This window comes from Protopterus annectens, chromosome 7.part1, assembly GCF_019279795.1.
Source record: "Protopterus annectens isolate FY-2018-M chromosome 7.part1, PAN1.0, whole genome shotgun sequence".
Lineage (NCBI taxonomy): Eukaryota > Metazoa > Chordata > Ceratodontiformes > Protopteridae > Protopterus > Protopterus annectens.
Genome location: NC_056740.1, coordinates 105,113,172 through 105,185,260, shown reverse-complemented (window position 1 = coordinate 105,185,260; position 72,089 = coordinate 105,113,172).

Here is a 72,089-nt window from a genome sequence, read left to right as displayed (position 1 = left end):
AGAATTAATCTTTATCTGCCACTGGTAAAATGTATTTTCTTTGAATGTGGGTTTGAATGCTGTTTCAATGAATGTGAGTTTCAAGGGCAGAGAAGTTTTAATGCTAAGTTTGTTTAGCAGATGTCTTAGTGTTTGTGCAGTAAAATGCAAAATAAAACTTTCAAATGAAGTCCAAATCATCATAGAAGTAAATCAGTATGCACATTAGTGTTTATGGTAAATGGAGTGAAATAGCCAAGTAATGGATCATTGGAATGGCTGCAGGGGAAGGCTCCATTTGACCATGATTTTGTGAGGGGGAAGGGCGGCAAACTTCAAGACAGCCCCAGCTGAACTATACCTCCCAACTGTCCAGATTTTCAAAGAATGAATAGATTTTTGCTTCTTATTTTTGGTTTGTTCCTCATAAAATTTGTGGTTTTCTGGCAAATCATTTTGGAATTAAGTCACTAAATAATGACACACTGAGTTTCAGACTTCATAACCTTCAGAAAAATGCATGCTAAAGTAAGACCTGTTCTATCAACTGTCTCAGTTTATATAAGAGCAATTTTTAGTACTGTTTATATGTTCCCCCAGTATATTTGGCCTTGTCCAGATTTATTGCATTAGCAGGTTGAGAGGTACATGCAAATTAATTGCTTTATAGAATTAGGCATAGCCAAACCTCTCAACTGTCCCTGATTTTGGCTCAAAATGTTGCTCTTCCCCCTAATAATCCCTCTGCAAAATAGCAATTTTGGAAGAAAACATGGAGGGTTTACAATTAAGAAATAACTGTAATAATCAGAGTTATCGATTACTTTTATTTCAGAAATGCATGTAGATTCTTTTATTTTGTCAGCTGATCAAGTTAGCAGCACTAATATTAAAGTGTCCCTTCTTTGACAGGTTCCCAGCTGTATTGTGTGGCTATTTTATATTTTTACATCACATTTTTGGTCCATTTTTCATAAAATTGTGTTTTCTTTTGGCAAATTTGTGACAAATCATTAAAGACTGAAGTTAGAAAATAATGAGACATTTGAGTTTCAGATTTCATACCATTCAGAAAATTCATACTAATGCAAGACCTATTCTATTACCTTTCTAAGTTTATAAGAGCAATATTTTAAAAATTGTCCTTAGTTTTGGGCCTTTGTCCCACTTCTTTGTATGGCTTTGTCCAGATTTCTTACTCTGAGGTTGAGAGGCATGACAAATGTGTCAGGGCCATCACAGTCAGCCAGAGATATTTCAAATTGTGACATACTTGTTGCACCCCACTCCCCCATGTAGTGACTCTGGATGTGTCGAAGCAAGGCAAGGAGTAGTTATGCAGTGTAAATGTGCAGAGTACCCCGCCCCCCATCCAAGGTAGACACAAGTACTAGAGTGGCTTTTCATCTGTCCTTGATTTTTGCAGAATGATCTGGTTTCTGTCATATTTTTTGTACTGTTGATTTATGCTTATTACTCAAAGTGCCTGTTGTTCTGTGTTTAAGTAGCAATACTTTAATGACCATCAGGTAAGCTTGGCTGAGATTGTAATATGCAAGTAATCTTTAATAAGCATACTGTTAAAGAATTGCCAACATTGAAAGCCTTTATGTTGTTGCCATGTAGAGAATACTTAACTAGATAATGTATAATCCTTGGGTATTGAAATGCATATGACAGTATTTGTAATAAAGGACAGGATTACATTATTTTAAGAATCCCGTAAACTAAACAGAATGCCAATCGTGTGGTCCATAACCTGTGCAGTAATCCTTTTAAGCAATGTATCTTGAGTTTATTTCTTGTTTGCTTTTCATATTTTACTTTTATCATGTTTTCCCCATGAAACAAGTAGAAAGTTGTCAGGCAGCAGGTCTTTTTTTGGATAAGAAACATTTTTACAAGTGGAGGCATCAGAGATTTCTACTTTCAGCATGTTACTTGGTACTTTAATAAAGCTGAATATAAATTATAATTAGAACTGCAGTGCAAGAAGTGGTTTGAGTTGAGTGCTGCTTGTTTTTCTTATACTTGATTTTGACTGGCATTCCATTAATGTATTTAAAAAGTAATTTATTTTTTCATGCCTCACAACCTTTTTGTTTCCATCTAGATATTAAGTAAGCTGTCATGCAGCCAATGCATTGAAATATTTTTATTCTTCTACACTTCATTTTGTCTTGATCGGACTCTCATAATGATGGATTGGCACACATGGCAGTGTATTTAGTTAGTTTTTTTTGTGGTTTTGAGCATAGCTCCTCCCCTTTCTAGTTGGCTGCACCCCTTCTCATTGGCCCCACCCATTCAGCTGTCTCCTGTAGCCCCCCCTTTGATTTGAAGTCACCAGCCGCCACTGAAAGTACATCACAAAGAGGATCCTAGGTCCTAAACACTTGTCCTATATGGACTCCAACTACTGTCTGTCTCATATCGCCTATTTAGAAGCAATCTCTGCTTGACTTACAAAGCCACATCTGACCCAGCTCTGTTAGAAATGCTACATCTAAAGAAATCCCAATCCCTCTGTGCCACATGCTCCAGAGATCTCCACCTCATTACTACAATCAACAGAGCATGTTGGAGGGACAGGTTCATAACCCAGAGACTGCCCATGCTATGGAATAAATTTCCCATACATATCAAGCAGAGCACCTCACTGGCCTTCTTCAAGAGAAATCTTGATGAGTGGATGGGAAATAGAAAATTTACCCCGGGGATCACTCCAGTGGCTCTACTTGACAGAGGCACTGGAAACAAAGGTCAGGTGGCACAATGCCAGGGTAATCCTATGGGCTAGGCTTGTAAAGGCTCCAGAGCCATTAGTCTAGTACACACCTATGAACCTATATTTAAAAAAGTAACTGTAGATATATGAGCAAATAAACATTAGTAGAACCAAAAAACTGACCAGAGTATAAGTAAGGAAGACAGTAAGTGTTTTCTGGGAGGGACTTGGATACCTTCCAATGAAGTATGCCATCTGTGAATGTAGAACTAAGATCAGACTATGTTCTCTTTTTGTTTCCTTGAAAATCTAGAGTCTAAGAGCCAAACCTGCTTCAACCGTTGGGAAACTTCAGAGTAAATCAACAGATACAAATGCTGGAAAAAAACATCAAAATGGTAAAGTTCTCCATAGTATGTAATATCAAAATGAATTTAAATGGAAGTTAATTTATAAAAACTGACTGCATTTTGGAAATTATTGCTTACTAAAAGTATACTTCAACGAACTGCAGAAGAGTGAACTGGAGAAATGAAATCCAATCCATGTAGCAGAGCTCATGTTAGAGAGAAAATAAACCCAAAAAATAGAGTGGGATTTTTATTCTTTTTCAAGACAGGTAACAGATAATTAATGCTACTTCCCATAATATCTGCAGCATGTTACATAGGTAATACAGTAGAATCTAATAGAGAGTACAACTGACTTAAAAGATAATAAATGTTGTTCACATAAGGTGATGTAAGGATGAGCTTCATGTTCTGTGCACACCTCTGTTTTATACGATGTCAGGAAATTGCTGGGCAGCCAGTGGTTGGCAAAGGCATATGGTCCATAAGGCCAATAAGAACACAGACTCGGGGTTTATAGAATAAACCATCTAACCCATCTATGTATCCAGTAATCTTTAAACATAGATGCTGTATCACATCGCCTTATATATAAATGGAATTTATTATAGAGACATACAATGGAGTGGAAAATTATTTGTTCTTAAGGTAATATTACATTTCTCAATTCTAAATGTAAAGCCACCACCCAATAAGGGTAATCTAGTTTGAAGTAGTTCAAAATTCATAAGAACATGAAGCTCTTCTTCATGGAAAGCCTTAAAGGTCAAACACAGCTTAGGTCACAGTTGTCTGTAACTAACTGAAGAAAGCCCTAGTAAATTTAATCTACCATTATAAAAATCAGTTCCTTTAAGATAAAATTATTTTAGTATATTTCCTCTGAATACATTCCAAGGATAGCATGTTGAGTGTCTAGTGAGTAGGCAGGTTAATTCTACTACTGGACTTACATATCAGACAAATAATCTTACTAAAGCTACAACATCACTTGTGATAGAGCTTTTGAATGTTTATTTATTTATTTTATTTATTTGTTTGTTTGTCTTTGTTGAATGGGAAATCCCTACTGGGCAAAACCCATTTTCAGCACTGGGGGAGAAAAGCTCCACATTTAAATTACACATGATGTGCATTTATGATTGCAAGGTAAAACATTTATGCACAATCTTATTTATATGATTTTTAAATAATTTTAAATAATTCTTACATGAACATAACATTTTAATACAAAAAAACAAGAGGGATAGTAACATAAATTGGCTAATTATTGAGCAGAGAAATAACAACAATCAGTAAGAATTAATTTATTTATAGCATGATGGCTAGAGGGAGAAGACTGAACTGGGGTGCTTTTCAGTTTAGTAATAATTTACAGACAAGTTGAATATAGCATAAAATGATAAGAGAGATGTGAAACGAGACGTTATGGAAATGAGCAGGAAGATAAATGGAGAGAGAAGGAATTGTAGTTAGTGGTGGGGTGTGAGAGGAGGAGGAAAAGTAAGAGTCTGGGAAATACATGCAGTATGGGGAGCAATAAGGTACAAAAAGAATAGAAAGCAAAGTGTCTGTAAGAGTTGGAGAAAAGTAATCTAAATAAAGCTAGCCAGGATCTACGTAAAGCTAGCCAGGTGAACAGAGGCATCTTCATCATAGGTACTTTTTAAGCAACTGTTGTAACTGAGTGAGGATTTCATTCCAGAGTTTTGACACATAACGAGAGCTGAAAGAGTGTCTATAAAGTTGAATGTCTTACTGATCTATAGTAAACCTTTATTACTAGAGTGAAGTCCTCTAGTTGATGAATAGTACAGTAGAGTGCTTTGTAATGCTGGGCATTTGTCTGGAGAGTACAACAGGTTGCAGGCAATGATTAGTTGTGAGTATGTCATCTGATTTGGGAATTAAGCCAGTTTAAGGCATTGGTGCATTTTGTAAGCTTGATTGGCTGCAAATTTAGCTATTTTGTAGTAGCAGAAGGTTGATTTAGTTTTATATGTAGTGTTGATATTTGTATGAATAGGGGAAACATATAATTAAGAAATAAGGAGGTATGTTTTTGCTAAGGTAAACCTAGCTTGATCTGTCAGGCAGTGCTTAGTCCTAAAGAGGGAGTCAAGTTTTTGGTGAGTTTTCTTGATGGAATGAAGTGTGATCAAATCTAAGGTTGTCATCTATTATGACTCTGCGTAATTTTGTCTGGATTATGGTTTCTATTTTTGTGATATTATTTGGGGTAACATGAAATGCATGTTTCTGGTTAATGTGTTGTGCAGTAAATCGCATACGTTTATTTTATTTATTTATTTATTATAATTATTTTTTTTGCAGCAGCAGCAGATTAGAATTTTTTAGCCATATTCCAATGTCAGTGAATGATATTTGAGAGATTTCCTGTAATTTTGTTATGGATGGGGCAAAGCAGATATGGGTTGAATTGCCAGCATACAATAAAAGAGTGGCAAGTATTGTAGCGAAATGTACTTTATTTATGAAAATATTAAATAGATGGGAGGAAAGTACTGACCCTTGGAGATCCCCAACAGAAATCAGGTGAAATACTGAAAGGTTTTGTTACCATTTAGTTGCCTGCTGATGACTGCATAAATAACTGTGAGACCAGGAGAGGGAGGGGTAAGTGAGACCCAGTGTTGCAAGTTCAGAGAGGAGCTTTTGATAGGACACTGTCAAATGTTTTGGAAAGGTCATGAAAAAGTGAATTAATCCCAAAATTCTCAAAGTGTTTCCTTTGATTGCTTGAGCATGGATCTTAAATTTAAAATTGCTACATATTGTGATGTCAAACTCCTCACCCCGTTTTAATTCTTTTAAATCATAATTACCCATACTTACTCTGATCATCAGTTAAGTTTTACCAAAGAATAACACTCCACATTTATCTTAATTAATGCAGAAGCAATGTTTTTCAGCCAAGTGTGTGCTTTGTTAAGAAAGTCATTAAATTGTTCAATATAGCTAGTTTTAGTTATACATACTCTGTTTTAATATGAAATGCATATAATCCAGAAGGCATTGGACTGTGGAATAAAGAAAATACCATATTGAACATGAAAGGACCCGGTACAGATCCTTGATGAACATCAGCTTTGACCTTTTCCCAGTCTGAGAAGTATTTTTTGATTATCACTCTGTTATCTGTCTTGCAGCCAATTATATATTCACTCAATTATATATTGATTAATTGAAAGCTGTATCAATTAATCAGTAATGACACAGCATTTGATACTGTCAAAAGCCTTCGACAAGTCCAGTTATGCAAACAGAACTTCAATTCCTAAATCTAAGGCCTTACTGATAGAATTATAAAATTGTATTAAGTTGGTAATAGTGGGACTTTTTAGTGAATCTGTGTTAGCAGAAATCATTTGAGAGGTTTAAAAATCATTCATTAATGAGGAACCTCTCGGAAACATTGGCTCTATATTATATGCTCAAACACCATTTTCTTGGAACACTTAAACACTGACATGTAAACAGCGAAAGCTGTAAACCGCGAATGGTCACTTCCGCAGATTTTTTCCTAGGGAAAAAATTTGCTTGGCCGTTATTGGGCATTACCTTTTTCTCCAATGTAGAGTGATCTCAGAGTTGATATATTCAGTTAGGGGTGTTTGTGTGTGTGTGGGGAGGGGGTTAAAGTTTGTTGTTATGTTTTATGGCCAAGCAATTTTTTTCCCTATAACATACCTCTTCCAGTATCTCATCCTTCTTAAGACTGTACTTGTCAATTCTGCATTTTTGTGTACACGAAGGTTTTGATCTTAGTTTAAATGAGATTAATGCATACAACTTACTTTTTCTGTTTTATTGTCATATTCTTATCACATTTGTAGCCCATTTTGTATTCTGTACCAATCCCCAAATGGCAGCACCTTGACATTTAAATCAAGTAAAGTTTCTATAAGTGTACAAAGGATGTCAGATTTAGCTGAATCACTGAGCTGAAGAGAAAGATATATATATATATATATATATATATATATATATATATATATAGAGAGAGAGAGTGAGAGAGAAAGAGGGGGAGATGATCACATAATCCCAGAAGGAGGATGACACTGCCTCCATAAATTATATATTCTCATTGGCTGACGTTTTATGGCTGTTGTCTGAGTCACTTGCACTCTCTGTAGTCATAGCTCTTATTCCTTTCTTCATCAGATGTTTTCACCACAGACTGTTTCATTATATTTCTGACCCTGTGCTATTGTAAGGGGTGACACTCATTTTTGCCACCTTTGTAATATTACTTTGCAGTAGGTCCTCCATCCTTTCTTGTTTTAATACTTGTTTTGGCATCATCAAGTAGGGAACCATCCTATTCCATCTAGATAGCTGTTTGGCATAGTATTAAATATTTGCTGACTTACTTGTGGTATGTTTAATTTTAAATATCTTATCACCTCCCAGAGTAGATTTTGATACCTACTTTAAGATAAAGTTTGCCAGTGTTGCAAATTTGCTATTACTATCCATTTTTCCATAAAACTGCTTATGAGACTATGAATCAAATTCTTTAGTGAAAACAACATGAAAACCTGCACTGCATTGACATAATGACATTTCCTGTTAATTGACTATATTTTGATGATTTGTTTCATGTTTTTATCAAATGAGTAAGGTCATATGTTCATCTGTTTAAGTGCAACCAACAAATACTTTGCAAGATGAGACATAGGGAGTCAAACCCAGGAATGCAGGATAACGCTCATTAGCAACTTGCAGACACACAGCTGTGTTAACTAATACAATATAATCTAATTTGCATGAATTAAGGAACAATGACACATTTTTATCATAAAATAAGTTAGCTGAAGTATTGTAATAGCTTATTTTTGCAATATTTCCCCTTAACACATATCCTCAGAGAAAACTCAACTAACCAGATATATTTACCTTTATCAGGCCATACTTCCAAAATAGCATATCATACACATCAGCTGGTCCTGGGACGTACATCAATTAGAAGATGATATGAATCTAAAAGGAGGGCACAATCATTATGCTAAAGACTACATACCATTCAGTTTATTTTTATCATTCATAGTTAAGAAACTCTAATTGATCAGCTATTTCTAGGGAAGAATTTTATATCATTCCAATAATAATTATCATACCATTATGTACCAAGGCAGCTATTCAACAAGCATTCTAATAGCTAACCAGAAAACAGAGCTAATAAGCCAAATATTAATGAAGGCCAATGTATGAGTTGCATTGCTCCATGAGTATTCTTCAGAACTGTGAAATAATTTACTTGGTTATTCATTTATCAAAATGTTGTTATTACTGACACCACATAATTACTGTTCTTCCTGTGGACATGTCACAGGACCTCAGCAGGCAAAGTTAATTGTGCATTTTGTTTATGTTGTAGCATAATGCATTGCCTGATGAAAGATTTCAGTTTCTCTGTTACCAGAGGAAGAAGTCTCTTATGGTTTGTTATATTACTTCTGTCAAATCACTCTTTGTTCTAAAAAGATGTATTAATCTAGCTGCAATAAATGTAATTATAAAAGATGGTATGACATGAACATCAAGATTTGACATGGCTCTAATTCATAGAAATGTGCTGTTTAAATATCCATATTTTTCTAATGAATAAATTAAAAAGACAGTGTTCGAAAGAAATAATACAAAAACTATGAATAATTCAAAATTATTAGAATATGCATTTTAATGCAGTTCTAAGACTAGTCGAGTTTAAGCTTCTATCTACAAAACTGACAACATCAGACATGTTAAACTGCTTTAATAACAACTTACACATCAATTGCTTTATAATTTGAACTGTAGAATGTTAGTGTTTTTTTTTTCTTTTTATCCTTGGATATTAAAAACACTGCATTTAAAATTGCTATCAGCAAAGAAGTATGGATAGAAAGTAAACTTATTTTAAATGCTGCATAACTGACATTGATAAAACAGAATTACTGGAAGCTTTTTATTAAAGCAGAATTCTTTAGTCACAATTGTACACAATACAATGAAAACATCATTATCAAAGAACACAATCATTAAAATTATTGCCAAGAACATGGTTCAGTTACAGACTTTATCAACAGTAGACCAACACCCTATTATTCTAAATTTCAACTACTGCTTTCTCCAAATAAACCCTCCCTACCTCCTAACTTAACTATATATTAATTATATTTCCTTCAAAACTCTCGATTTTTGCATTTCAGAAACATGTTTCACCTGATATTCCTCATACTAGTACCTCTACTCCTACCTACACACTTAACATCCTACCAGCATCCATTACACTTACAATTCTAACAAAACTCTTATGTTGTGTTCATGCAAAGTACCTCTGAACCTTATCTCCAAATCACACTCTATCTAAATCAGTATTCATATTTCCTACTATTCAAGTACAATTATCCAAAGCAGCAGACATTTACTCAAAAATTTTGTATTAAATATAAAATAAAGCAAAAATGCCTCTGCCTTTACCATCACACCTCCATACCATGCAACTTACTGGTGACATTCACCCAGACCGAGGCCCAGCTTAGCATATTCAAGACCAGACAGCATATCCCCATCAGCACTTTATTACTACCATCTCACCCACAGTCCCACCCTGGCCTTCATATAAATACCATACCAACTTTCAAAGTATTTAGAACATGGATAGCAGTGCGCATTCCAAACATCTTAGTTGTGTTAGAAACCTGGCTCCAACAGGATAGAAAACACAAAGAAATTTCCCTAATAGGCTATAACATTCTCAGATTCGATAATGTCAATAAAGCCAGCATTTCACTACGTTCATTGAAAAACAGACTAGATATCTCCCTTTCCCTCACACTATGCCAACTTTCTGTAACTCTAAAATCTTTCTAACCATGCTACAACTAAACATTCACTAGAAGACTGCAATCATGGGTATATGTCTATGCCTATCACTTTATGTATGGATATGTATATTGCATATATAGATAGATAAATAGACAGTTCCATATAACAATACAAAAACACTGGAAGATCTCCTCTGCTGAGCCTCCTTAAAAATCACTCATGAAACCCTAATACTGGGTGATGTTAATATGAACCAGGAAACCATACAATCTGAAAATCTAACCAATAATATACATCTGTATAAGTGCACCCAACTTATATCCACACCATCTAGATATAGCAAAGGTACATTCAGACAATTAAACCTTGACTGGATCACGGCATCCTTTCCAGATAAAATTTTCATCCCATGGAAATCTGCCAGACAGACTAAGTGGTCACTTTCCAATCAACACCATAAGGCACGGATACAACAGCTCCAAAATACGTACTTTCAGCCTGCTAAAAAAACTTACTACTTTTCACACATGATACTGTTTCTGAGTTAAGTAAAATCCTCCAAGGTGTTCTAAACAACTTTACCACTCAGAACACTGCTAACTCTGTCCCATGGCTATCTTTAGTAACTAAACAACCCAAGAAACAAACAGACAAAGCCTGCAAGATCTGGACAAAAAATAGAACAACTCCAACTTTACTAACATATAGACAAATAAGAAACCCAACAAAATAACTTGGCACCAAAGATAAGAATGCTAATTACAAAATCATTCAAAACAAACACTAGTAGCACAAAACAGTTCTGGCCTCAGTCAATAAACTACTAAATCCAGGACAAGCTGTTCTATTTCTTAGAGTTATAGCAAACACCAAACACAAAGAAACAAAATGAAACCATAGCCAACCAATTCAATATCTGCTTTATATATACAGTACTGGCATTAACTAAGCAGGCAAATAATCAGGCTCTTGATGTTTTCAAACAGTCTCCTTCAGTATTTCTTCTTCCAGCTATTTCCAACAGATACCATCAAAAATAATTCAAAAAATTAAAACCTACTACAACTGCCTGTGACAGTGTACATGACAATTATCTGTTGGACATCTGCAATAAATAAACGCTATAATAAAGGGAAAAAGTACTGTCTAGGAACAAGAAGGAGTAGATGCCTAATTGGAAGCAACCTCTCCTTAGCCTGAACAAGCAAATAAGAGCACTAGTGAAATCCTACAAAGCAAACTCTGAGTCCAAACTGGCCACATCTGCTAAAGACAATCACAAGGCTTTCTTTGCATATGTCTGCAGTCTCAAGGGAAGTACCCAGATCTGCTCAGAAATGGTGGTCAAGGGCACCACATACACAAATGCTGTATATATAGCCAACCTGCTGGCAGACATGTTCAGTGAAAACTTCACCCCTCTGTTTCCCCCATCAATAAATCAGGACAACCTGAGCATCTGCCCCCTCCTCTTATCTCTAGGAAGGAAGTCATAGCTGCCCTCCAAAAGGCAAAAAATACAACCTCCATGGGACCTGATAACATCAAAGACTGCATCCTACATGAACTCAGGAAGGAACTTGCAGCACCATTAGGCACCCTATTCAACCAAAGCCTGAGTACCTGCTTCATCCCAGCTAAGCGGAGGATAGCCACTGTCAACCCTTTGCACAAAGGTGGAGCGTTCACTGATCCAGGAAATTAGAGACCAATCACTCTAACTAGCCTGATCTGCAAGGCCATGGAGTGGATTATCATGGACCTCATTAACAAGGACATTGGCAACCTCCAAATCTTCAATCCCATACAGTTTGGTTTTCTCAAGGGAAGGTCAAGCCTGTTAAATTTGGTCAAATTCTTTTAGACAGTCACCAAAGCGGTGGACGAGGGGAAGATGGTGCAGACTGCCTACCTTGACCTGGCCAAAGCCTTCTATACTATTTCCCACTCGGGCATACTAGATAAGCTCTCTCAACTAGGCATCAATCTGTATGTTGCAAGATGGGTAGCAAACTGGCTCACTGATAGATCCCACCTAGTCAAAATAGGGGAAGCTACCTCAATCAGTTGACCCATAATGAGTGGTGTACCCCAGGGATCAGTATTGGGGCCTTTGTTGTTTAGGATATACTTTTCTGAGGTGCAGGCCAAAACCAGTGAGCTATGGTTGACCATTTTTGCAGATGACTGCAAGCTGAATGCTGTCATCTAATTCCCCTAGTGATGTGGACATCCTCCAGGAGGGTCTCACCCAAACAAATGACTGGTGCCAGAAACTTGGCCTCAGACTTAATGCCAAAAAATTCATCATCATCCTCTTTGTGGAGAGTAATGTCCCCACAAATTATCACATTAATAACAAGGTCCTAAGCATGCAATCAGTCATGAGGGACCTAGGCAACTAGGATGATAGCAAACTGACTTTTAACCACCATATTGGCTCAGTTGCACAGAAAGCTTTCTACATGGCCCTCCTCATCTCATCCAGGGACAAGGTGGTCATAACATCCCTATATACCTCAGAAAGCACATGCAGCAGCTGGAGAGACCAAAGAGGTTCCTCACCAGGAGAATCCTGGGCCTCAAACATCTACCCTACACAGATAGGCTAAAGGCCCTGATCTTCTACTCGGTTTCATACAGACTCCTCAGAGGTGACCTCTGTCTGGCATACTAAGAAATCGCAGACCCTGCCTTGATGGGACTGCTACATATCCACAAGTTAAGCTCCACTCAAGTAATCTGCACATGCAACCTCAACCTGGACTGTGGCATCAATAGAACTTCTTGGCTGGACAGATTTGTGTCCCAGAGACTCCCCCTTCTGTGGAATAGACTCCCACTCCATGTCAAGCAGAGTACCTCATTAACTCTTTTTAAGCGCAACCTGGATAACTGAATGGGGAACAGAAAATACACCCCTGGGGTTCCACCTGAGTCCCTGCTGGACAGGGGCATTGGGTGCTGACTTGTCAGAACATAGGCTAAATTCTTGGATAGACTTGTGAGGGCCTCAGTGCTAATAGCCTAGTCACTTCCTATGATCCTATGATCTTAAAATAGCAGCTGAGGCTATTGCATAGCCAGTAACTTTTCTGATAAATCAATCCATATCTGAAAGTAAAGTCCTATTGCTACTGAAAAAAAAAGAATTTGTTATTCCATTGCTCAAGTGCAAAATCAATACAGATTGTCCAAACAATATGCCAATTGCAATTTTATCTCCTCTGTCAAAAAATATTTGAAAAAATGTATTAAAATGCAACTTCTCAACTATTTAATACATAACTAGCTTCTATCTTCAACTCAGTATACTTCCTTTCTCATCACAGCACAACTACTCACTATCACATCTGGAAACAACATGAAAGAACAAGTAAACCACACAAAATATTGGGTATCACCATCACAGACAACCAGTTGAAATTTGACCGCTGTGTATGATATGTGGTTAAAAAATTACAAAACACTAGGTACTTTATACCGAGTAAAAAACAATGTCACTGACATGACCAGAAGATGCATAGCATCTACCTTCTTACTGTCATTTCTCCTCTATGCTCTCCCAATCTTAACTAAACTATAAGTCTCACAACTATCCAAACCTAAGCAATGCTATAATAAAAGAACCAAATTTGTTGCAGACTGTAACACTAGAAGAAGCCACTGCTTAGCCCTCAAAGAATTAAAGTGGTTATAACTGCCACATCACCTAGCTCATTCTCAGTAAGCTACAATGCACAAACTTCTGTATAAGCCAGAAACTTGCTCAGCCCCTCACAACTTTGTACAACACTACTCCCCAAATAGGGTTTCATGTTCTAGAGAAAAATCACTAATCACTATAACCAACTCATCTAATATCACTTGTGATTCTCTGAATTCAAATAGTGCACCTAAACCATGGAACAACATACACCGAAACCGATTCAGAATGTAACTCATTTAAAAGACTATGAAAACTTCACCTATAAGATCAATGGAGCTACTTCTGCATATCTCCAAGACAAACACCACAGTATTTTTCAGATTGCCATATTATCCAGCCATTTACTTTACTCATCATCCTACGCACCATGGCCAGTCTTAACCAACACTTGAATAGTTTTATTAACATTTTCCAGCCATAGATTTGTGATAGTGCTCACCAGCCCCTCGTGTATACTTCTTATGATAGCAATGTATAATGTGACACTGCTCACCACCCCTCGTGTATACTTCTTATGATAGCTATGTATAATGTGACACTGCTCATCACCTCTCGTGTATACTTCTTATGATAACGATGTATAATGTGACACTGCTCACCACCTCTCGTATATACTTCTTATGATAGCTATGTATAATGTGACACTGCTCACCACCCCTCGTGTATAACTTCTTATGATAGCTATGTACAATGTGAGACTGCTCACCACCCCTTGTGTATACTTCTTATGATAGCTATGTATAATGTGACACTGCTCACCACCCCTTGTGTATATGTCTTATGATAGCTATGTACAATGTAACACTGCTCACCACCCCTCGTGTATACTTCTTATGATAGCTATGCACAATGTGACACTGCTCACCACCCCACATGTATACTTCTTATGATAGCTATGTACAATGTGACACTGCTCACCACCTCTCTTGTATACATCTTATGATAGCTATGTATAAAGTGACACTGCTCACCAGCCCTCATGTATACTTCTTATGACAGCTATGTATAATGTGACACTGCTCACCACCCCTCGTGTATACTTCTTATGATAGCTCTGTATAATGTTACACTGCTCACCACCCCTCGTGTATACTTCTTATGATAGCTATGTACAATGTGACACTGCTCACCACCTCTCTTGTATACATCTTATGATAGCTATGTATAATGTGACACTGCTCACCAGCCCTCACGTATACTTCTTATGACAGCTATGTATAATGTGACATTGCTCACCACCCCTCGTGTATACTTCTTATGATAGCTCTGTATAATGTTACACTGCTCACCACCCCTCGTGTATACTTCTTATGATAGCTATGTACAATGTGACACTGCTCACCACCTCTCTTGTATATGTCTTATGATAGCTATGTACAATGTGACACTGCTCACCACCCCTTGTGTATACTTCTTATGATAGCTATGTACAATGTGACACTGCTCACCACCCCTCGTGTATACTTCTTATGATAGCTATGTACAATGTAACACTGCTCACCACCCCTCGTGTATACTTCTTATGATAGCTATGCATAATGTGACACTGCTCACCACCCCACATGTATACTTCTTATGATAGCTATGTCCAATGTGACACTGCTCACCACCTCTCTTGTATACATCTTATGATAGCTATGTATAATGTGACACTGCTCACCAGCCCTCACGTATACTTCTTATGACAGCTATGTATAATGTGACACTGCTCACCACCCCTCGTGTATACTTCTTATGATAGCTCTGTATAATGTTACACTGCTCACCACCCCTCATGTATACTTCTTATGATAGCTATGTACAATGTGACACTGCTCACCACCTCTCTTGTATATGTCTTATGATAGCTATGTACAATGTGACACTGCTCACCACCCCTTGTGTATACTTCTTATGATAGCTATGTACAATGTGACACTGCTCACCACCCTTCCTGTATACTTCTTATGATAGCTATGTATAATGCAAAACTGCTCACTACCCCTCGTGTATACGTCTTATGATAGCTATGTATAATGTGACAATGCTCATCACCCCTCGTGTATACTTCTTATGATAGCTATGTATAATGTGATACTGCTCACCACCCCTCGTGTATATTTCTTATGATAGCTATGTATAATGTTACACTGCTCACCACCCTTCATATATACTTCTTATGAAAGCTATGTATAATGTGACACTGCTCACCACCCCTCGTATATACTTCTTATGATAGCTATGTAAAATGTGACACTGCTCACCACCCCTCGTGTATACTTCTTATGATAGCTATGTACAATGTGACACTGCTCACCACCCCTCGTGTATACTTCTTATGATAGCTATGTACAATGTGACACTGCTCATCACCCCTCGTGTATACGTCTTATGATAGCTATGTACAATGTGACACTGTTCACCACCCCTCGTGTATACTTCTTATGATAGTTATGTATACTGTGAAACTGCTCACTACCCATTGTGTATACTTCTTATGATAGCTATGTATAATGTGACACTGCTCATTACCCCTCATGTATACTTCTTATGATAGCTATGTATAATGTGACACTGCTCACCACCCCTCTTGTATACTTCTTATGATAGCTATGCACAATGTGACACTGCTCACCACCCCACGTGTATACTTCTTATGATAGCTATGTACAATGTGACACTGCTCACCACCTCTCTTGTATGCGTCCTATGATAGCTATGTATAATGTGACACTGCTCACCACCCCTCATGTATACTTCTTATGACAGCTATGTATAATGTGACACTGCTCACCACCCCTCGTGTATACTTCTTATGATAGCGATGTACAATGTGACACTGCTCACCACCTCTCTTGTATACGTCTTATGATAGCTATTTATAATGTGACACTGCTCACCACCCCTTATACTTCTTATGATAGCTATGCATAATGTAACACTGCTCACCACCCCTCGTGTATACATCTTATGATAGCTCTGTATAATGTTACACTGCTCACCACCCCTTGTGTATACTTCTTATGTCAGTTATGTATAATATAACACTGCTCACCACCCCTCGTGTATACGTCTTATGATAGCTATGTATAATGTTACACTGTTCACCACCCCTTGTGTATACTTCTTATGACAGCTATGTATAATGTGACACTGCTCAGCACCCCTCGTGTACTCGTGTATACTTATGATAGCTATGTATAATTGTTTCTGATCCTACTTAGTACTCCATTCTTAAACTAAATTTTAACATTTTCTGCCCTACAGAATTCCTTCCATCACTTCCATTTCTTTAAATTTCTAATCATTAATCACAAGAAGTGCTATCAGTTTGATTAAACCAGTTATACACCTCTTCAAATACTCAATGTTCAACATGAGCTAAAAGCATAAGTATCTTTTATACTGTAATAGTTTCCTTTATTTCATATGAATTTAGTCTAATTAGCAAATATATACATAATTGTTAATCTTTATTATCTATTGGCTGTTCATGTATATTACTGAGAATTTGTTTAAAGCTTTTTTTCCTGGGTCTCTGCTGAAAAGGGTATTCTTTACAAAACCTTGTTGGACAAATGTAAACAAAAGTAAAATAAATAAAATATCAAGTAATTTCAAGCATATAAAGGGAAAACCAAGTAACTAGCAAAGAACAGGTAATGCATATGAAAAACAAAAAATATATAAAAAATGTATATACCCAGGATTCAGTAAAATCTGTGTAGGCTCCATGTAGAGCCTACATAGAATGTACCCGTGTACACGGCCATGGTTCCCCATCAGCAGCTCGCCATGCATATTAATCATGGCACATTGTTGAGGGAGATCACAGTAACACAGATATTGAATCTGTGTAGGCAGCAGTGTAATGTCCCATGGATGTGGATTGTCCATAGAATTCCTGAACAGATGTTATGTACAGGATAATGTACATACCTGTAATGTACACTGGTAGTCCAGAAATATGTGTGAATTGTAATTTTTTTTTTTTAAGCTGGTTTGCATGGCATAGCGTGGAGCCCAGCCATGCTGAGCTGCACGTATACATACACACCTGACACCTGCCAGACATCTGAAAATAGAAACCAGATGTAATTAATTGTTTAGTTTGCTTTTTTGAATGCTCATTTGTGCAAAGCAGAGTGTAGAAATGCTGATCTGCGCTTGCACATGCACAGATGACAACTGCCACACATCTATAAATAGAAGCTGGATGTAATTAATTATTTGTTTTTTTTTTTACATTTTTTTATTTTATTTTTTGAATGGCCATTTGTGCTGTGCGGCACAGTGCTTAGCAACACTAACAGGTAACTTAATAATATATGTGAAAGCATACTGGTTTTCTTACTATCCAAGTAGCTAAATAGATAAGAGTCACTGCCTACAGTGTTGTAGGTCCCAGGTTCAAGTCCGCAACAGTCATATGTTTTCACATTTATTGCTGTGGAAATGTGTGAGGTGACTGAAATGACAGGTTAATATAAAAACAAATTTGTTACATTTGAAAAAGATGAGCAGTGCTAAGCACTACTTAAACATGCTTAATGGCTACTACTGTTTGCGCATTGCTAAGCTTCACTAAAACACAGTTGTGCAAGTTTGTGCAATGCTAAGTGGGTTTGCATGATGCTAAGCAATGCGGCACTTTTTTGAATGTTGCAGTATGATGTGTAAGAGCGGGAAAACAAACTATATTAAAGGCAATATGCAGGAATTCTGCAGCATTCGTTGGAGTCTTATTAACCTGTCAATATGCCTAGTGGTGTTGGAGAGGAAGCATGCTTTTGTGCACAGAGGTGGGATCTACAGCGGTCCAGAGTGTGTGATGGACTTCTGGTCCAAAACTACAAACCCCAGCTGTTGCAGGGTGATTACCAGTGCTCAAAATGTAAAGCTGAAGTCTGGGATGAGTTGGACAGGGATCTTACCAGTGCTACTGATATCCCTGCTCTAGTGAACAGTGCTATCACCACTATGATGACCAGAAGTAAAGGAAGAGGGGAACCTTGGACACCTGGGTCCAAAAACAAGGGATGGCATACCCCACTGATATGCAAGTATGTCACTACTTTACTAAAATACAAGCTGAATCTGTGCAAAACCTGCATGCATAATGGTGTGCTTCTCATCCAACAACTACAGCTGAACGGGCTCACAATGTCCATTCCTATGCCGGGTGATGGGCTAGGATGAGCCATGAGTGTAGTAAGTACAGATATTTTTAGATAATTGTAGTGCAATAATCAATAAACAATACCAATAACAATAAACAATAAGGTGTAAAGCAGGACTGTGGTTTGATAATGAATGTTTTATAATAAGTGCAGTAGGGCTGTATTCACTCCATGTCTATTCTAATGTTGCTGCAGTCAACTGTAAAACTTAAATAAATAAAGGATGCAAAAGTAATTGCCTGATAAATGTATTGCACAGCCCACAGTATGTTTCAGGGCTGTCTGCAGCTCACTTTCCCTCACATAATGCTCTCTATTCCTCCCATTCCAGGAACATGGTATATGGATAATGTACACCACATTCTGGGCAGATATCATGTGTGTTTTTCACAGATTCAAAGGAGCAGTAACAATAAAGTGTAAAGCATGACTGTGGCTTCATAAGAATATGTTGAAATAAGTGCAGTAGGGCTGCATTCATTGCATGTCTGTTCTAATGTTGCTGCAGTCAAATGTAAAACTGAAATAAATAAAGAATGCAAAAGTGATTGCCTGCTAAATGTATTGCACAACCCACAGTACAGTTCAGGGATATCTGCAGCTCACTTCCACTCACATAATGCTGTCTATTCTTACCACTCCAGGAACATGGTATCTGGATAATGTAGCCCACATTCTGGGAAGATATTATGTGTGTTCTTCACAGATTCAAAGGAGCAATAACAACAAGGTGTAAAGCGTGATTGTGGCTTCATAAGAATATGTTGAAATAAGTGCAGTAGGGCTATATGCATTCCATGTCTGTTCTAATGTCACTGCAGTCAATTGTTACATAATGTCCTCATGTCCCCTGCAGTCATAGATTTTGGGTTCTACTCCCATGTCTGCCAATGAAGACATGATGGCAGTCTACTCTACTTAATGTACACAAACATACCTCTCAAGTGTCATGATTTTTCGTAATGTGATGACAATTGCCCAATCTGTCTGGTCCATAATTAACAGACAAATGATTACCTGGAATGCAATGTATTTACAAATCCATTTACAGAACACCCTGGTATATGTACGTGCACATTATGTGAAACATTTTTGTGTAGTTATGTACCTGCATTTGTTAGTACTTAACCCATACTACCTCATGTGAACAGCTTGAGAGGTATGTACATGCCACATCATTAATAGAAGAATTTGAGTCACTGTACTCATAACTGACACTGGACACCTGTAGAAATATGTATTAGCAGCCTGCAGTCTAATATCATCTGCCACTTCACTAATGGTATGTTTTTCTCTCTCTCACTACCCCTTATCTTCTTTAATTTATTAATGTTATTTATTGCTATGATTTAATATTACTATATTCTGTTAAACTGTTTTGTTGGTGTTATGAGGTATTGCATTCTGGTTTGCTGTTAAAATACTTGCTGTTATGTTATTTAATGTTGTGTTCCACATAATAAACTTTCGTAAGATCATAGGAAGTTGCTAGATATTGGCCCTGAGGCCCTTATAAGCCCAGCCAAGAGTTAAGCTAATGTTTAGACAAGTCAGCACCCAAAACCCCTATCCAGCAGGGACACAGATGGAATCCTAGGGGTGTATTTTCTGTTTCCCATCCATTTATCCAGGTTGCACATAAAAAGGGATAATAAGGAACTCAGCTTGATGTGGATATGGTATCTATTCCACAGATGGGGGAGTCTCTGGGACACAAATCTTTCCTGCAAACAAGTCCTATTGATATCACAGATCAAGTTGAGGTCGTGTGTATGGGTTGCGCGAGTGGAGCTTGACTTGTGGATATGCAGCAGTCCCATCAAGGTGGGGTCTGACATTGCTTTGTATGCTAGACAAAGGTCATGTCTGAGGAGTCTGTATGAAACTGAGTAGAGGGGTAGGGCCTTTAGCCTATTTGTGTTGGGTAGATGTTTGAGGGCCTAGATTCTCCTGGTGAGGAACCTCTGTGGTCTCCCCAGCTTGTGCATGTGTTTGCAAGTTATATGTCAAAGGGGGCTTTGTACTCAATAATTGGCCTTCTAAGGGAAGAATACAGGGATGTTATGACCTCTTTGTCCCTGGATGAGATACCCTTACTTATGAGGTGGGCCATGTAGAAAGATTTCTGTACAATTGAAGCAGCATGGTGGTCAAAAGTCAGGTTACTATCAACCTGGGTGCCCAAATCCCTCACTACTTGGTGTGTACGTAGGATGTTGTTTTTAATGTGATAATATGTGGGGAAGTCACTCTCCTCAAAGGGGATGATGATGCATTTTTTGGCATTCAGCTTGAGGCCATGTTTTTGGCACCAGTCATTTGGTTGGGTGAGACCCTCTTGGAGAATGTCCACATCCCTTTTGGAATTGATGACTGCACCCAGCATGCAGTTATCTGCAAACTCGGTTAGCCATAGCTCACTGGTTTTGGTCTGCACCTCAGAGACGTATATCCTGAATAACCTAATATGTAGTTGGATCAATCAATATTATGTCCCATTATGTTAATGCTAACATTTGTTTGATTATTACTAACCTTAACTTATCTTTATATCTAATTTACTACAGTGTGACAAGGTAGGATGGCTCCATGTGATCCACCTACCTTGATTCCTTTGGCCGTGGCACCTGGCCCCAGCATATCAGGGACCCAGCCTGGTGGTGGCCCCTCTGTTGCCCCTACACTGCCTGTGGTGTCAGGTAGTTCCAACTCTCAGGACGGGGCTCGCCCCCCCTTGGAGCTGTGCTGGAGGGATTGTTGTCACCCATAATAAACTGCCAGGTTTGGTGTACAGGATTGTGTTCCATGGTTTTGGATGCCACCTGCTCCAGATGAAGAGCATGCTGGCTATCCTAGTAGGGCTGGCCACCCCGAAGTCCAGCTTCCATGACTATTACCCCAGGAGTGGTGAAGGAGCATTGCTGACATTCCCATGAGTGGGGACTTGAGTCATACTGCTACTTTGTGGAGGTACTTTAGACTGGGATTCCACAGCACCCTCCCCATCAAAGGTGTTCACCCCCCTCTTGTCTCAGACACAACCCCTGTTTGCTATCTTGTCTGTCTGTGAAAGCTTCCTCACCTTCCCAACTTACCTCCACCACACATACTTATGTCCCCTCCCCAACATTCCATTCTCACCTTAAAAAGAAAAGTGGGCACCTGCCCCCCCCCAAAATATTGTCACATACATAGCTCTCCATTTCACACACGTCCACTGGACACATGCAGTTTGGTCCAATTGGCTTGACTCTGGGGGTGACAGTCCAAATTCATCTACACATTCTGTTAATGTCCGCATAGATAGCTATGGTTCTTCCCTACACTCTTACTGCACACAACTACCTTCCTTTCACTATGTTTTCCCCCTACTTTCACCCCATTTCATCACTGTACTATCTCCCCATTTTTCTTTTCTTTAAATATTTTTTTTGTGCGATGCTGCACAATGTGGCGTGTCGTGCAGTGTCGCTAAGGTCAGCTAAATGGAGCTAGAATTATATATGTGTTTTAAATGATAATAAACATGTACAAAATAAACACCTGCCCCCTATTTCAGCCCCGAGACCATCACACCTGCAGACTGGTGCATTAACCTGCCTCACCACACAGCTGTTAATTAAAACAGGTGGTTTAAGCAAAACATAATAACTGCAACTTACCATAGTTAAGCATGTTTAAGCAGAGCTGCGCATTGTGCCATGTTGCGTAAACTTGCTGAAAAAGTAATGGAAAAAAAAGGAGTGTAATTCCCAGTCTGGGACAAGACTACACCACTAGAAAGCCAGACAAACACTAATGGATGTAACTGAGGTCTCTAATACTAGGTAAATGGGCACTTTTAATAGCAACATCTACAAGTACACCCGCTAAAACATTAATGGTATAATACATATTCAACTGGGATTCTGGTGGAGAAATGCATCCATATAAATTCAGGCACATAAGAATAGATGGAGGTATGTCACAGACTGTATGTGTGCACTTATGCCTTCACAAGCACACCTCCTGCAACAGTGACTCAGTAGCTCAGTCTGTTAAATGCTTTGCAAATAGTAAATTTTGCCACACATAGTCCTTGGTTCAAATCCAGTGGTGTGTAGCATTTAAATTACATTATTGTGAAGCCAGCAATGAATGACAAGAGTCATGCACTCTAGCCACACAACACATTTCAAAGGAAATGCTGCTTTTCAGTGATGGAAGTCATAGGCCTGCAGATAGAGAAACACTTGACATATCCCTATAGCAACACTATAAGTGCATAAAGGGTCAGGTCATGCATTAATATGCATTCACAGAGGATTTTAACTTAGGTAATGCAAATCAAGCCCACTAATATTAGAGTGCAGCACACAATCATTTCATAATGATATTACATATTAGCACAGCCACACAACTAACATACACCTATGGAGGTCCTGCTAGTAACAAGGTCTGCAAGCACTACCATAATGTAACACATGGCCTGACAGTTGCCAAAATGGTTGACATAATGGCATAATTACCCCCAATGCTGTTCAAGGACACAACAAACATGTTGCCTAGTACTCTGTTAGTGATACCATTGCCTAACATATATACTGTAAACACATGCCTTGATTTGCAGTAGAATGGGTACCCTCACTCTATCCCTGCCTCTACAACAAGGTTGCCACAGCTCCCACAGTTACTCTTAGAGCTTGTTGCCCTCCAAAAATGTTCACACTCTCTGCCTATGACTATTGCTTGTATCATCAGCTGCAGCCTGCAGCACACACATCTGTATGCAAAAGTAGTTGCTACAGACATATCCTTTGTGATGATGTAATATCCTGACCCTAGAAATGTTCAGCAGAACATATCAGAAAGGGCTTCTAATCTACATGAAGGCCTTATATCTTGTTCAATGGTTGCATATCATTGGCTGATTATACTGCAAATCATCTGTGTTGGCTGCAATTAGGATTTCAGACCACAGATTTTTAAGAGCCAATCACCTTGTAATGAGAACCATGTTAAAAAGGCAAAGAGCTGGCTAGGGGAACCAGTCTGTAAAAGACTTTCTTCAGAAAGCAAACACATTGCCAAAGCTTTATAGATCTGCAAATATCAACAGAGTATTGTATTGTATCAGGTATGTCACTTTTTTGTTTACAAAATGATGCATATGTATGAATATACATAGAGGAATGAGTATTACAGCATTAAGCCTTTCTTAGAACTGTAATGATGACATGTACTTCATCTCCAGATTTGTTATAACTATAGAGGACATACAGTACATCAAGGGTGGAATGTTTTCTGTGAATGTGGCACACTGGTCTCATGGGAATGTACCTGTATAGTGGATGAAATATCACAGTGCTATTTGTTTGGCACTGTTGTTCACATATTATCTGGGGGGTTGCCCCTAGGGGTGCACTACAATGGACTCCTGTGTTGGGTGTGTGATCATACAGCAGTATCTGTCATGGCACACATGGGAATAGCTGACTATTGCTAGTATTTGAGTTTGTAGCCACACGATTAGCATGTTTGCACACTGTAGAATATGACATGTGTGATCAAGCAGTGGATATTGCCAGCTATTCTGTTCTTGCTGTATCTCTGCATAGTGTACTTCCACGTATGTGATCCTGACATGTGTTCCCATTTTGTTGTCTTTCTGGAAACAGGTATGGCAGATGACATGCCCTCTTTATGGATGTTGGGAATGATATAATCCTGGAAGGCCTCTGTCAACACCATAAAATCCTACTGTCCAGGGTGAGGCACAACAGGGAACAGTGGGCAGCACTGTGGGCTAACCTTGTCTGTGATGTGAATGCCATAGGTCACCAGAGTAGTACATATGAGCAGGTTTGACACCATACCACAGATATGATTAATGCTGCCCACAGAAGAACAGCAGATATGGCCAGGGATTGTGGTGTCACCAGTGGAAGACCTACAGCAGAACAACCACTCTCAGCCATTGAGGAATTCCTGGCAAACCTAGGAACACACAACAGCTCCCAGGAATCCATCACACTATATATCATGGATGGGGGGTGCCACAGTTTCCACAACTGAAGAGTGTCCAGTTAGGCTTAGTTTGATCAGCAATGGAGTACTGTAGCACTCAGTTTATCAGGTGTGTAGATAATTTTATATGGGTGTCAGGTGTTTGTTCTTTGGTGGGGAGTATAACTGCAGTTTGAATCTTATGCTCAGATTGTGACCAACATATCAATTAACAAAGTAACTACTGTAAATGTGAGATATATGGAAGTATTACCCTCTTATAGTGCAACACGCAGTGGCATTTATATTACCTCTCCTTCAACTTTTCACAGGTCTCTCAGGAATCGAACAAGGCTGTGGTCCTGCTCCTGGTAAGCACAACACTGTTTTGATACAGATGTAGATTTACTGAAATGTATTCCATAAAATGTCATCCTAGGCTTACTGGTTGGATTGCTGTACTGCCATCAAGATTGCCAACTGGACAGATATTTTCTGACTGTACACACTTTAGAATCATACCTATGCCTTGTAGGTGTGACAACACTGATAGATGTGACATTATTATCAGGACCTTACAGATTGCCATATGTGTCAACTGTCTACAGTCTTCACAAATGTCAACAGTGAACCTCACTGTTGCTAATGAGATTGCAGTGTAAAGAGCTTTTATTTTTATTTTTTATTTTCAAGTAACTACAGATGTTTGTGGGAAAAGTAATGTCCTGATATCCTAAACAGGTCTGTAATAGTGACAACAGTGTGTACAGCTTTACATATATTGCAACATAGTACTGCAGAGCATAGCAGTGCAGGTATTAATGTACTGCTTTTCCATTTCTTAACACAGGTGACCAGGGAAGTTGGTCTCAGTCCCCTACTCAACCTGATGCCAGTGTCTCTTCTGACTCTGATGATGATGGTGGCCAAAGTGAGTCACAGCTGGGGGTTTCAGGGGGCAGAATATATCCCAGAGGTTTACATTCATCTTCTGCCCTCATTATCATTGCACACAGTCAATATGCCAACACATACCCAATCCCTGGAAGCCACAGATATTGGATAGTCAGAGGGTTGGACAATGAACAGGAAAGTGTGGCAACTATGGCTTCAGTGAGTGTAGACACTGGCCAAAGCCAGAGAGCTGGCATGGTTACAGACAGGCAGATTTATAGGGGTGCTCGTAGAGGGCCTGCTGTCCTTCTACCACCTGTTGCAGGTGTCTCATCACAGGTCATTTGGAGTATGTTTCAGGCCATCATGGAGGCAAAGGACTCCAGATGAATACGCATGGTTATGGGTACAGCACAGTCTGACAACCATGACTGCCTCCACTACATTGGTGATATCCTGGATTTGTTCACTGATGCAGTAGAAAGAAGACAGATCACAGAATATCTGTCTTAGAACACACATTGTCTGTGATGGAAAATCTAGTTGGAGTCAAGTGTTGGACCCATGGACGTAGGTCAGCAACTACATCTGCTGAGAGTCCATGTGGCCGTGCTCAATCACGCTTCCGTAGTGGCAGTACATTCAGGACTCCAGAGGGGAGTGTGCTGTCCACACCAAGATGTGGCAGGGCATGGGCTAATGGTCCTGAGCATTCCCATGGAGGACATGGACCCAACAGACAGCAGTCATGGTCAAGTATTAGCACCACTTCTGACACTGTCCATGGAGATGCCACTGCAACTCCTGGCAGAGCCAGTTCCCATGTTTGGGGGTGGAAACGGTAAACTGTCAGCTCTACCAAGCATGTTTCACAGCTGTCCAGCATACACACATGTAGGGCTAGCACTGAGCTTGACTGTATTCATGCACACACTCACACACCACTGTCAAAATCAGGTCACCTAGAGACACACATGGAATATTTCCATGGTCCATCTTTCCTGCTTCCTTTCTTGACTCACACACATGCTTTCAACCTATTGTGTAAGCCTAGGCCTCCTGCACCCCCACACAACACCCTGTGCAAGTAAAGATACCTGTTCCACAGCCCTGTCATCCTCATCATCAATGCAGGGAAATTAAGTTATGTGTCCGATGCGTAGGGTGATGATATAAATTAATATGTAATTGTGTAATGCAGTGTTGCTTTGCCATGCCACTTGTACTGGTCACTGACAAATACTGTATGCTGACATTTGTAATGAGTAAGCCACATCATTTTGTGTACCTTATGTTGCATGATGTTGTAATGGCTGTATACTTACACAATGAAAGGTGTGTCAAGGACCTGTTTATGATTCAGTTTCAGGAGTCTGTAGGGGACACCTATGGATACAAAGCAGCAATAAACCCATAGACATCACAACACAGGATGGAATGTCAGCCTAGAAGATATATGCCTCCAGCAAGGTACAGTGGTATAGGTGCATGGCTCCATAGGGTTATATGTATATAAGAGGCTAACAAGAGCATTGGCATCATGCAGCCTACTTATGCATTCCTCATCTATCTCATGGTCTGATACCCTTGATAACTGTCACCAGGGTTTCTGGATCTCAGACATCTACAAGCTGTGGTGATGAAGATGACCCAGCTACAAATTTCCTGTGTCCATTACAGACATTTGTCTTACACCAGTTATGATTGTCTTGTTCTGCATCCCATTGTGTAACTTGCACTTGATGTGTGTTATAGCATATACATATAGGGTTTAGTGTCTGTGTTACATACATGTCTCTCCAGCATGTACTATTTGTACCACAGTGACAGTGTAGGTGTGTAGAACAGGTAATACATATGTTAGTTCTGTCTTAGACAAGCCGAAGGTACACAGCAGGATCTGACACCTCCCTGTATGGCAGCCATATACATCCCCTCCAAAGCATGTAGGAGGCAGACTACACATGTACGCTCATATATGCTCTTGACATAGACAGCATCAAGCATGTTATCTGCAATGTGTATTGGTTTTCCATGGAACCTGTGTGGCTGCTACAGTTGTAAGATATGCCTGTGTAGTGACATAGCAAAGATGCCACTGGACTCAATGATAGGTGTGGTGAGTGCCAAATACGGAATGACAATGACAGTATGGGATTTACATGCCATACCTTTCTTTATAGCTTGTACAAAATTGCATGGATCCCCACAACTTGCCAACCAGTGAAGCCAAAGGATATATTACTCTCTGTGTCCATAAGTCAATGGGTATTGGCTGAACTGTTTGTGCAGACACAACTGTACTTTCCAAGGGTGGATGACTTCCTAATGGATGGTATTGTGCAGTCCTTGGCATTTACTATTTGTCAGTGGCTCTGACAACAACTGAATGTGTGTCTCAGGCCATCCTGGATAATTGTTGGTTCTGTGTGGAATTCAGTGACAGCTTCTAATAAGCAATCACCTGATAATGTAGTCAGTCAGAGGTTACTGACAGTGGCTCTGACTGCAGAGAAGGGAATAGCTACAAGGGGTAATCTACTAATGCTGTCTCTACTGGTAACTGTCATCTTTGTAGCATAGGTCTACACAATTCTATCTTCCCATTTTATGACTATCAGACACTTGGCTATCTAGTAGTTGACATACTACTCTGTAAATAACCTACACAGTTTTCAGCAAGGCCTGATGGCCTAATATTGTCAAACACCTTGTCAGGCTACTGTAGGTGGAGTGAGTCATATTCCCATCATCCATTGCATACTGTAAAAGTCAATGAGGTCCACTGGTTAGGGTAAGTAGACATGATCTGCCCTTGAGCAAAACAAACTGTGTTTGGTCCAGTATCACTAAGTGTATGACATTGTTACTGATCATATCCATGCTAACTCCTTTCATGGCTTTACATATTAGGTGACTGATAGATCTGGAGACATTGCTTGGCACTGAATGCTAGTTGTCCTCTGTGCAACTAAATATTGCAGTTACTTCCATCATGTTCCAAGAAAATAGTCATCCAACATGTCTGTACAGAGCACAGACAAATAATGGAGGGAAGCATAATATGTAAACCCTGTGAAGGTAAGGTGGGAGGTTTTGCACAGGTATTCTGTAGTAGGACAAACAAGTGGTGTGTACTGCAAGGACACAATTACCTTGTGAAGAATGCAGAAAGCAGGGGAGTCCCCAGAATTGCTGGTACATGGCTACTACTACTGCTAGTCTCACCACAACCACTCTGTCATGGCATACCATGCTCCAATAATTTTTCTGTCATCACACACAAAATGTAATTATGAATCTCATGATGAGTAGCACAACAAAGTCTGTTTGTTCACCCTCATGGTTGTCCCACATCATGAATGGCTCTTTAGGGCTTACATACCCTCCTCCCGGTATATGCCTTGATTAGTGACCTGAGCAATCAGTTGGCTTTTGCATGTAGTATGCCTTCTGTTCCAAGTTTGGTGGTGTGTCACTAGGGAACTGACCAGATGGTGATTAGGAGCAAGGTGGCAGCAACACAATATAATGTGCAATGTCCAGTGACATAGATATCCAGGCTTTCTGAAACAAGCAGCATAGTGGTGGTGATTCATCTTAGGTGACAATTTCACAGCACTTCATGCATCCTGCCTTTCAACAGACTAATGGTAGATATCTGCATGACATGGCTGTGAGGCCTACTGCAGAGGACTGGCCACCTTTGGCCAAAGTGTGTCCACCAACCACATGTCCTAGTTAAGTCATCTTGTTGTAGACTTATGTACCGGGAACATGTCTGTGTTCCCACATCATGTCACACAACAACCAGCTTGCTTTGTGGTTGCTTGACAAGCATTGAGTGCTTGCAAGGCCAACATAATATCAGCAAAGTTGAACAAGTCCTCTGTGGATGCACAGGCATCCACATCTTCACTGCAAGGTGCACCTACAAACACTATGTTTCAGACTGTCAAACACAAGGGTGTGGCAGCATGACCCTAATTTTACAGGACTTGCACAGTGTCACATTTGTAGATATGGTATTGGGACTATGCCTAATGACAGGATTATGGTCAATCCAAGGTCCACCTTTGGCCGAAGTGTGTCCACCAACCACATGGTTGAAAACATTGAACGCCATATGGTCGACACCATATGGTCGATGTCTTCAAACATCGAACTTATAAAAACAACAAAAAAAATGAAAAAAATACCCTAACGGGTATAAGCAGGGGGGAAAGCCCTCCTGCACTCCCATGTCCCCTTTCAAAGATTACCGTTTACACGTTCGATGTTGTGTGCTTTCGCTATTCTCATGTCGACAATATCAGCTTCGATATTGTTGGCTTTCGAGAATATAATATAGACCCGATACATATCGCCATCTGGCATGACACTACTTAATGATGGCATGTTGTGACATACACACAAGCATGACTGTATTGCAAATTGCACTATCAATGACTGCAGATGACATGCAGAAAGTGTACCCACCCCTCTACTCCTATGCTACACAAACTCAATGTATGACAGATGTGACTGTACTTCAAACCTTGATTCCATGGTGTCTCACACAACAGTCAGTACATATGGCAATGAGCATTTTGCCAACATGCGCAGCTCACCTCATGCATCACCCACACCCACATTACACACACCTGCATGTGTACAGATCCTAACCAGACACATTCCCAAACAACAGACACCTCAGAAAATCCTACTACTGTAGAGCACAGCACACATAATACTGCATGCACCACTGTCTCACCAGTCACACACCAGAGGCACAGCACAAAAGCAACCTATTATTCATAGGTGAGTACATCTTGAGACACACTGATGTCCATGTCACCAGGCTACATATGGGAAATGCTACAGTTAGCTGTCTGTGAGTTGACATGATATGCCATTCAATACATTGCCACATATCAAGGAATATCAGATGACATAATGGTGACATCATATTTCCTGCAGGTGTGTATGACTTGGGGCATGCAGACACATGACTGAGCTTACACACTCTGTGTCTCTCACAGGTATGCCCATAGCTTTCAGCTGTATTTGACTCTCACCTAGGATGATAGCTCAATACACACAGAACATGAGTGAATTCAATAATAGCATTAGTGTGCGTTGTCATTGTAAGGGGATTTACTATGTCTACCTGGGATGATTTGATCAACAGACATCAATGCTTTGCCAAAGATGGTCTTCATCTCTCACTCCTGAGATTTTGAATACTGGCCAAGGCTGTTGACACCATCACAGTTCATTTTATAGGCACTATCTGGAGGGAAAATGCTTCAATGAGAATGCCATCTTCATACAACATCACAACTATGCTGCTACACACTGGGAATGGCAACACTAAACACCACTCTATGGAAGGTGTCCCCACACTGAAATATGCAGACATTTGTGCAGTCAAAGACATCTGGTTCATAGCTGTGGACAGCACCACAGCCATACCAGACTACATGTCCTTCCACATGTTCAGACCTCAAACTGACAGTGTGCAAGGTAATACAGGTGGTGTATACATATTCATTAAGGACAGATACACATCCAGATTTAGTGAAAGAGTATGCTTTCCCGGAGATACTTCAGGTGCACTTCACTACTGGAAGGGCATCTAATCAACCCATTGCCAGCTACAGGAGCAGCTCTATAAATCCAGACACCCATTGTGCTTATTTGATTGTTCGTGTGTCTATAAAGATATATCAGTACACCATGGCTGGGGTGACATTAAGTAAACATCAACTGTGTTGGTTAGTCGTGCTGAAGCTCATTTGCCCAAAGGTTAGTCCACATCCTTAACTACAATGCCCTGGATCAGTGGCATGACAACCCCACAAGGGTAGGAGATGTAGTGCTTCATGTATTTCAAAATATGGGTGACCACTGCAGCCCACCACTGTAAGGTCCTCCCTGGTGAGATCTGAACACAGATCAGTCTGATTAAAACTATCAGACGTAACATCCCCTTGCAGAAAATACAGAAATATTCTTAAATAAAGCAATGTATTACCCCCTATGGGATGGTTTACATAGCATGACTGCACCACCCCCTTCAGATGGGATGGCCAAGTATGCAGAGCTCTACACCCATGCATTATGTAAGCAGCAGTACAACTGCATAGACTTGGCTGTACCTGACAGGAGGAGCACGAGCTCCTCATGGCACAGCAAACCTGCATGGTGGACAACTGTTAATAGCAGGTTGTACAATAAGAGGTGGCCATTGCTGTGTGACAGTTGGGGTGAGGGCCCCTCCTAAAATGGAAGCATGAACTCCTCAGTTAAAACAAGCAGATAGTGTTTGTGTGATGTCATGTAGAGACAGTATGTGACAAAATCATCCTCCCCCACAAAGTAGAGCCACAATACACAGTGTAGTTATATGTGTAACATCAGAGGACAGGCCCAGATTGTCAATGAACTCATACATACTGTTACTACATATACTGGGTCTGTACAAATAGCTAACCTGTTGTCTAATAGTTCCTGCATCAACTTCACTTCCCTGTCCCCACCACATTTGCCACATGACATTCCTACAACCTGTCCCATACTTTCCCTATCTACAGAGCAAGTCATAACTGTCCCCTCGATGGGAGATACACAGCATCTATTGGACATGCTAACATCCCAGGCTACGTCCTACATGGGGTCCACCAAGGATTGCTAACACTATTGGGAACTCCTTGGAATCATACTTTAACCACTGGCTGTATCTGAGCTGACTGGACAATGGCAACTGTTATCCCCTTGTACAGAGGTGGTGCATCCACTGACCACCAGAACTATAGACCTTTTTACCTGAGTAGCCATATCTGTATGCCCATGGGGCAAATCATCAAGGAGCTGATCAGAAACATATATGTAATCTACAAACAGTTGACTGTGCACAGTTTGGATGCCTGACAGGGAGATCATGGCTGGTAAACATGGTGGATATGTCTGAGGCAGGGTGCAAGGACCTGGGTGAGGGGACATCAGGGCATACAATCCTTTGGATGTAGCCAAGTTATGTGGCTCTATCCCTCACTTAGGCATCCATTGTAATGTCCTTACAGGGATCACTAAGTGGCTCATTGATGGCACTGATACTCAAAATAGGGAAATCCACCTGATCTGTAAGCAGCAGTGTTCAACAGGGCTCAGTCCTGGGTCCTGTACTGCTTGGGACCCATTTAACCATGAGTCAAAGGAATAGTGACTGTCTGTGGCTGACAGTGTTGGCTGATACCTGCAAACTGTGAGCAATCATAGACTCTGTGTCAATATCCTACAAGAAAGTATTAATGAACAAATGGTTTTTGACTTACTACTGGCCTTAAACTCCATGAAAATTATGTAGTATAATTTCCATTGATAACACCTATATTCCTGGTAAGTAGCACATCATTCGTAACATGTGATGTACATACTCAGGGATGATAAACCTGGGCATGCAGGCCTGGCCACACAGGTTTACACCTAATGTACCTGAGACCACCATGTCTCCCCAGTGGTAAGATGGGAATCAGTTGCCGTAACTGAGGGCACGGTCACCCAAAATTGACATACTCATAACCTCCATGTACTGTTCCCTCAGCATGCCAGTATTTGAGTGCAATGGCTATTTGGTACTGTACCTTTCCAAGGGTCTATATCACATTGTCGAACTTTTAAAAGTTCAAACATCATATGGTCGACACCATATGATCAAACTTTTAAAAGTTTGAATGTTTCAACGGAGATCTCCGTACAGTGCGGAATGGGAAGATTTCCCTTTTCTGCACTGTAGTGCAATCTCGGAGTTGGTATATTTAAAGAGTGGAGGGTGTGGGGGCTGTGGAGTGCAGGGGGCTTGCCCCCTTGCTTAAACCGTTCAGGTAGGTTTTTTCTTTGGTTTATTTTTTTTATTACATTTTCAGACTTTTAAACGTTCGATCATATGGTGTCGACCATATGATGTTCGAACTTTTAAAAGTTCAATTATGTAATATAGATGCCCTTTCCAAGCACTACTGGCAATTGCTTAAACCGTTCAGGTAGGTTTTTCTTTGGTTTATTTTTTTTTATTACATTTTCAAACTTTTAAAAGTTCGATCATATGGTGTCAACCATATGACGTTCGAACTTTTAAAAGTTTGATTATGTAATATAGATGCCCTTTCCAAGCACTACTGGTAATTGCACACAACACAATGATCCCTCACAAGGGAACTTCGCACAAGTCTTTAGTATCTGTTCAATGGGCTTGGTCAGAAAACAGTGGTCATTGTAGCCTGTAGCATATAGACTACTCAGAGGTGATCTCTGCCTTGCATACGGGGCAATGTCTGACCCTGCTTGATTGGAAATGCTGCATATATGTTGGTGGCATGGTACATGGATTACTTACTCTAAGAACATTAAACTGGTATGTAATAATAGTAATACATGCTGGTGGGAGAGATCTGTCTAACAGCCTTTAACACACCTTTGAAACAGAATCTTGCCTAATGGCAAACAGAACACCTCAGTGGATCTCATCACATGCCATCTGTATGATTGGCTAGGTGACCATCATTTCACCAGAGGCCTTCTCCCTGTGTCCCTCATGGACAGGGGCAATATGTGTTGATCATGTAAATAAGGGTATACACTTGGTTAGGATTGTGAGGGCTGTAGGGCCATTATTCTACTCAAGTTCAAACATCCTATGATTCCGTAAGCTGATGTAAAATGCTGTAACAGCCACACACACAAACCTGGCTACATTGAGGATAGCACCACTTCCACTTACTGTTTATAGGGCACAGCACAGTGCACACACACTGCAATTTTGCTGCATGTAGATTAGAACACTTATCTAATGATACACACTACAGATCACAGTACGCGACACACGCGCTACACCTCAAGTCTGCTATTACTATCTCTTTATGACATCTCATGCTTGATGACATCAGCAGGCCTAGTTATGGTCCGACATTTGGAGGCCAATCACCTGCTTCAACTAAAATATTGCAAAACTCTACCTCTTTCTTAGTTACTGATGTAATCTTAAGGTCAATGACATCAGAAAGCCTTATAGAAGAGGTCAGTTTGGAAAAGGGCAGCAAATTACAGGGCCAAAAACTGCAGAACTATTGCAGCTTTATAGTCAATGAGGGATTCGCAGTTGTTCATCAGGAGAATACATGCATGTGCACACATACAGACACAGCAAGTAGCCTGCAGTGAAATTAGAACCCCTACCTAACTACTCTTGCATACTACAAATCACAGTACTTATCATATGCACCAGAGCTAATGTCTGTTTTAGACATGACTGCAGGCAAACTACTTGCGGATTACACAAACCAGGCTTGTGTTGAACAGCATCTGTGGTATGTAGAGTGAAATTGCTTCATATGGTTATCTGCATCTAGTAGTCTAGCAGTCAGATAAGTGTTATTTATTGTAGCTATGTGGCTACAGTTACCAGTTTGGCCATATGTGGCTTTTTGCATTTGGATTGGCAAACCTGTGAGCAAGAACAATGTGCCCTGTGCATGCGTGCATAGACAACATTACACATTACACCACCAGCTCACCTGTTCTATATGTGTGGTGACATCCTGCAGGCACAGGGGTCTATAGGTAAGTGCATTATGTACTGTTGAGCCTTTACATGGGATCCTTGGAGCAACATTATAGATATGTGATAGTGAAGCTTTACTCACCATTATCAGGGTATGTAGGGCAATACAGACATTCACACACATATTTAAGTATATAACAAGTATGTATATTGAAATCTGGCTGTGTATCGAATATCTCTATTTGTATATATTATGGGAGAGAGAGATAGTGACAGACAGATATGTATACATATACGCATGCATGTGTAGACATATCTATACACAGCAAGTCATTTTGGGCAAGGGGCAACCGAATTGCACTCTGTGTAATTAAGTGTAAGAGCATGCTCAGTGGGATTGTCAGTACTTATAAACTCACACCAGGCCATACCTACCTGTGGTTCATACTGGGATTTTGTGTGTTAATGACAATGACATCTGTCCTTGTGTCTGCAGTACTGCACTTCACTCAAATTTTTGACAGCATTCTTCAGCTGTCTAATGTAATTAATATGTGACAGAGATTAATAATGTTACACCACACACAGACTGACAGTCTGTTAAAAAACAACATAATACTACCTCACATCCAAAAGATGTGGATACTTCCAGATTAAAACCATCAATGCCATCACCCATGGTAACTACCCAAGTCCACTGAGCCACACAATCTGCCAGACAGAGAGTAGTCATTCATCACGCACTCAATCAATAGCATCAATATGTACGTTGTTATTCCTGCATTGCATTGAGACAGACAATGTATGATCAATTTCCATGCTACTGCCCTGAGATTGCCTGCACTGCCGGTATAACATTGCTGAGTTACTGCTGCAGCAGATATATGGGAGCATTGCTATGTTGGGGGTGGGGAAAAAGCACCTCATTTTCTGCTGTATATGCAGTAGTCCAAATATCATTTAACCCCTCTGTTTAATTTCTCCCTTGACTGATGTATTGAATATTCCATGCATGAGACCTAATGACTATTAAAGGACATGTGATAGTGGACTGGGTATCTGTAGTCCCATGTGGATGTTACTTCTTTCCAAATAGCCCACTATATTTACTTGCATAAATGTAGCAGATCCATACATACCATACCATATCATACTAATCCTTACAAGTACTGTGGAGGTTAGAGACTTACCTTGCAAATGCATCGGTTGACAGAACTGTATTTCAGGGCCTACTCTGTCTGATGCAAGCGGTACACAGCCATTACATGGATAGGTGCATGTTGTGCGGGTTGCCTGGCATCAAGTTTAATATATGTATGTGAGTAGGAGTAAGGTGTCAGTCCCTAGGTCCCTTGGGTGTCAGTGAATGTGCTATGCGTTGTCTCTTAGTCAAAGCCAGGGCATACTGATCACACCTATGTCTGCCTACAGGGACATCAGCAGGGGTTTCTTCCTCTAAGTTCTCCTATGACTGTGGCTGTTGTGACCTAGGCACTGGTGGGGGGGCTATGTATCCCTTCCCTTTCCTGATCCTAATGCAGCTGTTTGCACAGGATCTGATTGTGTAGCATTGCACATAATGTGAACATATGTGCACATGTGGCTGAAGAGTACTGCAGGGCTCCTCCAGATATATCTGGGCACTGTAGCTATGACTTTAGAAGGCCAAACACATGCTCTATGATGTTTCTAGTTTGTGTGTGTGCCTCATTATGCCATTCTTCCATGGATGTGAGTGCATTTCTGATGGTGGTCATCATCCATGGTTCCAGAACATAGCCAGCATCCCCCAGTAAATGGCCATGTGGGATGTCTCCCCTAGCAAACATCTTCTACAGCTGTTGATGTGTGCCAGATAAGGGAGTAACTGCCAGGGCTGCCAGCAAACACATTAAGGATAATCCCCTGGGCATTGCACATGGCCTGGCAGTTGATGGAGTGGTACCCCTTGTGGTTGATGTAGATTCTACCCTCTCACCAGGTGGTGCCTTGATGTGTGCATGAGTGCAATTTATGGCACACAGTACTTCAGGGTAGTGTGCTACATGGTAGAAGTGTTGCATATTGCTGGCCCTCACCTCATCAGTAAGGGGAAAAGATATGTGCTCACTGACATGTGGTAGTTTGGCATCCAGGAACTGGTGGAGTATCCTAGATGCAGATGCCTGTGAGACCCTCATCATATCCCCAGTTGGTCTTTAGGGAAGTACCTCAGGGATACACATACCTTTGTTTCCACTGGGATGGGTCACCTGTGTTGGCTCTGGGTCTGGGTTGAGGGCAGAAGAGCTCAGTGAGTTCATGTAGTATGTAGTATGTCCCTGTCCACCCTGTAGTGCTCTACAATCTCCAGCTCATGTAGCTCCTGGAAGGTTACCCTGGGCCTATAGACTCTTCTCCTTCTCTGCATAGGCCTATTGTCAGTAGCACTGGCAGCATTGACTTCAGCCTAGAGCAGCCCCTAGTATTATCTCAGTTAAAATTCTCAAGTCTGTACTCCAATGGTCCTGAGTACTGGGGGAAAATCAGAATGTAGGGTGCATGCATCATTTATACAGCTCTGCTGTAGGTGCAGATTGTGTGACTGGCTAACTATGATGCATTCCATCTGCCTGCAATATAATTACTATTTCAGTGTGCATTGCCTCACACAGCGCTACTCCGAGCAGCATATCTTATACAAAAGTCAAAATGTCTAATTGAATACATCCAGATTTGAGAACAAGGTCAGCCAGGTGGCACACCACTCAAACACGTGCACTTCAGCTTAAAAGAGCTTAGTAGTGAGAGGACACCTCCCTCGATGTTAGCCACATCCTCTGTAAACATCAATATGGTGTAAGACCCTACATGAAAGGGAAATGCAGACACCATTACTCATTTCTTCTTTTCAATATCCCCACCTCATTTGCATACTTATCCATGCTGACAGCCTAGAAACTGCACACTTCATAGGCCTATCACTTTAGCAACAGCAGCAATGCACCATTGTAGAGACCACATGCAAGCTCCTATCATACATTTCTGTCACATACTATAAAATTATTTTTTTTCTATTTTTTTGTAATTTTTCTATTAAGCATGTTTTTACACTGCAGCGCGTAGTTCAAACATACTGAAATTATTAAAAAAAATATTAATTTAACTTATTTCTTTTAATCTTTCTGATATATAGACTAATAGTTTTGCTCAGATGTGTATGTGGTCTTCCATTTTCAGGGAATTTATGTCCACATTTTTATAATTTTATGCCCAGTTTTGTCTGTCTAGACTTCTGTATGGGGAATTTTTCCCTGTACACTATGGACATTGACACTGGGTCTGAACAGATGCCTTTCTGCATGTTGGATCACTTTACTTGCCCCATTTGCATGAGATTTACCTGCTTATGAGGCCATTTGCATGCCACAGATGTTTTCTTGTTTGCATGTGCATACGCGCCCCTAAGCAGGGCTTACTAAAGCTAAAAATGTTCATACCTATGTAAGCATCATGGCACAATGCCTACACAAAAAAATGTGTAGGCTTTATTGAATTCCCTCTTATATCTATATACATACATACATACATATGTGTGTGTGTGTGTGTGTGTGTGTGTGTGTGTGTGTGTGTGTGTGTGTGTGTGTATATATATATATATATATATATATATATATATATATATATATATATATATGGTTTCACTTCATAATCTCGAAATGCTGAAATCTCAAATTTCATCATTTTGAGAACATAAAGCCGAAACCATACAAAACCAAAACTTCACAAACCGAAAACCATAAACCCGAACACACAGCATACACCATGCACAAACCACAACACCCACACCACAAAACAAATAAACACAAAAAAGCTTCTTTATCAAATCAGGGTAAATGAGTATTGGTTGGGAAGTTAATTTTTAGATTGAGGTGTACCATGAACAGCTGTCTGGTAATGCACATCTGTCACATATGTGTGTTTAAATCTGATGACTCATTGGCTACAACAGAATAGAATAATAGAGCAACATTCTTGCAGTTTTCTACCATGTGTCCTTGTCATAGTTATAAAAATGTTTCTATTCAGAAGAATTCCACACAATGTTGTAAGGATATATTATTTCCTGTTTAAAAATGATAGCTGTTGTAATAATGACCATTCTAAGTCATTCATGCTGAATGCTAGTGAACTTAGGGGTAGATTTGTCTATTAATAGAAGCCATAAGCCAGATTCTTTGAAAGATGTTACGGATGATCTTAGAACCCATGACAGTGTGTTGTGTAACATTCCCACATCTTTTTAATTTTCAGGCAATTCCATATCATGTGCCAACAGTTTGTATCCTTATATCCACATCTTCATAATAAACTATCTTTGGACCCCCAGTACTAAGCAGGCAGATTAGTGTGGCAAGATTCAAGTGATTCTGGTAAAATGTATTTCTGGGACAGGTAAATTCTCATGTAAATGTACGTAATATGAATATCCATTATGAATACTGAACTTCCATACTTGGACTGCCTTCTCTTATCTCTCTACAAAGCTTTTGAACAATCCTTCTGTTATTTGTTTTTAGATTCTCCCAATGTTGGCTCCCTGAACATAATCCAAAAGTCAGTTTCCATTTCTTCCTTCCTGGTCTTCCAATAAAAGAAGCTCCAGTTTCCAATTCTTGCAAGCATAGGTTCTCCCAATCACATAATGTTTAGTAAAACAAGGCTGTGATCAGAAAGAGAAGTGGTATGGTGCCTGCAGGGAAGATGGTCTCTGCATGTGAGTTATATTTCTTTGAATATAGTTTAGTCTTCTAGCACAGCCTATCTTAGGTCTTAATGTTTACATTCATGACCCCCCTCCCTGGTTTCATTCCCTCCATGAGTCCACTAAATCTATTTTACCTTCATAGGTTCAGACGTAAGTACCCTTGTGGGCCATTTTAAGCCTAGCCAGCTTATCTTTTTGTGCTCAAAATAACATATCCCATTTGGGTATAGATTGGCCTTACCCATCACATGGTCAATAACTATATATCACTCCTAAAAAGAAAAACTGGGATCATACCATACATAATTTAAGGGGAGACATACATGGGATAAAGCATTTATGTGTTGCTTCTGTCCATTAATAGTACAGAGTGCAGTCCTGAAGTAAATTTATTGTTTTCCATCTATAGATCTAAGTTGTGCTTGAAAATTCACAGGGATGAACTTTGTTTTATGTGGATGGTGAGTCTGTTCCCAGGCAGTGGTATTTTCTGTGAACTATACCTGTCCATCCAAATCATTCTGCAGATATTGCAGAAGAGGTCTAGATCCCTAAACCAAGTATTTTTGATTCCATTTGATTTTCTGATGTACAGCAAATCCATCAGTATCGTGTCAGAGGATGCCTTGTATGCCAGATTCAAGTCACCTCTTAGCAGTCTGTAGGATACTAAATACAGTGATAGAGCTTTGAGTCAGTCCATGTAGGACATGTTATTTAGGCCTTGTATCCTTTTAGATATGAAGTTACTTATTACTTGAGTTAAATGTCAAAGCATAGTCCTCTCGGAGGTGGTATATTTAAGTAGGGAGGGTGTGGGGGCACATGTTTTACAGTTTTTTTTTTTTTTTCGGAACAGTGATTTTTTTCCAAGGGGAAAAAATCGCTGTTCTGAGGTTTCGACGTTGTACGCTTTCGCTTACATGGGGTCGATTATGTGTCGTTCGCTTTTCTGAACATGCATTATCATAATATAGACCCGTCACAAAAATGACTTTGCTTCCCTGCTCTGATCCTGCATTGTTTGGAGAGCAGCAAACCTGTTTAGTATAACTCCCAGATAATATAGTTTTGTTAATGAGTTGCTTCCTAGATGGTAATGGAGGACCCACAGATTTGATGGGAGGCATGGCCCTCATCTTTGTCTCTGATGGGGTTTTTGTTGGGAAGACTGATTATCCCCACTCAACCCTACTCTTGTCTCTGTTCCCTGGTGCTCATTTCAGAGAGATCCCCCCATGTTGACCTTACAACCTTCTATGACTCTGCAGTTTCTACAACTTATTTTTGATAAACTCTACCAGATTATTCCCTTCCTTAATTTAAAATATTCTCATAATCCCAATGTTATTTCTCTGATTTCTATCCACAAGATCATCAATTTAAGTTTCATTTGGTTAACCTTGATTTCTAAGTATGAGATCTGAAATGTGTGAGTGGTTACCAGGCATCTTTGCCACTCCAGTTCCTGCTGCTGTATGTTTAATGTAGCTGTTAGATTATATTCAGCCAGTTGCCTTATTTTGTGATGGATTCCTTTAGAAGTGCAGTGTCTTGGAGGATGGCTTGCACCAAAGTAGTCGGATATCATCCCTTCTCCATTGTTTGTGCTTGAGATACCACAATTTTGAGTTGTGATTCGATGGCTGTATTCTGGAAACTTGAATTCTGTGAGAAATGTATACTTAGACATGTGTGGTTCTATGCTTGTTGGAAAGCAAGAGAGAAAAATAACTAAAACAAATAAATTACATTTGGTCAATTATATCTGTATTTAAGCAACTAAAGCTTGTAAAAAAGCAAGAGGAGATGCTTCAGCAAAGCATTGTATGCATGTTCACATGCATGTTCCAATTATTGTAGTGTTTTGTCATAAAGATAGATTGCATACCTAGGCTCCTGTAGGTAAAGTTATATATTAAAAGAAATGGCATTCATATATTATGCTATATTCATTCAGTCATGTATCAGAAACAAATATTTCCTTCATATATCCTTCATGTTCCTATTTGTATCAGAAGGCATACATCCTTGAGGAATATGTATTTATTCCTTTCAGAAAGCTGTTTCAATCAAACCAAACCTCACTAACCCTTTAACAAAATAATTCATCACTTCAGCTTTTTTCCATTAAATAATATACATTGACCATTTAAATTAATTGTTTTTGTAAATGTCCAAACCAAAGAATTTCTTTCTCTCTTTCAATCCCTCTGTTTCTCATGACTTACAAACAGTGTTGTCTGTAAGCTAGCTGCAGCTTTACAACTTTCAATCCAACTGCTTACAGAAGGCATACTTTGGTATTACAATTAACTACGTCATCTAGTGTAATCTCCTAATTGAAGCTATTCTGGTTACTTCCAATGTTTCCCCTATATTGCAATAAAATTATTACACCTTTTTCTTTCTTAACTCTTTCATCATGTTTATTCTTACTGATGCAACCCTCAGCCTGAAGTGTAGCCCTGCTTCTAATTCAATATAACCAGTGAAAAGTTTTATCTCTGGTTTTATTTTATTAAATGATTACAAAATTAATGTTTCAGTGATTGACTTCATTTATTTTAGGTTATGTATATAAATGTTTATTACTAAACAAGCTTATTACACATTATTCCTTTTACTTGTTTCTGTACTTTTCTGCTGCCCCGAGCTGAACCTGCAATTGGTTCTGATGGATCCATTGTCTGCCCTGGTTAGCAAATAGGAAAGAAAGAAAGAATGAAAGAAAGAAGGAAAGAAAGAAAGAAAGAAAGAATGAAAGAAAGAAAGAAAGAAAGAAGGAAAGAAAGAAAGAAAGAATGAAAGAAAGAAAGAAAGAAGGAAAGAAAGAAAGAAAGAAAGAATGAAAGAAAGAAAGAAAGAAGGAAAGAAAGAAAGAAAGAAGGAAAGAAGGAAAGAAGGAAAGAAAGAAAGAATGAAAGAAAGAAACAAGACAGTGAAATCCACCCTAACCCTGGCCCTACCAATCCTGCTACCCTAATAACCCACCCTAAACTCCCTAACTCTTTCCTAATAGGACATCTAAATATCCGCAGTATTAATATCAAAGTAGCCCATCTCCACGCCCTTCTAGATATTCACTGTTTTGACATCTTCTGCCTGACAGCGTGGTTAAAACCAGACACCAAAGACAATGAAATCATTCCCCAAGGATGTAATATACTAAGACAAGAACGGATAAAAAGCAAGGGTGGGGGAGTAATGGTTCTATTTTAAGACGGACTTCAAATCTCCTCTATACCATCTCACCCACCCCAGCATAGTAAGGCAGAAGTCCTTATCACCAGATTTCAAATCAACCAAAATAAATCCTTATATATCATCTGCATCTGCCTACCCCCCCTCCCCCAGTAATAATATCAATACTATAGAGGATATTCTAAGCTGGGTGTCCTCAACTTACCCCCAAGAAACAATAATACTTGGTGATTTTAATACCGACTGGAAAGTTGTTAATGCTGATAATCCTAGCTCCCATATCAACCTTCATGGCTTTAGTCAAACTATCACCTCCACAACTAGAATCAATAAACCAAACAAGAAAGAGAGCACCTTAGACTGGATACTTATAAATACACAGAAACAAGCTTACAAGGTAGGAACTCTGCCAGACGATGTAAGCAATCATACTTTGACCTACATCCTAAGACAAAAAAATGATATCTCTAACTCACCCCCACATATAGGATTGCACGTACCAACAAATACTTTAACCCAGTATTATTCCAAAATGAACTCAGAGCCTGTGAGTGGAGCCCTTTAAAAACTCTACCACTTGAAGAAGCTGTTAAATACCTAAACTCTAAATTCTTATCTATCCTTGACAAGCACTCACCCAAACGGTCCATTAGAATGAAGTCCAAACCAGCCCCCTGACTTTCTAAAGAAACCAGACAGAAAACTTTACTTAGGAACAAGTCTTGGGCTAAATGGAGAGCTAACAAAAATATCTCAGATCAACAAATTTTTAGGCAGTTGAAAAATAGTACAAAAAAGGCAATACTTACAGACAAAAAGAACTACTACTGTAAACTACAGCAAAATCACCAAAACAATCCCCAGAAGTTCTAGTCTAGTATAAATAAACTCCTGTTCCCAGGCCACTCACATACACCTACCCCATCTCAGGCCGAACCAAATACCCTCCACCAAACTGCCAATACCTTTAATACCTTCTTCACAGAGACCATACAATCACTAGCCAGTCAACTAATCCCTGAGAACTCAGGCCCTCCCACCACCATACCTGGTACTCTACCAATGTTCCATCTACAACCTATCTCAACCACTCTCATCTACAAACGTATCCAAAAACCTAAACCTTGTACTCCTTCTGCTGACCAGCTACCATCTGAATACCTGCAAAAAGCAGCCAAAGTAATTTCTTATCCTGTATCCATCCTCATAAATAAAACAATTAAAGAAGGAATCATCCCAGACATCTGGAAAATCCCCCACATTATCCTTCTACACAAAGGGGGTAGCTCAAATGATTACTCTAACTACCGGCCAATAGCTCTTCTATCACCCTTAGCTAAAATTATGGAAAAATGCATTCACCAACAACTACTAAACCATTTATCTCAACATAACATAATAGCAAACTGCCAACATGGCTTTAGGCCATCCCATAGCACCACAACTGCCCTAATATCCTTTACAGAAGCCATCAATAGAAATCGTAATAAAAACAACCTCTCATCTGAACTCTTTATTGACCTCTCAAAAGCTTTTGACATGGTAAATCATGCCCTTCTTATCAACATTCTTGAATCCCTTTCTCTTGACTGTCAGGCAGTTCAATGGTTCAAGTCCTACCTTACCAATAGGCAACAGGCAGTTCTCTGGGAAAATCATATATCATCCCTTCTGCCAGTCACCCTCGGAGTCCCTCAGGGCTGTATTCTAGGTCCACTTCTTTTCTCACTGTTTATCAATGGCCTCCATGTAGCTATTCCACAAACCACCTGCATTCAATATGCAGATGATTCTACACTAGTATGCTCAGCAAACTCCCCATCAGATCTACATTCTCTAACTCAGAATGTATTTAACATAGTTAAAACATGGTTCACAAAATGTTGCCTCCTTCTCAATGCTAAAAGACTAAGCTCCTTCTCTTTACACCCACCAGTAAGTCCTCCCCCATAGATTTCTCTGTGATCTCCAATAATGGCACAATTATATTCCACGACTCTACCACTAAATTGTTAGGAATTACTATTGACAATAACCTTACATTTGACAGCCACATAAATAACACCACAAAAACTGTCAACAGAAAAATAGGCTCCTTATATAGAATTAAACTTTTCCTAACTTCAATAGCCAGAACTAAGATTGCACACTCCCATTTAATTTCAACTCTTCTGTACGCCTCACCCATATATAATAATCTAAAGAAAAATAATCTCATTAAACTAACTAATTCCTATAATAACATCGCCAGATTTGCCACTGGCAATCCCTTTAGAACTCACCACTGTCTGAATCTAATGCAGCTAGGCTGGCTTGAATTTCAAAACCAACTGAAAGTCTCCCAACTCACCATTGCCCACAAGATATTTTATCAACCTAACAGCACTCCCATACTCTCCAATCTCATAATCCCCTACAAAAATCTAAATTCTTTTCCCTCTTCCAGCAAACTTTTTGCTAGCATAAGCAACACTAACAACATGGCTGGAGCTTCTCTGTTTTCCAACTTGTTGGGAAAAAACTGGAACCTACTGCCTAATGAACTAACTTTACTTTCTTCACTGCAGCTCTTTAAACAAAACCTCAAAAGACACCTCAAAACACACTGGTTGTGCCCCTGCAGCAACCCTGATTATCCTTCAGCTTCACTACTGATATGTTCTCCTCCTGAACCTCAATTTTAATTCACATTCCTTGGAAGCAGTACTGAAACTGCTGAACAAAATTTCAACATACTGATGTAATCTATCCTGCTTTATGCTCTGAAAGTCTCTATCCGGTTTGATGCTCTGATAGTCCACATGAATCACACCGTATAATAAATTATCCTGTAAATATGGTCACCTTTACTAGTATAAATGCCTACTTTATCTTATTATTACTTTCTGCATTTTTAGTATTCTTATTACTTCCTGTATGTTTAGTAATCTTTTTATTGTAAGCCTTTCATTTACTATGTAATAATATTGAGTTTTAAGTTAAATTTTTAGTTGTTGCTAATGGAGCTTTTCTCCCCGGGCCTCTACTGAAAATGGAAATATATCCAGTTGGACTAGCCCAGTTAACAAATGTAAAATAAATAAATAAAGAAAGAAATAAAGAAGGAAAGAAAGAAAGAGAGAAGAAAAGAAAGGAAGAAGGAAAGGAGGAAGGAAAGAAAGAAGGAAAGGAGGAAGGAAAGAAAGAAAGAAGGAAAGAAAGAATATAAGAAAGAAAGAAAGAAGGAAAGAATGAAAGAAAGAAAGAAGGAAAGAAACAAAGAAAGAAGGAAAGAAAGAAAGAAGGAAAGAAAGAAACAAAAGGAAAGGAAGAAAGACAGAAGGAAAGAAGGAAGGAAGAAAGAAGGAAAGAAGGAAAGACAGAAGGAAAGAAGGAAGGAAGGAAAGACAGAAGGAAAGAAGGAAGGAAAGAAGGAAAGAAAGAAGGAAAGAAAGAAAGACAGAAAGAAGGAAAGAAAGACAGAAGGAAAGAAGGAAGGAAAGAAGGAAAGAAAGAAGGAAAGAAAGAAAGAAAGAAGGAAAGAAAGAAGGAAAGAAAGAAAGAAAGAAAGAAAGAAAGAAAGAAAGAAAGAAAGAAGGAAGGAAAGAAAGAAAGAAGGAAAGAAAGAAAGGAAGGAAGGAAGCTCAACATCCTGGTTGATGGTGTCTTCTACCCTGATACAGACCAAAATCCCAAGAATTTTGTGAAACAAGATTGACCATGTTCACTTTACTTCAAAGCAATGAATGACTGTTAGAGCAAACCCAGATAAACAAAATAATTGTAATCTTTTGTCCTTTTTTCTCTTCTGCCATACATTCTTATTTAGCTAAGAAATGAACTTCGTGACAATAAAAGCATTCAAAACATAGTAAATCACACCAACAACTCTTGTAGAACTTTAGCGCTTTCGTCTTATTTATTATCAAGACTTCTTCAGAAAGACATGTTTCATAAGTATATAGTTGTATACTGTTAAAACAAAGAAATTCTTATTTAGCTATGTATTTACTTACTTAATTACATATTTGCTTTCTTGTTTATATCTATTTGTTTACAGAGGTAGGACTTTGATCACAACAGAGTAATTTGAAGCAATGACCAGATGGATGCAATCACAACAATGCTGATAGCAATTAATATTCTTTTTTAAAATGTTCACAGATCTGTACTAAAAAGGATTCTACATAATATATTCAAGCAAAAGTTAAACACACTTTTTTACCATACTACATGTATTATGTTCCCATCTTCTCAGTTATGTACTGTGTCTTCTGAAATATATATATTTTTTAATTTTAGCAATAGACTCCTTTTCACTAATATAATTACCCTTAGTAATGTCAGTCCTTTAATGAACTAATGTAATCAATTGTAAATACTGACGTAATGATGTTATTTTTTGCTGTGATCTTAGACCTTTGTTATTGAATTAAGCATATATTTTATTTTTATTTTTTGACAGCCTGTCATATTGCTGGAGCCTTACTGTGTCCTGACAGAGTGCTCTTCAAACTATCTGGAGATATACAGAGCTAAGTATATTTTTCTGGCACTTCAGAGTTGTGTACTGTTAATTGTTGCTTGACTCATTTTATATCATTGCTGGCTGACTTCAGAGTTGTGCACTGCTATTTTTGCTTCACTGTATAGTTTTTCTGATCTCAGCTGAAGGTGTTTGTTTTCCCATACCCACTCTCCTATTCCTGTCTTGTTTAAATTTGGAGGCTTTTGCAGTTGCCGGCCCCCACTGTAGATTTGATCTGGGACACCCCCCCCCCCAGTCCCATCTCTTTACCTCATTCTACCTAATAGACTCCTTCTGCACTTGTTTTTAGTCATTTTTAATTTAATTGCATTTTTTAAACTGTTTGATCTAACATTGCTACATACTCAAGTGGGTTAGCTTGCACTGCATTTGAATTGTTTTTACTGCTGTTTTAACTACTTTTCTGCATAAAAAAAATAAAATCTAAGCCTATTTCCTACCTTTCCTGTAACTAGTGTAGCCCAGATTCAGATTTGCTGTATCCAGGACTGCATGTAAGCTTCTGAGTCCCCCAAGCTTTCTGTGTTGGAGGGAAGCCTTCTAGCTTATCAGTGGGAGTGGTAAGCACTAGGTAACCTATCTACCACATAAAGAGTGGTTCTGGCCCAGAAATTGTAGTTATTGGCTGTTTGGGCAGTTTTTCCATCTCTCTCAACTTTCTGATTTAAAAGCCCGCATTTGCACTTTTTTCCCCCCTTTCATGTAACTAGTTTAGTCCAGATACAGATTCTTAGTTTTAGCACTTTAATTTGCTTATTTGTGATCTGCACTTGTTCAGATCTTGTAAGCACTAAATAAGCTATTAATTACTACAGCACTTAACCTTCCTCATTACGTAGAGGAAAACAGTTTTGGTACTTACTTTCCTCACTTGCTTAGAGAAAAACAGCTCTTGTACTCACTTTCCTCACTTATCTAGAGGAAAACAGTTTTTTATTCAGGCATGTCCAAGGGTCAGCTCCCAGTGTTCTCCCCTGTCTATCTGATGAATCTGGACATCTTGGGACAATGTAGAAATTGCCTCATGTACACAGACATCCCTCTCCTCCTACCACCCAACACTGCAACCTGTGAGAGATGCACTTATCTAGCCAAACTAGAGGTAAAGCTCTCTCCAACCAAGACTGAACTTGACAGTCAAGAGGAGAAGGTAAGCATTTGCACCAGACCATACTCATCACATAGTCTCACTAAATCAACACCACCAAAATCCACACATAGAAACACAAAAACATTCACAGAGGCTCTCAATAATAATCTGCTCAAGCAACAGAGACCTCCAAAGCAGAAATGCAAGCAACCTCCATCCCTCAACACAGCCCAAATGACACATAGCCCACAGACTCAGTGTGCAATTCAACCACAGCCAATAACACAAAACAACGTACCCAACACACTAGTCATAGGTGACTCTAGAGTCAGGCACACTGATGTCCCACTCACCAGGCTAAACAAGGAGAAGGTTACTGTCAGCTGCCTGTCGGGTGCCAGGATCCGCCACATAACCCATACACTCAGGTCACTCCACAACAAGTACAAATATGACTCTGTCATTGTCCATGTTGGTGTGAATGACCTGAGATGTACCTCCCTGGTCTACATGAAAAGAGACATGGAAGAGCTCTCTGATCTTGTAGCCCAGGCAGGTATGACCCTAGCCCTGAGTAGCATTCTGCCATCACCCAGAATGATACCACAGTACAAGGACAAAACTATTGACCTCAACAATTGTCTAAGCTTCTGGTGTCATTCAAAATGGATCCAGTATCTATCTGCCTGGGATGACATGGTCGACAAACCATGATGCTTTGCCAGAGATGGCCTGCACCTGTCACCCCTGGGATTCCAGATATTGGCTAAGGTTCTTGCCGCCCCTATAGTGCCTTTTTTAGGCAAGGTTCAAATGACAAATTCACCACTGTAAAAGGAACAGGCAAGCAAAAACTGAGGGTGATGCTACTCAACGCTAGAAGTCTAAATCTCAAAATGCACTCACTCGAGGCACTTCTTAAAATGGAGAACATCGATATCTTTGCATTGACTGAGACCTGGTTCAAGGCTCCAGAAAGCACCCCTAGACTACCAGGCTATAACTCATACCACACTTTTCGGCTATGTAACCTGGACCGGAACACCAAAGATGGAGGTGTGTCTGTATTCATTAAGGATATCCACACCTCCAGGCTAGTTGCTCAGCATACTGCAGCCGAGGTTATCCAAGTGCAACTAACTCTGGGCAAAACTGCAATCCAAATTGTAGCTTGATACAGATCCCCCACCATGCCCCAGGATTCCCACTCCTCTTATATTGATGTACTGGAAAATATTAGGGTTCAAACAAACACCCTAATAATGGGTGATTTCAACTACCCCCCCATTAACTGGAAAACTACTCATGTACCAACTCCTTCGCTCAATGCTTTCTGGAATTCATAAACTCCAATGCCCTGGATCAACTTATCCATGCCCCCACCAGGGGCAACAATATCCTAGATCTAGTCATTATCAACATGAGTGACCGGTGTTCCACACCTGAAGTCAACGCCTCATTGGTACGATCCGACCATAAGATAATTACCCTAGATATCCACATCCTGCCCCCACCCCCCATTAAGGAAACCACGGTAAAAAAATTCTCCAAAGCCAACTTCATGCTTCTTAAGACAGAAGTGGAGAACTTCATGACACCCATGCAGATGGACAATACAGTTACCACCACTGAATCCTACACAATTGCACTTTATAAGCACTTACACGAGTGCATGGATCGTGCTATCCAAAACCGAACCAAGATGCTATCCTCTAAAAAAAGGAAGCCAATCTGGTGGTCCCCTGCCATAAACAAACTGTACAACATAAGGAAGAAACTGTTGCAAAAGAGAGTAAAATCCCATGAGTGGAGAAGCTCCCTGGTCAGCCTCAGTAAGAAGCTGCGATCCCTAATAAAATCCTCCAAAGCTAGTTACGAAAACAAAATCACCACTGATTCTAAAGAAAACCACAAAGCATTCTATAGCTATGTCAAGAATCTCAATGGCAACACTCGGATCTGCTCTAAGTTACAGCACAATGGCACTAAATATACAGACCCAACCGATATTGCCAACATCCTGGCAGATAGGTTCAGTGCTAACTTTACCCCCCTCTCACCCCCTAAAGAGCCCATCTCCATACCGGAAGAATGCAAAGTTCCTGTAATCATGGCTGCACAGGTAAAAAACACACTCTCCAAAGGCAAGGACACAGCATCCATGAGACCAGACAACATCCCAGGCTGTGTTCTACATAAACTACAGAATGAACTGGCACCCCACCTTAGTACCATGTTCAATAATAGCCTCACCTCAGGCTTTGTGCTAGCTGAATGGCACACAGCGATGGTTATCCCACTCCACAAGGGTGGAGCCACCATGGACCCCGGGAACTACTGCCCCATTAGTCTGACGAGCCTGGTCTGCAAGGCTATGGAACGTATCATCATGGAACTTATAAACAAAGACATTGTTAATCTCCAGACTCTGGAACCCACCCAGTTCAGGTTTATAAAAGGCAGATCATGTCTCCTAAACCTGATAGACTTCTTTGAAGCAGTCACCAAAGCCGTAGACGAGGGTAAAGTGGTTCACACAGCATATCTAGATCTTGCCAAGGCTTTCAACACCATCCCCCTCTCTGGAATTATAGATAAACTCACTAAACTAGGTATAAATCCCTATGTCACAAGATGGGTTGCCAACTGGCTCACTGACAGAACCCACACTGTGAAAGTAGCAGACTCCAAATCCGACTTCAGACCAGTGACAAGTGGAGTACCACAGGGTTCAGTCCTGGGTCCTCTCCTGTTTGGTATCTACTTCTCTGAAGTACAGGCTAACACAGAAGGTCTTTGACTAACGAAGTTCGCAGATGACTGCAAACTAGGAGCCCTAATCAAAACTCCTAATGATGTGGACATCCTACAAAAGGGCCTCACTGAGACAGATGCCTGGTGTCAAAGCCATGGCCTCAAGCTCAATGCCAAAAAGTGCATTGTCATCCCCTTTGGTAAAAACTCTGTACCCCTGAACTACAACATAGGCGGTAGTATACTTAACACCGAAAGTGTGATAAGAGATCTTGAGACACAGGTGGACAGTAGTCTCTCCTTTGATAATCACATCGCCACAGTAGTTAGGAAATCCTTCTACATGGCACACCTCATCACAAAAGGTTTCTCATCCAGAAAAAAAAGAGGTCCCTCTAATCATCACTCATTAGACCCATTATAGAGTACAATGCCCCTTTTGGTATGTACCTCACAAGACATCTACAACAACTGGAAAGGCTGCAGAAATACCCCACAAAGAGGATTACCAGCCTCAAACAGATGCCCTATGCAGACTGTCTCAAAAAACTCCAGCTTTACTCTGTCGCATATCGCCTACTCAAAGGTGATCTCTGCCTAACATACAAAGCTATGTCAAACTCAGAGCTGATGGACATGCTCCACTTAAAGAAGTCCCAATCCTTCCAAGTTACACACTGTAGGGACCTAAACCTTGTCACCAAAATAAACAGAACATGCCTGAGGTATAGATTCCTGTCCCAGAGACTTCCCATACTCAGGAATAAACTACCTATCTAAATCAAACAAAGCTCCTCATTAGTACTCTTCAAGAAAAATCTTGATGATTGGATGGGAAATAGGAAATTCACCATGGGGATCACTTCTGTGGCTCTGCTTGACAGTGGCACAGGAAATAATTTTCTTGGGTGGCAAAAGCCAGGGTACCTTTTTGTCTGGGCTTGTATATGCTCTAAGGCTGATAGCCTAGTACCTGCCTATGAACCTATGAACCTATGAACTAGTTTATATAGCTGTTTTCTATATTCTCATCATCCCTGAAATGATTTCTTATACCCTTGTTTTGATCCCAACTTGTGGTTGATAAAGCTCTTGGAATCAGTCCTTCTATTCATAAATGAATAAGCAAAAACTACAGTAAATAAAGAATATATAAACAAATAATATAGTACTTTGCATGGGATCACTAACTACTCCATTAACTTAAGTATATTTAGATTTCAAAATGCTTTCATTATTAGAATTACCTATTTAAAAGGACACTGAAATCAAACAGTGATTGTCCTTTCAGCTTGCTGTTCAGGCACATCTTTGGAAATAAAGAACTACTAATATTACAATAAGAGGCAAAATATAAAGTCAACTCCTGTCTCACGTAACTGTCCTATACTTCAATCCTGTTAAATTCTCATACAAAGTAAAATGTTGCAAATAACATTTAATATGACAGGTATTGTTGAGATGACATTCATCCTTTTCTAAATTATCCAAATGGCATAAGCCCAATAGACAAATATTTTAGAAAAAAAATGTTATTGTTAGTATTTAAGCAGATAGTCAACAGCTTGTAGCTGACAGACCAAATTCCTGCACCAAAAGTATGGCCATACCTACTATAAAAGACCTACCAGATGAAGAATAAACATTTATAGATTATGTACAGAGTTTTCAAAGCTCTCGCTGATTTTCAGTAAAATATTTTTGTTGCGTTAGATGTCAGACGTGCATGCAGGATTTGAGTATTCATGTCACAGTGAACTTGTTTATCCTAAATCTCTACAACATTTTGGGCATTGAAACTAATATAAAGTAAAGTATGATTGATGTAGACAGTTTTATGAGCTTAATGCTGCACTGCATTCTTCATTCAAATAAGACCAGTTTTATATGTGCAGAATGCTTAGAACGTGGGCAATAAACCTCACAAGGCCCAAACTTCCCTAAAAGTTCACATATGAATTACATATTACACAATCTACATATGGATATGTTTCTTTATACTAGATATGGCATTTTACATCTAAGGATGGGCACAAAGATTATCATTGTTTGAAATGGCAATAGACACAAATGGTTATGTAAAGCTAAGGTATATGATATAAACTACAGCTTTGGTTTGATGAAATAACTGAACATCAAATCTTCACAAACCATAATACACAGCACTTGTATCATTCAAGAAGAAATGCTGCCCTATTCTATTCCTCTGTCAGCACATCTTTTGCATTATCAAAGGCCTGTCAAGGTCAAAGATACTATAGCAGTTGACTTTTCAAAGAGTAGAATTACTTAGTTATGGTAAACATGTCCATCATTTACTTTTTAAACTTTAGTCTACTCAACCTCACTGAAAGCAGCAAATGAGGTATATCACATCATGTGGATTTCCATGTAGAGTTTATGCAAGAAATAATGCCTGACGGGGTGTGTGTTAATGTGTAATTAATGCCTGCCCAGGACTTTTATAAGGCCTGATGCCACAAGCAGGTTAAACAGGAAGTCTCCTTATTAAAAGGAGAATTAAAAAGACTCATGGAGCTTTTTTCACAAAAAGGAGAGGTTCCTAGATCCAGTTTTAGTCAAATTATTCAGCATACATCTGGTTTTACACACCATGACGAAATACAGACTGGTTGCCATGGTGCAGATGTCCCTATTGTGATCACATGATGGATGCCACTATGCAAGAACAGGAAGAAGGAGATTCTAATGGCATTCTACATGAGCGGCGATGAGTTCCAGAAGGATTTACAGCTTCTAGGAAGGCAGAGGATACAGCAACAGCTCAGAAAACTGTAGTTTCAATGTAGTTCAAACTAAAGTAAGTTCAAATAAAAAACTGAATGAAGCCATTTTTCTTGAAGGTACTGTGCATTTAAGTCAAAATAGAGACAATGAAAGACCTTGTACCATTATACAAGCTAGTTATAACCACACTATAAATGGCTTTGATTCTAAAAATGTAAATGTGCGTTTGGAAGGATTTTTAACAAAAAAATTCTGTTTTTCCAAAGAGGCTGTGAATGATGGGTTACAACCCAATGTTATTAACAATAGTAAAGATTGTGAACATGAAGCCTTCAATTCTTTGAAGGACTTAATATATCATTTTGAAAAAAGGCTATTTAAATTAAAATCTTTGCAAGTAGACATTGTCTATTTAAATGAATATTTAGTTTTAATGATTATACCGCAAGGTTTAAGGTTGTTTAAATTTCCTTTTGGTATTAACTATAATGAGGAAATTTTGCATGATTTCAGAAACTTTTTTGATGAAACTGGGTTGGGATTGATAAAAAAAACTGTATTTTATTATGGAAGTCAAAGTGAACATGTGGCACATGAGACTGATAGGCTTGATGCAAAAATCAATATAAGGATTTGTATTTCAAAATATTAGAAAAAGTGGAGAGAAGAATAAATTATCTTTTTCATAAAAAGAAAAGAAAGTTAGAAAGAGATATTAAACAGTATGAAAGCAAAAAGGTTTATCCAGTAGCAAATATCTTGAATTCTAGCTCCAGGAATGCATATATACCTAGTTACAGTGACGTATTGAGGGGATCAGATGAAAATGATGAAAGTATAGAAAGTTATCATGCAGCAGCTCAGGATTTTCAGACAGTTTGTTGCTCGTAGAAACTGGCCCACAAATATACAGACCAGGGGGAGTACAAGATACAATATTATCTACAACCCCAGAGGAAGAATGTATACAGGAATGTGAACAATTACAGGAACTGAATATAGTTGGGGATAGTATAATACATAAAGAGAATTGTTTTACAATATACAAATATACTGATAGAATTATTACACCTGACTATTTCAGTTTATTGTCCAAAGGTATAAAATTTGCCCCTGAAGGGAAAAGAAATTTAGTGGACAATATTACTGAATTAGAAATGTATGTTAGAAAGCTGAATTTTGATATATATTTCTCAGAGCAAATTTCAGGAATGTTAGAAGGTAACAGGGTTAATTCAGCAATACCTAGAAAAAAACAGTACATTTAGTCAACCTCTACATACTTTGTTGGATACATTTGAAAAAAATAGTTATGGAGGATATATACAAAATTCATGAGAATGATAGAAAAGTTACTTGGAATCTTACTAAAAAGGAGTATGAACTACTGATGGAATTTAGGAAGGATGAAACTTTACATATCATCACCCCAGATAAAGCAAGGGGAATTGTATTATTTAAAACAATGGATTATATAAATGAGATGCACAAGCTATTGTGTGATGAAGAAACTTATACAGTAGTTTCTAGAAACCAGATTAACATACCTTTTTCGCAAACAGATTCATATTTGGAAGAGTATTTATTAAATGGGAGAATAAATGTAGAATTGTGTGACTTTTTATAAAGAAAGGATCCTACCATTCCCATTTTTTTTGCAATTCCCAAAATTCACAAGAATGTAAAGAAACCACTATTCAGGTTCACTGTGGTGCCAAGGGGTTCAAAGATACATACCACAGCAGTTTTAGTGGACTCTTGAGTACAACATGTAGTTAAGAAAGTATCTCATTTGGTTTGAGATTCATTGGAATTTTTAGGTCTCTTTAAGAATGAAATCTGGGAAAAGGACTTAGTTTTCCTTACAATAGATATGAAAGATATTTTTACTGTGATATCTAAGGTGTAAGGACTAGGTTTCTTCGCGGAAGCTTTGTTTCAATATTCAGATCTGGGGCAGGAACAGATAACACTTATTTGTGAGCTCATGAGTTTGATTTTGGAAAATAATTTCATTTTTTTTTTAAGGAAAATATTTTCAGAAAAACAAAGGTGTAGCAATGGGGGCAGCATGTGCCCCCGTGTATGCAAACACAGTACTTCTGGGCTGGGAGACCATATTCATGTCCAATTGCCCCTTTTGGAATAGAATAAAATTGTATTCAATATTTTTGGATGATATATTTGTTCTTTGGAAAGGTACATGTAAGGAAGTTGACAAATTTGTTCAATATTTAGGAAATACAACAGAATTTTTAAAGTTACTTACCAATATGATAAGTGTGGTATTAATTATTTAGATACACATACACCCCCTTATAATGATGGGTTTAAGTCTAAAATTTATAGAAAAGACACATTTTGCATCTCTTATCTGCATTTTAGAAGTAGTCATCCTATATTACAAAATAAGAGTATAGTAAGAGGGCAGGCTATTAGAGTTGCAAGGATGACATCACATAGAGAAGATGTATGGGAAGAGTTGGAAAAAAATGGTGGTGTGTTTTCAAGAGAGAGAATACCCTGAAAATTGGTTGTTGGAAATAACAAGGGAAGTATATGAGAAATGGGTAAACCGCACTACTGGGTGTGGGTTTAAAAAAAAAGTAGCATCACACCGCTTGCCACCAAAGAAGAGTATAAAAAGGCATGCATTCTTGAATACAATCATTTGGCTTGTAATATCAAAAAGCCCTTGAAAAAAATTGGAATATATTTAGGGTAAACAATGAGGTGTTGGATAAGGTAGGAGAAAGACTGAGATTTGTTCATAAGACAGGAGCAAGTTTTCAAAGACTGCTGGAGCATAAAATACATTTAAGAACAATCACTGAGTGTGGAACAAGACCATGTGGTGCTTGTCAGCAATGCCCATATATAAATCAGGAAGTTTGTACAACACTGAGTAACGCTTTGAAAAGTGAAATAAAATTTCAGAAAAGAAGTTGTGCCACTAGTAGAGTGGTGTATTTAGCTATTTGCTTGAACTGTACTACATTTTATATAGACAACACTAAGCGCCCCCTCAAGAATAGAACATATGAACATAGAAATGATATAAAAAATTAAAAAAACAAAATAACGCATTGTTTAAGCATTCCCAAAATTGTTTAAATTTAAAAAAAAAATTTGTTTGGTATTGTGGAGCATGTAAAGCCTGAAGCCTGGGGTAGTGGCTGGAGAAATTTGTTAAAGAAAAAAAAAACTGAGTGGCCGATTAGATTGGCAGCTATGTTTCCCCTGGGGATAAATGATGCTATATCCATTGTTCCTATGCTGCATGAAAGATCAAACAGATTTTAACTTGTTTATAAATTTTTTTTGTTTAAACACAACATGTTTAAAATGTGTGTATGTGTATGTGTGTGTGTGTGTGTGTGTGTGTGTGTGTGTGTGTGTGTGTATATATATATATATATATATATATATATATATATATATATATATATATAGGTCAGCTTCATTTGACCTAACGTTCATTTGCCCAACAGAAATTTCAGGCAGCCCAATTGCCTCATAGTTCATTTGCCTGACAGTTCATTTGCCTGACAATTAGAAAAAGGCAAGTAAAAGGTTTTTGTCCTTTTCCCCACTGTAGTGCGATCCTGGAGTTAGAATATATAGTTAGGGGGGTGTGAGGGGCTCATCCCCCCACCAACTTTCGTTTTATATTGTGCAGATTTTTTTATTGTTATTGTGCACCCCCCACCCCCCTAAATATATATACTAACTCCAAGATCACACTACAGTGGGGAAAAGGACAAAAACCTTTTACTTGCTTTTTTCTAATTGTCGGGCAAATGAACTGTTGGGCAAATGAACTGAAAGGCAATTAGGCTGCCTGAAATTTTTGTCGAGCAAATGAACTGTCAGGCAAATGAAGGTGACCTATATATATATATATATATATATATATATATATATATATATATATATAAATAATATAACAGTCTGTAAGTTTTTATATTGGCATATTGTATGCTTTAAAAAAAAAAGAGAGGGTGGAGTTGCATATTTGTGTGAAGTTGTAACTTTGTGACATCTATTGTGTGGATTGGTTAAGACAATTGTCTATCATGGTTAAAATGGTATATAAAGTGCTTTCAGGTGGTTCTTTAATTATTCTGATGAAGTTTCCAAACGAAAGCACTTAATTCTCAGTTTTGTAATAAAGAGTGTGAACTTTGAGGAACCTGGATCTTTCTTTCTAGTGTTTGCTGGTGATTTTTGGTATGGTACTTTGGATTTACCCTTGGAAGGGTGTTAATTACACATTAACACCATGGAGGGCATTATTGCATTTAGAGAATGGGCTCTCTATAAAATTGTTGTGTTTTATTTACTTTAAGTGCTATATTTTTTATATATTTTTGATGTAAAATATTTCTTCCATCTAATGTTTCAAAGTTGCTATAGTATATCTTAATGGTGTTGCAGGAAGCATTTTACATCCAAAATATAACACTTAAAATATATCCCGGCTTTTATTTTATTTTTTGGTCCCTCACTCCTAAAATGTTTGGTTTGTTGCCAGTAATTGGAGACTAAAGTTACTAAAGAATGGCACACGTGAGTTTCAGACAATTATTTTCTTCAGAAAATTCAAACTAACACAAACCCTTTTAATTAAGCAAGTTTGTGATTTTATAAGAGCAGTAATTAAAATCTGTTCCTATTTTTGAGCCTTTGTTTCCCCTTTATTTAGGCTTTATCAAAACTTCTTCAGCTGAAAGGTCCAGAGGTATCCAAACATCTTTACTGTCACTCTCTCTCAGTCTCTCACATACATATCTGTTTCAGAAAATGTATGGTACCACAAATCCTAATAATCAAGTAAAATATGTTTCTATTTTGAGACTTTGTCCCCTTTTTGTTTTAGGTTTATCCAGCTATTTTGGGTTAAGAGTCAACAGAGCATGCCTTTCAACTGTCCATATTTTTGCAGAATGTCCAGATTTTTGGCTAGTATGTTTGCTCCCATCCTCATAAAATGTGTAGTTTTCTATAATATCACTGGAGATTGAAGTAATTAAATAATGACAGACATTTGAATTTTAGACTCCATATCCTTCAGATAATACATGCTAATGGAATCTCTGTTGTTCAAGCGACTTTCTAAGTTTATCAGAGTAATATTTGAAATCTGTCCTTATTTTTGATCGTTTGTCTCTCATTATTTGTGGCTCTGCCCAGATTTCTTTTGCTCAGAGGTTGAGAGGTATGGTCAAGAGGTACACAAACCTCTTAACTGATGCTTTTGCTGCCAGGGATTGGTCGCACTCTTCACTCTAACACACACACACACACACACACACACACACACACACACACACACACACACACACACACACACACACACACACACACACACACACACACACACACACACACACACACACACACACACACACACACACACACACACACACACAAATACACAAACACAGTCTGTTCTGCTCTTTCATGCACACATTCACTCACAAATGCAGAAAGAAACATAAACACACATATAAGTGCACACTTTTTTCGGTTTCATTTATTTTAAACAACAAAAGCGCTGTTTAGCAAGTGTAAGATAATGGCTTGATTGATCTCTCACTCTCATACACGCATACTCTCTCACACACAGATGTAAAGACATACACACATTTTTTTTTTTATTTTAATTTCTTCTTTATTATTTTACACTCACTAAACAGCAAAAGCGCTGCTTAGCGAGCATAAAATAATAGCAGATGTTAGTTTTTATTCAGTCCGTGCTCCATGGTAGTTTGATTTAATGCCATGAAGTAGTGGACTTGTTTTTCAGTGGGCATTACTTGTACATTAATACCCTGCTGGAGAATGTTTGTTTTTCAATCAGGGTGCTGATGTCCAGTTTGCCCATTCTCTAAATGCATTTGATACCATTCTTCTCTGTCAAAGATGTGGACACCAACCTGACCTTCCTGAGTACAATGTGTACTATTAAGAGTCACATTATTTACCTAAACTGCCTAGAATTAGAGTTAACAAGACTATACAGAGCCGTCAACATGCCCCGGCTCAAGCATAACTAGAGTGCTTGGCAGGACAAGGAAACCCTTGACTCCAGCTTTGTAAGGGAAAGATACATCTTTTTCTGGAATCTTTAAAAGGAGTCCATGTCAAAAATATACTCCTACCAGAAGTTACTTTAAAAGAAATATGTGAAAACCAACCATTTCCTAGAAGGGAGTATACTATCTTCTCCTAAGAGCTAAAAAGTATGTCATATAACAGGGAGAAGATGTTAACTTCACCTGCAGATTGCAGACCTTTTTATGGTATATGTCATCTTCATATCACCTACACTACAAGACTCAAATGGTGACAGGTCCAACATAAGTGTGATGCTCTTCATTCTATGGATGGGAAAACTTTCCTCTGTCAGTGGAGGCATCTCCTATGGAAGGTGATATTTACCTGCTCCCCTTTGAATTATAGCCTGCACAGCTGATTTTTCAATAAGGTAGAACAGGGCACAAAAGTATCTAAGCACCTAAGCACCAAACAAAAGGAAACGTTTCCATACTTTGAACAATTGCTTTTGTTATCCTTGTCCTGTAAACTGGTTTCTTAACTTCAAAAAAAAAATGTGAGCCCAATGCTTCAATACTTAGTATGTTGGCAAAAAAGCTGTTAATATTAATTCTTTCATTATCTGATACCTACTTTATTCATTTCAGAGTGGGGTGAGACAGAGGCCTAGAAACTCGCTGGGTATACATAAAAAAAAAAAAGACACAAGAGACACCAACTCAGTAAGGTTTAACTCAGGCTGAAATTCTGGAATTATTCTGTGGACCTCATCTTAGCTTTTTATTTCCAGTAGTGCTTAGAGGAAGCATTCACTTCATACTGAGGCAAGATGACTGAGAACAGCTTCCTTGCCTTTACTTGCTCTTTCTTCCTAATAAACTAATAATTGAGTATATTTAGATATTATCATTAAAATGGTGCTGGAGTCCCTCATCTTGGATTTCTAAACCTAGGAAGTTCATGTCTACTGCAGATGTACATCTTTTGCCATGTTTATAGGCAGTACTAATCATAGTTAGATAGCAAGAGATATAAGGATCATACACTTTGTTTAGGAATATTCTAATAAATTTTATTTGTTATAGTTCATGACTATAACATAAATCTCAATTTAAGCATGAAGTGTGAAAGATTCCAAATAGTACCTTATGTTATGTCCTTGATTGTTTGCTTTAAATGTGAGTAATGCATGCAATTAACAACATTGTTTTCTATAAAATACATATATCTATTTCTGAAAACATGATTTGTATAGTAAGCATATAAAACTAATAGAATATATAACGAGATTATTCCTTTTATAATAAAGTTGCTATACCTCAAGGTGCAATGTGATGCATGACACAAAATGAAATGCATTACACACCCAAATAATGATGACATCCACTGATTAAACAGGCAGTGAAGAGTCATTATGTGTTTCCTCTGTCTGATTTTGTTGGTAATAGAACTTCCTCCCCCTTTTACAGACATGATAGCTGATTAACTGCTGTAAGCTATACATTGCATTTGCCCTTGCCCTTGTGGCCTGGGTTATGACGGAAAGCATCAGTGATGACCAGTTTACTTATCAGGTTAACAGATGAACAGATTAAAACAAATTCAGCTGCTTACTTCTAACACTCTTTTTGTCATCCAGTTACCTATTTTATTAAAATACAGGAATTGAATACTAAGTGATTTTAATATGCACGTCATGTTTGTTATGAATTGTTTACATATACATTTCACCAGCTTTTCCCAGTGTGAGCTGCTTTATGCTTTTCACTGGCATGATCAAAGTCATTATAATGCTATTCAAAAGGAGATCCATTATCTGCTTAATTATAGATTCCTCACATTGTTTGCCTGTAGGGTTGATTTAATGTATACTTTATACTAGTACAGAGCAGGCAGTATATTGTCATACCTAACAAAAATTTCCCTTATCTGAAATTAAGTCTAAACCCAGATGCACACCCCAGGAAGTGAATGACTTTATGTTAACAAAACTATAACTGATTGTCATATCAAGAAAACTAATTATTTATTTATTTATTTAACATTTGTTAACCGGGAAAGTCCAACTTGGAACGAAGCCAATTTTCAGCGGAGGCCTGGGGAGAAATGCAACAGACACATGTAATGCTTTCCATCTTTAATGAATGGTTACATTTTTGCATCTTCCTTTGATGCAAATTGATAGGTTCATAGGTACATACTTGGCTACTGGCCACTGAGGACCATTAAAATCCTATCCTTGCATTCCTGGGAAGTTTTTAGCCAAGACTGGGCAGAACATTTACATGTTACCCTTATTCATAAGGGACAAAGGTACTAAACCAGGGCTGAATTTGCAGATTCCCAGCCATTCATCTAAATTACATTTGAAAAGAGTAAGGGAAGTACTTTTTTAATGTGGAGAGAAAAATTATTCCAAAGAAGTTGCATTCTCTGTGATTCATATCCTTCCTTCCAACATGTTCCAATTATCTTGCAGAAGAGAATAAGATCTATTGAGTGGGCATCTATTCCACCAATGGTATTGTGAATGGGCAGTACATCTGAGAAGGCAGACCCCCCCCAGATTCTCAAAAGCTTGCATGGAGTGCAAGATCGGTACAGGAGCTCAAGCAGGCAATATGTCTGCCGTGCGATCCAGGAACAGCCTGCAGGGGTGTGCAGGAGAGCTCCTGAACTAATCCTGCACAGACGAAGCCCTTGTATGCAAACCACCCCACTTGCAGGAGAAATCCATACAAATGAGGTGATTTTGTGATCCAGGAAGCTTGCGACCGTCCGTGCAGGACTAGTGCAATCAGCAGAAATGTACTCGGTTAATAACCGAGTACATTTCTGCAAAATCCAAAACAGAGCTATGACAGCTCCAAATAAAGGCTGCATATCATGTAGTAAGCATACCAATGGCCAAGTATAAGGCCATTGGCATTGCAAACAATACAATAAATAAAAAAATCAACTTTTTTTTTTTTTTTTAGCCGATCACTGCTATTTAAGTGTAGGGCAGTGGCGCGCAAATGGGATCTGGGGAAAATAACAAAATGAACCTGAATTAAGCATTCTATCTAAAATCAGTATTCTGCCATGCAAGTCAATGGCAGGCAGAAGACAACATTGCCAGTGAGTAGTGGTTGCTAAGGGTGGAGACTCAGTGTGAGACATGTAACTATGCATTAGCAGGCAATCTTATGCAAATGAGGGGAAGGATAGTGAATCCCAGTTTACCCGAGCATGTGAGTCAGGTCCCAACAGTGTAAGATTAGGAGTAGCTTGGGTGCAAGCCTAGGAGGTAGGTAACATCATGGGGGGGTGTCAGGCATACTGTAAGTGGATTGGAATCCTGTGGGTCGGGTTTGCTCATAGCTTAGCACAACTAAGCTAGGGGGTGTATCTAAACCTGCCTAGCACTCTTTACAAAGCCTAAGCAGGTGTGCACGCAGTGCAACAGGTTTTACTGGAGGAAAAAAGAAGTTAAATAGAAAATAACAGCACTGTGCCCATTTGAGCACTCCGTTTGCGTGGCGTGCACTCGGGCTGAAACAGGAAGGCAATGGGAAAGGAAAACAGCAGTAGGAAGGTAATCTAGGAGAACTAGCATAGCTGGCAGGTGAAATGTATCAGAATCAGCCAATTACACAGACAACAGACCAGCCCAGACCAGAACACTACTGTAAACTATGCAAACACCTACCCCTCTGTTGTTTCCCACACTCTACACCACCAGCGTATACAAATGGGGAAATTTTAACAAATAAACCTAAAAAATGAGAGGGGCTGCAGCAGGCAACATAGAAAAACATGTGCAAGAGGCTGAGGGTTGTGAGGATGTGAATGCTGCTGATCAACCCACAGTGAGGAGACGGAGAAGAGTGTACAGACCCAAGGCAACCTACCAGGGGCTACATGAGCTGGAGATAGTGGGGCACTACAGGGTGGCAGAGACCTCCTACAGCAAATTGTCGAGCTCTGCCGGCCAGACCTGACACACCAAACTGACTGAGGGAAACCCATCCCAGTGGATACCAAGGTATGTGTAGGCCTAGGACTATTAGCCACAAGTACCTCCCAAAGCTCAACTGGGGATATCATGAGGATCTCACAGGCATCAGCATTCAGAGTATTCCACCAGTTCCTGGATGCCATGTCAGTACATGCCAATGAACACGTATATTTCCTCAACACCCGTGAGGTGTTGGCCAGCAATATGCATCTCTTCCACCAAATAGCAGAATACCCTGAGGTAGTGGGTGCTATAGACTGCACACACATATGCATCAAAGAACCACCTGGTGATTAGGGTAGGGCCTATATCAACCACAGGGGAATCCCCTCCATCAACTGATAGGTTGTCTGTGATGCCCAGGACATTATAATGAATGTGTGTGCTGGCTGCCCTGGAAGCTATGACGATTCCCACATATGGCATCTGATGCAGCTGTACCAGAGATTTGCCACTGGGGACATCCCCTACGGTCACCTAGTGGGGGATGCTGGTTACACACTGGAGCTGTGGCTGATGACACCTATCAGAAATACACACACACCTGAACAAGAATGCCATAATGAAGCACACGCACAGACCAGACTTATAATAGAGCATGTATTTGGGATGCTCAGGTCAAGGTTCTGGTGTCTGGACACATCTGGTGGAGCCTTGCAGTACTCATCAGCAACATGTACCCATATTGTTATGGTATGTGCCATGCTACACAATATGATCCTGTGGAAACAGCTGCAGTAGGAACAGCACGGGGCAGGTCCACACAGCCCACCACCAATGCCAAGGCCTGTACAGGCACAGAGTGACTCGGAGGAGGAGCAACCTGAGCCTGCCCCAGTAGGCAGACGCAGGCGTGCCCAGTATGTCGAGGCCACGGTAAACAGACAAGGCATAGCACATACACTGACAAAGTAGGGACCCAGGGAATGACACCTCCCTCTCTGACTCACACATACAGTAAAAGGGATGCCAAACATGACACTACCTGTGCTCAACCATGTATAGGGAGTGTACTATGTGCATCCAACATATGCAGCCCTCCAGCACCATCCGCAAGTCTGAAACACCCTCAAGGTAAGTCAATCAACCTACCAATTGCCAAATGGAGTAGAATGTGTCATTACCTGTATCTATGGTATGTACGTGAGCATGCAAGGGAATTGGGTGGCTGAATGTGATTGCAGCAGACAGTAGACACCCATAGTGGCACCATGATATCTGTAACACATACTGGACTCACCATAATAGCCATTACTACACAGGGTGACAAAACCCACTGCAGGAAATGTGCTGAGCAACATGTGTGTTCATATCACTCACACATGCCAGTCAGGGCGGTTCACATACCCAACAACAGTCCCAGCCAGCAGGACAGGTGTAAACAAACACAAACTGAGCCTGTACTATGTCCCCTGAATGATGGCTATGTTTAACCTCCCACCAGGACTACACAGACAGACTACAGCAGGTCAGGCAGTGGAATGTTAGTTCCGAAGGGTAGGAAGTCAGACACTAATATGTAGGGCAACCACAGCTATGATCTGTAGTACACTGGTATGCCTCTAGTCAGCATGATAGGTAAGACTACAGAATGAAATGGAGTACCTGACACACCAGTACAGTCATAGCGAATGTGTACAAGTGTCAGGTGTGCCCCCCCATCCAATGTAGTAATGTAATAACAGTCAGATGTGCCCCCCAATCCTATGTAGAAATGCAGAAATAGTCAGGTGTGCTCTCTCATCCTACATAGTAATCCAATAACAGTCAGGTGTACCGCCCCCACTCCTGTGTAGAAATTAAGGAATAGCCAGGTGTGTCCCCCACCCTACATAGTAATGTAATAACAGTCAGGTGTGCCCCCCAATCCTGTGTAGAAATGTATTAATAGTCAGGTGTGCTCCCACATCCAATGTAGAAATTTAGAAACAGTCAGGTGTGCCTCCCTGCTATGCAGAATTGTAGTAACAGTCAAAGCAAAATGATTGATGGATACCCTGCAGAGACAGCATGCTACCTGTCGGTGTACAACACAAAGGTCAGCACTGCAGCACAAACTACCTGGACCTGATCTACACATTCAATACAGACGGCCATACTGGGCATGCTCACACACTTAAAGAAATTAAGGCAATGTCAGTCAACAACATACTGAAAGGTCATACTGGGCATGCTCACACCCTTAAACACATGAAGGCCATGTCTGCAAACACCAGTGGACCGGACATATCTGGCAGTTATAGTTGTTAGTGTAGACACTTGTCAGTATGCACCGCTCATGCCTTGCACACACAGTGGCTAAACATACAGGCATATATGTCAGGGCAACACAGTATAATAAGCCAAAGGTAGATGTACATAGATGTGTGGAAGAGGGTGACTGTGACAAGGAGCCATCCAGGTCTGTCCCACCCAGCACACAGCCAAACGGCCCCAAACACATGAGTTGAGGATGTCACTCACTGCAGATACTAGCCACCAGTATCTGTCAGCAATGCAGACAATGTGGTACATGTGCCAGCTGTGTAACATGACTGTACAAGGAAGTAGTCATCTAGCAGCTGTATACACATACCTGTGAAATATGACCCTGTGTGTGCTCACATGTGGCGTGTCTACCTCTAGATGAATGGGTTATGGCCCATGCATACACACTGCCCTCCCCATAGCCCTACAATGACAAGCCTGCTGAGGTCATCCAATGTGAAATACACCTTTTGGAGAGTTGTAGCCCAGTAAACTCTGTGGCACGTCTCATAACTGCATACTGCTGTAGTAATATAATCTAGTTAGGCAGGAGTTCTAACCCCAAACCTGGCAACTGTGTGTGAGTGTGTGTGTGCATGTCTGACTGTGTAGACAGCAAGATACTCATACTCCCTACAATTCATATACTTAACTTTGGCAAGGCTGCTGATGTCACCCACCTAGAAATACACCTCTGGGAAGGTTGCAGCCCAGTCATCTCTGTAGTGTGTCCTGTAACTGCATACTGCTGTAGTGTGATAAAGTAGTTAGGTAGGAGTTCTAATTCCAGACATGGCAAGTGTGTCTGTCTGACTTTGTGTACAAAGCAATGTTTTTTAGGGTACTCACACTCCTTACAATTCATATACTTAACTTTGGCAAGGCTACTCATGTCATCCACCTAGAAATACACCTCTGGGAAAGGTGTAGCCTAATAATCTCCGTAGTGCATCCTGTAACTGTGTACTGCTATAGTGTGGTAAAGTAGTTAGGTAGGTGTTCTAATCCCAGACATGGCAAGTGTGTATGTCTATCTGTGTAGAGAGCAATGCTTTTTAGTCTACTCACACTGCCTACAAGTCATATACTCATCTCCGGCAAGGCTGCTGATGTCATCCACCTAGAAATACACCACTGGGAAGGTTGTAGCCCAGTAATCTCCGTAGTGCATTCCATAACTGCGTACTACTGTAGTGTGATTTAGAACTGTGTTAGAGTTCCACCCCCCCCCCCATGGCAGTTGTGGAAGTTTTGTGTGTGTGTCACTGTCTGTGTAGGGAGCAATGCATTTTAGTCTGGTCACACTCAGTACATTTTAAATGGCCTACTTTGGCAATCCTGCTGATGTCATTCATTGAGAAAAACACCTTTGGGGAAGAAGTATCCCAGTAATCTCCATGGCACTGCACTGCATATTGGCCACTGATAGGTCTCATACGCACACACATACCTAGGCAACAGCCAGTATGTGGGTAGTGCACTGCATATTGGCTACTGATAGTAACTATGGGTTGATAGCAGTGGGCTACAGAGGGCATGGCACCCTGTCCATCTGTCCAATATGCAATTACATGCAGACAGTGCACATTCCCCATGTTCCCTAATGGACACCTGCAACACCTGTGCTGCCATCACATGTGACCCACAAAAGACATACCATGCCTGACAACATGCTCTGTATTGACAGATGCCACTGACACCAGGGAATGCCATTAGCATGCCATCAATGCATGTGCAGGGTAAACCTGCTGTCCATTGCCAGTTCCTGCCACAGGTGGGCAAGACTGGCACATCTGATGATAATATGTGTTCACAGCATAGGCCAGACATCCCAGGTACAGTTCCACATGTCACTGTACATGCACGTTGGTGGTGTGCATATCCTAGACACCATCTATGCCATGGACTAAGGAACACATACATGGAAAGTGATGCACAGCATTGGCCACACACAATAGTAACCCATGTGACTGGATGGGGGATACAATACCCCCCTGCGTGGTCAAATGCAGACATTACAGGCCTGAGCCACAGTGCAGACCATTGTCATGTGGCCTGATGCCAAGGTATACCCATCATCCAGCCTTGTACAGCCATCCAGCACAGTCGACCATCACACATCTGTGCAAACATGGACCCATGCATGCAAGTACTGGCACCCTGTGTGTTTGTGTTGCATGGTGAATATGTTCACATCCACACTCCCTACAACCCCCACGGGCATACTGTAGCATGCTGTCTGATGTCAGACACCTCTCCATACCCTTTGCCCATACAATCCCTGTATGACTGGTGTGGTGCATGTGATACCTGCACAGTGATGTGTTGTGGCAACCCCACTACTGATGAGTTGTAATCCTGGCCCTGCCAAGTATGTCAATGTGTGTGCATCCCTGTGAGAGTGTGGCTGTGTTGATACTGGCACCTGCTCATGTGTACAGGCACGTGTACGTCACCTTCCATATAGATACCATATCTGTGTTGCAGATGTCGCTCATCATCACATATATGTTCTGAGGGCTTCACAACAGGTAACCCATGTGGTGCATCCAATAACTCATAGAACTGTGATAGCACTACATAGTCATCAGGGGTTCGATATCCTGTGCTGGTAGGGGTGTGACACAAACATGCCTACCTTCCCACCCCTCCCTGACTTGTCTTTGCCTCTGTCTGCCTCACCCACTCCATCTCTGGTGGATCTTGAGACCTACACCTGCTTTTCTTAGGCAGCAGCATGTGTATTTTAAATGATGCTCATGATCAGCTGATGTCCTCTGCACAAATTGCAGCCCTCCCCTAGCTGATTGCATGTGGAACAACTGTGGTAATATTCCCATAGCCAATTGCATGGAAACACACTCCAATATCTAGGAACATCATGTTGGTGTTGGCCATTTTTATTCACTGAGAGCAGGAACTAGATCTGTTGTCTGGCAAACAACATCTCAGATGGATTGGGGATTTACCTCTAACAACATACACTGTGTAAACAGGGCAACACACAGGAGGGGGATGCACCTGACCTGACTACAGACTGTAAGTGCTGCTATACTGCATTTGGAGTAATGTTGGTTTAACAGTGTGTGTGTGGATATGGCTGTCCTACATGTCTCAATACCTGCTATGTCAGTTCCATGTGTATGAGGAATCCCCATTTGCAGGGTCATCTGCAGAATGGGTAGTGTGTTGTGCCTTTGGTTTCATGTGTTACCCACAGAGCATCTATCTGTGGACTGCAGAAGGTAGTATGAGGATTGCAGTGTGTAGATGGTGAAAGCCATGACAGTTACTGACTTCATATCCCTCATAGGACATATGTTGCAACAAACCTCATTACAACAGTAAATGTATGAGATTATCACAGCAACATGTCAATATTGGCCCTGTGTATGAGCTTCCAGCCACAACTCTGTCAACCGTTGTACATATGTCGTGCATGAAGTGGTGCATATGTGCTGTACACCATAATTAGTGTCATCATATCTGATAAGCCAGTGAGATATCAGACTGCTACACATGTTATGTATAGTAGGGGTTATATTTCATGACATAACCTGGACATACTGTAGATGTTTGTACAGTACTGAGGTCTGTGTACTTATGGTGAATGTCGACAGTGCGTGTATTGTTAATATGCACCTTAGCCTGTGTACAAACTGTGGTAGATGTCATTGTTCTAGTTCCCGTCCTATCTGATGTTACATGCTGCTCCATTGTATGGTACCGTATTGGTGTACATGTCTGTAGGGCCATACACACACATGTGCCATACCACAGACAGCCATCAGACCAAACTGTGTAGCAGCCCAGTATATGTAGGGTCAGTCTGTGAGTGGCACATATGAGGATGGTGTTGAACAGATAGTCCATATACTGTAATATTATGCTAGCTTAACATATGTGGCTGTGGCTGTGTTCACATTGGTTGTGGTTATGCACTTTCACTCAGGTGAATCTTACCCTGTGCTGTGGCATGCCTGTAGAGCCTGCTATATATGAAGGTACATGTGCATTCCTCCATAGGAGATGTAGGCCAGTGTTGAGCCAGTCTGCCTGTAGCCTGCACAGTGCATTGTTACATACCTAGCAGCTTAGTGTACTTACCCAGTGAGATGTCATGTGCAGATACTTGCCAGATGTACTGCTGCTGGGCCTCCTTTAACAGTCATGTATGTCAGACAGAGCAGTGGGATGCTATACAGATGTATATCAATATCTAGTGGGTAGTATGTGGCCATGGCATTCCTGTACCAGCGGTAATTGTGTCAGGCCAGACAGGGGTGTGTGAATGCATAACCTATGGTGGCAAATGTATACCAGCTGTTATGCATTATACCCAACTACATGGCTTTCTCCATCCATATTGTTAGGCAGGGTACACATGTTCTGCACTAAGGGGTTATGTGTATACCTCTGGACTGTACAGAGCGTGTCAGAATGTCCACATATATTGGCCAATATCTCTGCTGCAGGGGCATTACATGCTAGCAACGGTGCTTTACTATGATGTCCTTCGGATGCCTGTCAGTAGCCAATGGCACACATGTTATTAGCAGATGTGACCACCCACATACTCCATGTCTGTGATGACAATCCCAATGACAGTAGCAATAGTCTACTAATATACCTGCTATACATATATGACATCCTCTTGCACTATGACTTTGGGACTATAGATGCTGAGATAGGGCTACACTCCATGTCCAGGACATATGGTGGAAATATATGTACATATAATTATCCAGATAGCCATATAGATATATATATATATATATATATATATATATATATGATTACAAATGTGTAGTACTTCCAATTACCACTGTCATGGTGACCACCTACTATAAATCTCTACATCATGTGGGCGTGGCCCCTTCAAATTCCCTGTGTGATGGACATCCTTCCTGTGTGTGGGCCTCAGTGTTACAGACAGCAGGTAGCAATACCTCTTATAGGAGAACTGGCACACTCAGGCAGCCACATATTTGTAGGAGGTTCAGGAACTACAGACAGAGTGTGAGTAGAGTTGTGTTATGTTTTGTATATTACTGGTGTTACAGGGTGTGTGTGTGTGTGTGTGTGTACATACTAGTTTACCTTGGAATGCAGTCTGTCTGCATAGCTCACAACTGTGGGCCTATCCTCTTGCTGGCCAGAGGTATGCCATCATGTTTTGTCTGTCTACCACACAGGTCCTGTGTCAGCTAATTCACTGGCAGTGTGTGCGTTGAGTGCTATCAGTACATGGCTACATCCATTTCTGTTTCTAACCTCACTTCCCTGACTAAGGGTATGTTGCAGACTATCCTATAACACCAGCAACTTGCTTAGAGTATGGCAACAGTTTTCCACGTATGTGCCTGTGTTCCAGCCTCTGTCCTCCACCTACATACTAAGCTTTGCACATATGACATGCTGTCGGGGGTTATTCTGTAGTGGGCTGTGAGTCCACTGCTGTTGTACCCCACACATACAGTGGGGCTGGGGCCATATACGTGTGGGCGTCACTTACACAATACATGTGTGCCC